Genomic DNA, 62,020 nt, shown 5'->3' with positions numbered 1-62,020 from the left:
TCCTTCCTCTGCATTTCTCAAAGCCCTTTTTTTTATTTTTATTTATATATATATATATATATATATTTTTTTTTTTTCCTGGATTTCTCTCCCCTGGCCAGGGATTGCTGTTACCTCTTCCCCTGACTTTTCCATATAACACAACGACCTCTGACTCACCCCAGGATATGTGGTGCTGGGAGGGTTTTTGAGCCCAGTCCATTTCCCAGTGAAGCCAGTAGGGGTCATGGTAAGAATTGCAAAATACTTCCACAATATTTGATGTTTTCTGATCTATATTTGAAACCTAGTTGTAAACAGAGAGGGAGAGATTAGGATCAACAGTTCATTAAGTGACAGCGAGAAGAGCTGATGCATAGGCTTGTCGAGTTGTCTGCAACCTCCAGATCTTCTCAACCACAACCATTATGGGTTCATTATTCCTGACTCTTGGAGATGAACCTTTACAGCCCTGAATGCTCCTCCTTGTTTTCTCACCCACCGCCTGGATTGCTACTCACTCACTTCCTCACCAGCAGCTTGTTTATATAACACTTTCTATCTGCATGAATACAGGACCCTGGCTTGCAGATGCTTTTTTCTTGAACTGTGCTTAAAGGTGATGTTATTCAAGAGCAAGGTGAGATTCTGAACTGTCAGGAGCTCAGAGCAGGCAAACCTTGGTGAAACAAGAAGTTGGGAACCAGCACACACAGACTCTTTTCTTCTGCTGACTGTGGTGTTTTTGTGGTGTGATTATTATTTTTTTTCCCCATTATATTCTCTTTAAGATGGAAAGTGATTCTGCAAAACCAGGAAAAAGATTCCTCAGATGGCAGTAGAGGAGGCTCAGTTGCCCCGGGTGAGGTGTTTAGATGTTAGCTGCATACATCTGAAGGAGTCATTATAATCTGTAATGAGAAATAGGCTCCAGCGCTGCTTTGTCTCACTAACACATGCACATTTAGACAATCCTGACAATTATGCCCCGTGGTGTCTATTTCTATTGAGAAACAGATGCAACATGAGAAGCTCAAGCTCAGAGGTCTAGATTTTATATGTGAATAATTAAACAATGGAAATCTTATCCCTGTAAGTACAGGAGTTGCTAGGGATTACTCTGGATCTACAAGCTGTACACAATTTGACTGAGACAATTAGGTTTGGCTATCAAAAACTGACTGTAGTCCTTGAGATAATGCTTGGGAACGTGTGGCCTTATTCCTCCAAGTCCATGAGTATAATGATTGATTTTTGTTGTTAAATATTTTTGTTCTGAGAGGAAGGTCTCAGTATCTCTATGGACATATTTCTTCTCTAGCATTGAAATGAAAGGTTGTGGCCTGAGATGGAGGCTTTCCTACCCACCACCAAGACTATGGAGAGGTGTTGTCAGGCAATTACATCCAACTTACGTAAAGAAATACGTCTAAAATCACTTTTAAAAATTTCAGCAAACTTTTAATATTTACTCAGAAAACATGAGCTATGGTTTCATTTTCAAACAGGCCAAGTTATTTTGAAAAGCTTTTCACATAGTCTCAAGTATAAATATTTTGATACAAAAAAATAAAAATAAAAACCCCTCCAAACCCAACCTCTTGTGCTCGCATTCAACGGTGTGCCATCGTGGCATGCATAACCATGGCCTCTTCTCTCCGTTCCTAGCCAGACCGCAGCTCTAGGAGACAGGCAGCATTAGATGCTTCTAGCCCACACCATTTTATTTTTCTATATTTTTTTCTTGTAAGCATTGGGAGTCCAGGAAAGGCAGTCCAAAAGGTGTTGAGATGATCTTACTGGTTTCAAAGGTGCTTAAGGGTGTGGGCTAAGGAAGGAGCTGTGAGCCTCTGGTCACCACTGTGATGAGAGCACCCTTTCCATCAGCACGCAGCAGCTTCAGCAACAGTTCCCTGTGTTTTAGGTGCTAATGACGCTTCAGAGCTTGAGTTGTAGATGTGGAGACCAGAGAGCTGAGGAGGAGGAGCACATCTCCTGGGGCTGGTGTTAACAGGACTGCCTTTGATCTACAGAGCCATGGCCACTGGCTCATTGCACGTTATCTCAGGACTTCACCAGAACTGGCCTAGCTCAGACAGCTGCTAGTTCATCGAAACATTGTGAGGGTATTTGCTAGTTAGGAAAGCTGAGCTTTTGTACTTTCTTTTTTTTACAGTAGCTATGGATAAACCTGACTAGCAGCAGCATCCTATCCTATCTGCAATACACGCTTAGAGATCATTACTATATTTCACCTACTTACAGAGAAATGCTTCATGTTTACAATAACAAGATGATCAGCTGCTTGGATTGACTTTTTACACTCAGCATCTGAGTTGATTTTAAGTCACTTTGGCTTTTAAATTAAATTACCTCATGCATAGAAACAAAAGATGCAGAAGAACACAGCAAGGATTCACAGAACTCGTACTCAAGTACCTTTAAACACACACACATATATATTAAGCTTTAAATCAAAAACAAATCTTCCCAGTTTTTTTTTTTAATATATGCACTCTACATGATGCAATGAACATTAGCATGGTCTAGCTCTCTGTCACGCACAGTGCTCTGCCTGTTATACGTCTGCTCTACTGTTATACTTTTTCCCTTTTAAACAAATGCATGTAGACTAGACTCTTAAAAATACAAGCTGGCCATAGCACTGTGGCTGAGCTGCCCTCCATACAAAGGAAGGAGTTTAGTTTTGTTACACTTGGAAGGAGGGAAATAATACTCTTTTGGGATCTTAGATGATCTTGTTCTCCAGGGCTTCAATCCTTTTTGCCACAGCTTCCAGTAAGCAAGAGTTAAGGAGAAAAAATGACAGCGCATGTTGGTGATTCATGGCTCAAGTCCTCCCCTGGCTTACAGCACAGACACCTGAGCTGCCTGGCTGGGAGCAGGTAGCAGAGGAACGCCGAAAATCATCTCCCTGGCATTTCCCCAGCTGTTCAGGCTGAACAGTTTTATTTTATTTTTTCAACTTTTACTGAAGGTAAAATGTTCACACAAGCACACATACTCACACGAACCTATATAAAACACTATAAAAGGAAGAGTAAAAAATACAGGAAAGGTTGGAGTGTGTTTTGAGAAGCTGACAGAATTCCTGACCTGGAGCAGTACGGGCTGCCTGAAGAGCGGAGCAGGGTGCTTTTCTTGGAGTTATACCGTGTCACAATTTTCTGCTCTTTTCACTAATTGCTTTTCGTGATGTGCCTGGGAGCGGCAACCCGCTGGGTGAGAACTGCTGATTTACTCTGACCTTTTGCATAATATAAGTCACGGATTTCACTCGAATTGAGTTAAAGAGGAGAAAATATACTGTGTAACTGACATAACAAACCACAGAAACGTGTGTATAAATTAGAACATTGTTTTTTAAAGTGGTTTGTAATGAATGCTGTCCCTAACCCTATTGTGAGTTGCTCCAACATTTCACTAATTCCTTTCCTCATGAGAAGGTCTTACTCACATCTCTTTTGCTTTTCCTTATTTCTCTTCCCACCACTTATTCCTGGTCTTTGTGCAATATGACAGAACCCGGCTTGACAGAATGCCATCCCACAGACTCAGTTCATTGGCATCATTTAAGCATCTTCCTAAAAACTGACCTAGGTCTTGGTGCCTGCAGTTCATTACTGACCAGCAATGGATTGGCATGTTCTGCATTGGCTCTACTGGTTTCAGCCTATTCTTATTTTGTGTCAGGCCAGTAGTTTGCACTCTGGTGTAGGGAGTCTTCCTGGTGGACACATTCAGAACCCCAGGGTCTCACTTCCCATCTTTCTGACCACATATCTAAGCTGCTTTCCTCACGTGGAGACTTTCCCCACTGGTCCCTCCAGAAAGCCCAACCTATCCCTCTAGGTTCTGAACAATTACTGCTTCCAAAGGATATATTTCCTTTGCAATGAATCGATGAGTTCTTCTACTTTTGTCTGGAACTTCACAATAGATTTACATTCACATGGATCTTCCTCTGTGGACCAGAGTATCAAGAAGAAGTGTTAAGTGGCACAAAAGAAGGAATTAAAAATTTCAGAAATGTGAAATAAAGCAAGCCTTATATACTTTATCACAAACATGAAAGAAATCAAACTACCATTCCTTCTAATTATCTGACTGATCACTTCTGTCTTTTAGCTCAGTTGCCTAGAAACTCTCACATTTCATCGCTCTATAGGGCAGGCTCTGTGCAAGAAGCCTTTCCAGGACTTCCAGTTTCCTGAAAACCCACTGATGCTCAAAGCGTGCCCCCAAAATTTGAATCTGACCAAATACAGTGCCTGAGATTTGTGGGTGGCTGGGGTTCAGGTAACCACCCAAATATCAGATGTCTCATGATCTTTCTGAATAATCTGCAAACCTGATACCCTTAGAATGGAGAGCTCTTTGTAACAATCATATGAAGGGGCATTTTTGTCCTTTTGCTTCAATTTTCTAGGCCTTGTTGCTCTCCAGATGCTGCGACTTAAATCCTCCCCTCTCCCCAGTCCCCCACTCTCACCAATGCAGATCTTCATTTGCAGCTTCTTCCCGATGTTGCTGATGGTTCTGAAGTCAGCTGTGTAGAAGTAGTGCTCGGCTACTGGTTCTGAAGCGATTTCCCTCAGCTCATCCTCCACTGCGTTACCAACTCCCACAGCAAACATCCTAAAGCCTGCGAGCAATAAGAACCGCTCAGCTGGACAGCCGTGGGGCATCGTGCTGCTATGGCACCAGTCCCCCATCAGCTTGTACATCCTTGCCTTCCTTCTGCACCCTGAAACTCTGCAGATGTTAATTGGGAAACTAACTCCTTTACCCTCCACTTTCATAGACTTATTTCAGGTCACCCAGAGTTCCAAACTATTTTGCAGGCAAAGTTTTACTAGAATTATCCAGATAATGACCAATATCACCACAAGAACGATGTTTTAGAGACACAAGAAAGGACAGATCATTATAACACCTTGACAGCATCATGCATCCAACTAATATGGAAGCAATGATACAGCAAAAGGAAATGGTGGAAGTTTTCATAATAGCCTCCAGCCATCATTATCAGCCTATGTAGTAGCAAAGTCCCCTGTGCAACAGAGACCTGCGGGTTCAGTAAAATTGTACCTGGATGGCTTTCTAAAATTGCAACTCATATTTTCTGTCACGAGCAACCTGTACTGTGAGTTAAGAACATGTGTCCAGGTGCTGTGCTTCACTACCAGAGACTGATTGCCACCTCTGGTTTAAATTCAGTTTCTATTGAACTGCAGTTTTCCCCTTGACTTGAATGATAATGTTAGTTAACACCTGTTTGGAAATATTTGTCTCTACTTGTTTAGGTCTAGACATCGGTAATGCTTTCCCTTCCTTCCCTTTTTTCCTTGTCTTTCTGCCTCTGGGTGTGTCCATTTATTTTTCCCCAAAGTTCAATGCAAGGAACGTGTTTGGAATCTAGTTGTAAGTATCTTGTTATTTATCCCAGTGAAATCACTTAGTAGCAGCTGTTGGGGATGTCTGCGTGGGGAGAAGAGAAGAGGAAGAAACAAGGCCTGAAGTCTTGTTTCTATACATGCAGTTTAGGAGGACCTTTTGTTTTATGAGAGCTGAACAACCACATAACCTGTCAACTTGTTTTGTAGACATCAGCATTTCATAAGCTTGTACTTGACCTGCATTGGCTATGTGCTAGCCCTTAGTCACATCCAGTGGTTGAGACCAAACTTAAAAGGAAGTGAAGGATGTAACAGTTCATGAAGGCATTCACATGGGCTGCATCCATTTAACAGGGAGGGCGGAAGACTGCGAACTTGTTCAGCAGGAGGTCAGCAAAGGGGCAGATCTCAGATATACTTGACAGTATTTAGACATATAAATATATCCGTATGTAGGCATTGTACTCTTTTAATGTTCCAGAAGAAACTGAAGAAAATTTCTTATTAGCGTGTCTGGGTGTGTTTAGGATTTGGGCAGAGAGTCCACATTTTCTCCCTCAATATGTGTTTCTGCTTTGTTTATTGTTTTATTGTTTCTTCTTTTTCTCTTACGGGCCTTAAGGCTGATACAGCCAAACCACGCTTGGCCCTGCAACTCCTGTTATTTTCCATGTGGCTCTCTGCTGGTTGTCTTTGCCTCACTGTGAGTGCCACTGACGGTGGCTTGAATTTGGCTAATAACAGCAGATAGATCCTCAGCTTTCCCATGAAGTTTCCTTTTCATTTGTGTGAGATGTGTGTACCCCAAAACAAATCTATGAAACCCCATTCTGTCCAGCAGAGGAACAACCTGCAGACTTAGACCAAAGACAGAGGAGCTGTGGGATCACAAAGCAGCTGCTGGCAAACCAAGGTTCATCTGAAGCCCCAGCCAGAGCTGCTCCATGTTCTGTATGAGTGTGCGGGGACAGCCAAGAAACATCTGGGAAAAGTTGCTCTATAATATCCTGTTTCTATCCTGGGTAAGAGATACCTGGTAATGAGTGATGCCTAGATACAGGGCTTGGTCCAAGGGAGAAACAAACCACTGAGAATTCAGTAGACCTACCTAAATCTTTGGCTTTCTTAGCAGCATCGGTGATGTAATCTTGTGACCGTCCATCGGTGAACACTATGCCCACCTTTGGGACCCCAGGCCTCGCGCCATTGGCAATGGAAAAGGAACTGTCAATGAGGTACTTCAGAGCCTGGCCTGTCATCGTTCCTTTCTCCATGTAGTCCATTTTCTTGACCGCTGCTTTGATGTCCTTCTTGTTCTTGAACTGCCCCAGAGGAAACTCCTGCCTGACAGAACTGGAGTACTGAACCAGGCCAACTTGGGCCTGTTTTTCTGACACCTCCAGCGACTCCACGATCTGGTTGATGAATTTCTTCACCAGCTCAAAGTTCTCAGGCCGTACACTCTTGGATCCATCAATCAGGAAAACGAGATCCAGAGCAGATCCTGACCCACCACTGCAAGCTGAAGCAAAATATGAGAAGAGAGAGAAAGAAGACAGCAACTAGGACTGCTTAATTATGTAGGAAAATATAAGCCTAGTACCATTTTATTGCTAATGACATATGTTTGATCAATCAAAAATCAGCAACAGTTCACATTCATGGTTTCCTTCCCTGACTTTTCTGAGCAGAACGTGTCTGCCAGGTCTCAATCCTATCCCCACCCCACCACCGCAGATCGCAGCTCAGCTCAGTGCAAATGAAAGTCATTACGTACCGCTGCAGGTCTTCCCATCATTGTTCAGTGTGAAACCCTCTTTACAAGCACACTTGTACGATCCTGGGGTGCTGATACAGATCTGCTCACAGTCATGGTCTCCAGTGGCACACAGGTCTGACACCACTGCAAGTAAAGGTGCAGATTAAAATCAGAGACCTTGCCAAGGCTTCTCAACCCAGAGCCGACACAGCCCACGAAGAAGGCATGATATTTATCCTATACACTTAGTGATAACTGAACCCACCCTGCAGCAATACCAAGCAGCAGGAAGCCATTACTCTTGGATGGTAATTGAGATATAAGAAGGAAGGAGAAATTGCGACAAGTCTCCCGACTCCAAGACACAGCCAGGACTAGAAATAGTCTCCACAACAAGGGCAAAAACCATCTGTCTGTTGGGCATATCATAATCTACTTCACTCTCCAAAGCTATGGGATGAGATTTGGTTTCCAAACTACCATCTGGGCTGGCCAATACCCATTTTCCCAGCTACACAGTAGAGTTATGATTAGTGAGTTCAGTGCCAGGTACAGCTGTCATTCCCGGATGGGCTTCATGTCCAAACATACTTGGAATTCACTTCCGAGCTACCTTCACACGTACAACTTTCAGATTCACTCTTTACAAATATTTCTGCCTGCTGATCTTAACCTGGATCTGACTCCTATAAGATGCTGAGCAAACAGAAGCTGCACTGCAGCAGTTTGAGCCAGCAGCACTCAGTGACTGACAGCACTGTCATGGCTACAGCAAAGATGATGGAAAACAAATTTGAAGCTAAACAAATCTGGTTGTAGCAAATTTATTCACAAATACCAGGGAAATCTGTGCAGAAAATGGAGCACTTCTCATTTTATTGCAATGATGGGAGGTGGTGTGAAGTCTTTCAAAATTAAGGAGATACTGCTCATTATTTCTATTTGTTTGTGTTCTGCTCTACGTGTATTTTGTACTTTTGGCCTTCCCAATTCATGCCCCTGCATATTGTGCCATATAACGGTAGCTGATATAATTAGGAACATTATTAGCTAAGCAGTTGGCTATAACACTGGGCTCTCAGGTTGAGCTTTTTGAAGGCTACAGAGATCTTATCAGTCTAACTAGTAGCAGGATCATTAAAGGTCTCCCTTTTTCTCATGTGTTTGTTGAGCATTATGGGAAGCAGTTTGGACAATGCTGCACAGTTCCTCCTGCTTCCAGTGCATACAACTTTCACAAGCTGTGCTTTGCAATAGCAGGTGGTGTTTGAGTACATCTCCAAGGACAGTTTTGTGCAGCTGCTTGCATAGCATGATAACAACCCACTTGGCAGTTAATACGGTGCTGCTGTCTGTTAGCTGTAATGATCCTTAGCACAGTGCTTCCCTTGGATGCATCTCTGAAGGTTTTTACCATGGGGAGAACTTTGTCAGATGCATGTTACAAATTTGAAAAGTGAGGCCCAGAAAGGATTTCTTTCCCCCTTCTTTTTGAATGACACCAGTGCCAGAACTTCAAAAGACATTTTCAGGCCTCTGTCTCTGGCTGACTCCTGACTCCAGGGCAGCCAACACAAACTCCCACGAACATTCATGGCCTGGATTCCACCTTCTTGAATACTGTCTCTGCTCCCCTTAGTATGTAGCATTTGTTCCCTTCTTTCATGAGCTTCTGCTGTGGTGACACCTCATTATAATACATGACTCACTTTATATTGAAAGTTTTCCTCCTTCCTACAGAGGACGAAGTTTTCCTCCACAAAAAGCTGCTCCCCCCATCATTTGCAGGCTGAAAGTCAAATCATGAAATTTTACACCTCGTGAAGAAATCAGTCTCAGAGAGTTTTGCAGGTCCATCTGTGTGTACGTGTTTGCAATGCTTTGCCGTAGGCACTGTGGTGTATTGCACCTTTTAAAAAGTGTTGCCACACGTCTGTGCTTTGGCAGGATGGGCGTGTGAAGCCCCCAGGCCGCTCTTGCTGACACGAAATGGGTATTTATAGACCACCTCCTACAGCTTCTGGGTACGTTTGAAAGCAGTAAAGCTCTCTCATTCCATTCACTGGTTCGTGTAGGAGTGAATATGTGTTTGTAGGATAGTCAGGCTCTTTTTATATACTATGCAGATAGGTATTAGGTACTGTGCCAACCAGGAGACTTTTGCACAGGGCTTGCAAAAATAACATCACAATCAGGCAAAGGTGGCTCAGTCTCCAGCAAGCAAGTGAAACCTGCCCTTGTTTAACAGGGAATTCAGAAGATACTGGCAGGGAAAATTACCAGCCAGATTGTCATTACTGCCCAGATAGGCTTAAACATAAGGGCAATGATTTTAGCTATTTAAAGCTCCTGTTTTCCAGGTTCTTTTTCTCTTCCTCAAGTAGTACATGGGTCATGTGTACAAACTCTTGGGTGCAAATGAAATCTGGAGACGTCTGCAAACAAAACCTGAAATTCCCTAAACAAAGCCTCAGATTCTTAAAAAGCAACTTCAGAGAGCATCTCTCTGCCATACTGATTTGTTCTGCAGACCCAAGTCCTTGGAAAAAGGAAGCAGATGGGTGAAGGATGATCACATCTGACATTTCTGTGAAAAGCTTGCTGGCAGCCACTTGCACATCTTGGCTAGGAACCCAGGGGTTGTGGCAAGGACTTACCACAGAAAGCTTCTTGAAACTTGTGGGTCAGCTTCTCTATAACACTGTAGCTCTCCACATAGTCCACGTGGTCATCCAGGGGCTCGCTAGCAATTTGCCGCAGGGTATGCATGTCCACCCGGCCAACCCCGATGGCAAAGATCTCAATGCCAGCTGCTCTGGCCCTTGCTGACACATCCTGCACTCCATCCTGGGGACGTCCGTCGGTCACGACAATCGCCACCTGCACAGAGAGGGGCAGAGACCAGGTGAGTGTGGGAAATGGGCTCAGTATCATTACTGCTTGTGGAATAGTAAAGAAGGGTTCGCAATTCTAAAATTAAAGAAAAAAGGAAATGGCACCTCCTCCCCCTCTTCCTGTTCTTCCCGAGATCACACAAGCCATTCTTTTCATGTGCAGTTTGTTTCTTCCTGAGCTGGAAAGGTTAAACTGCCATGGACCTGACTGTTTTAATTAAGGGACATCTGGTGCATCTCGGCCCTAAGGAAACCAAAGTAAAGGTTACATTCTTCATAAGCAAACTAATGCTCAAGCCAAACTTCAACTATTTTCATGAACCCCCAGCTGACACTAAGGGCACCTCTGGGACTTTTGCAGCATCTTTGTCCATCTAAGAATCTCAGGAGTGTGGTAAACTAAGGAGGTTAAAGCTTTTCCCCATTTTATGGATGGAGAAACTGAAGCAGAAAGAGGGGAAGTGATCTGTGTAAGGTCACACCATGTGTCAGTGCCAGGCATCATTTCTGATTTCCCATTCCACCACAAAGAGCAGTGGTGAAATCCTACCCCAAATGTAACATCAGCATTAAAATGACAGCTGATATAAGTGGGAACTGGATATCACCATGGATGGTGACACCCTAAACCAGTGGAAAGCCTCCAAGAGTCCTGCTCCTGTTGCTAGATTGCCTGTTTTCCTCTTTATTCTTCTCCTGATAAGTGACATTGTCACAAAACCTTCATTCCCATTCTTTGGCAATTCATCTGCTCCTGCCACTTTTCCTTACAACTGTTTTATTGTGACATCGCTGTCAAGTCCCAAGCAACTAATTGGGATGTAATGCAGTATGGAGAAACATAATGAGCAGTAAAAAAAAAGAAAAAAGAAAAAAAGAAAAAAGAAAAACAAAAAATAAAAGAAAAAAAAGAGAGATAAACAAAGAGAGAGAAAAGTCTGTCTAGCAGCAGCAATGGGTTTGAGTGAGCTGTCATCAGGTCACCAAGGCAGTATTCGCTGTTGTCACCTAGGCCATATATGCTCTTCATCTTTCCGAAGATGACATCAGGAGACCCACCAGCTGCTCAGCTGGGACAGCATGACGGCTGTTTTGCACCCTTGGGAGGGAGAAGAGTCATCTTGGTAAGGTCAGGAGGGGGGTTCCCTACCCCATGTTCCCATGGGGCCCCGGCCATGCTGCTGAAGTGGTTCCTTGCCCTCTGCCCACCCGTCTGCAGAGGGATGGCTGAGTGCTGCACTCATCTGCCCCAGCACATTTAAAATACCAGAATAACCTGCTGCCCATTCAGAGCTTTTATTCTGTACAAGAGATGGGTGAACGTGGGAAAATGCAGAACTTTCAGTCTGGTGAAGGGCTGCAGGCTCAGGTGTTTATCTGCTCCTCCTGAGGGCCACGAGTTAAAAAAACCATGGACATGAGGATTCTGCAACTGGATGCTTTTGAGAGAATAAGTAAAATACATGGAAGTATTTCTCTTTTGCTCATGAGCAAAATAAGAAAAGGGTCACCTGTGGCAGCTGTCAGTGTTTGTTCAGGGGAATGAAAGTGGCAAACAGACTGACCAAGAGGAACAAGCGAGCTATTTCAGGAGCAGCAGCCATGCAGTTGTGCTTTCTGCCAGGAGAGAGAGCCCTTGGCTCAGCAGCGGGCTGAGCAGCTCTGAGATGGGGCTGCCAGTTGGAGCTGAGCAGCTCTGAGATGGGGCTGCCAGTTGGAGCTTAGCTAAAGCCTGTCAGAAAGAACATGCACCATCAAATCGCATCTGCGAGGAGCTCTGCCCTGTGAACAGGTCTCGGTCAGCAGCTGCGTTATTTTTCTTGCAGTGTTTGTCACAGGACAGAGGTGTTCTGAGCAACCACCACGCCTGCAGCAGAGGTTGTGCTGGGCTCAGCTGGTGGCCGTGTGGGAAGAAATAGGAAAGGGTGAAGTCTCTTTGCTGTCCCATATAGCTCAACAGGATCTCCAGTTTTTCCCTAGGGAAAGTTTTTGAGGTCAAATTTTAACACTTTTTTTTTTTCTTTTTTTTTTTTTTTTTCTTTTCCCTGCGAATTCCTTACTTTCTGGATCCAGAATCTCTGCCTCGTGTTACTTCTCTCATATAGAAATCCCCTATGTTCTCATGACACAATTTATTCTCGGTTAACTAAGACACTAGAGTATTCACGGGCATCCCGAGATATTCATATTTCAGGGCAGCCATGTGCAGGCAATCCAGCAGCTAACGAGGGAGCTATGTCTCATTACGCAGCGTTTTACAGGAATGTTGTAACAGCAGTGAAAGGGGAATTGGGAAGAAAGCTGAATAAGCCCCTGATTTTCTCATCAATTTGACAACCTATTTGTTGTTCTTCCTAAAGAAAGATAAAAGTAATTGGGCACCCCTGTAGTTCTGATAGAGGTATAGAGAGACTTTACTTTGAACTCTTGCAGAAACAAATAGTGTTTTCCCCCATCCTGCGGTGACATTTGCTGCACAGAGCACAGCAAGACCAAATGATCTTGTGATGTGTTGGCCAGACCCACGTGGTTAAAAATCCTAGTGCCAATTTTCACAAGGTCTTGCTGGATTTCTGCCATGTGAAGGAGCAAGGACTGTGCCCAGCGTTTCTGGAAGCTTCCCCTCCCTGAATTACTGTGTGGTCTATCCACCATCCCAGCAGATGATGGGGCCATCCTGAGAAGCAAGAAGGTCACACAAGGGAAAGAGTTTGCTGGACTTACTTTGTCTTGCTTTCCGAAACCTTGGTCTGGAAGTACTGACCAAGAATTAATGGAGTGAGATAAAAAATAAGCTTTAAGTAAATGGCCTTTTTGACTGTCAGTACTCAACAACTGAAATGTTTCAGTGGTCTGGCATTCAAACTGCTGGGATTTTTTGTGTGGAAGGCAAAATGTTTTCTTTGTTCTTGTTTAGCTTTTTTTTTTTTTTTTTTTTTTTTTAATTTCAATCACACTAAGGATTTCTGAAAAGCAGGAATAGATATTATCACCCAGATAGTTTTGTTGTTGTTGTTTTGGTTCAGTTGCCTAGTTTTGTGCTAAACGATACCCGGAAAAGGAAAACATTTCCCGTAACATTTTTCTTCTGGACAGAAGGTCACTGCTTGTATAAGGCCATGGATGATCCTGCTTAGAGGAGACTTGCAGCCCCCCTCTGCTCACATTTTCCCAGTACAGGGTGCTCTGGCCAAGCTGGGCTCTTGGCAAGGTGGGCTCTTGGCAAAGCTCTGCTGCTGGGGCAGTGGGGAAATGCAAAACACACCTTGGCAGCTGAAGGAAGTTGTTTGTACCTCCAAAAAACAGCAGATTTGAGTGAACGGCTGATTCCACACTTGATTTCTTTGAAGTAGTTGAATGAGAACAATTAGTCGTGCACCTAAAGGATTTTAAAGCTCCTTACTAAAAATTAATGACAATAGAATATTAATAATGCCTGGCTGTGTTGGAATGATTTCTTTCAGTGAACCTCAAACCACTTGACAAGCAAAAAACATTACTCCTGTTGAATAAAAAGCCATCAGGCCCCTGAGCTGCCCTGCGAGAGCTGGGTTATTGGATTTTGCAGCCGGTGACTCCTAAGCTCGAGGAGTGATGTGATCGTGATGGCTGGTCAGATGAATTTTGCTGAGGCTGATTGCCAATGAAACTTAGGGAAAGTTTCTCAGAGTGTGATTTTCTCAGGTTATCACTCTTGGTTTTCTTCCTATTGAGTGAAGCCAGGTTTAGACTAAAATACAGATAATTTCCCCACTGTGAGCCCCACAATGAAAGACAATATGAGGATGGATGCATTCACATTTGCAAGTTGCCTGTGGTTCAACCGGGTGAAGGAGCACACAAGAAAATTAATTGGATCATCTTTTGGGGAGATGGTCTCATTATTCATGGGTGTCTTGTGAATTCCAGTCCAGTAAAGCTTCCAGGATGCTGCTTTATGGAGATGACAGATCATTATAGGTGCCTGTTTTACACTTTTCAGAATTATTTTTGACTTGCCATCCCTGGGCATCTTTCCATGTACTGCTCTGCCTTCCCTAGAGCATTACCAGCAGTAAGGGAAATGGAAAGCGTCCGACGTTCCAAAAATGTTGTAATCAGGAGAAAAATCCCAAGCTTCCTCGGTCCAACAGCTGGGCTCTTGTCCAGCTGGTGGAAAGCTCTCTCTGCTTGCTAAAGCCTTTGCTTATTTTTCTGGTCTGGTCTTATAGCAGAGAGCCAGCGGAGCTGGCACAGGACAAAAAGGCCTAGGAGGTTCATTTACGATGTTTAGATAAAACATATATTGCAAATAATGTGCATTTTCCATGTGCTCAGAAGAGAGTTTTCCTGATGACTGTCACTGGGCTGAGGTCTGGTGGCCTTCAGGTCCAAATCTGGAGGGGGTGAATGAGGTATCGGGGGAGTATTTTTTTTTTTTTTTATTCTGAGCTTCCTGAGCAGGGAAACTGGGTCAGGAGCAGTGATGGAGCCAGGTGTGGAATTAATCTGATCTTATACCACAGCCTTAAATGATAAATAATGATTAAAGCCAGTGTACAAGAAGGAAATACCCAGAAAGGAAAACATAGCCATTAGCCAGCCTATGAAGAACTGTGAGAGCAGTGGAGGATACAGAAACAGCACTTTGCTTTATATATGCAACTGAAAGGGCCCATTTCAAAGGAAACTTTCAGAAGGTTGTCTCACTTTTCACCACGATGGATTCTGAAGCATTTGTATTACAGTGCGCTGGGGAAGATGGCTGATAATCTTAGTACGTTCAGGAGGCCTAGGAAACCTGGCTGAAACGAGCATCTCACGGCAACATGTTTTGGAAGCTGGGAGCCAAGTCCCACAGGACAGACACTCCAGCCAGGGAGGAGAGCTGGTGAAGCTGGATTAAATTTACTCCAGCAACTTCTGGCCAAGTCTGCGCCCCATGCAATCAAAGCATTTAACATCTCAAGGATGTCTCAGTATCGTTCCACACAAACAGAATCACCATTTCTCCTCTCTGATTTTTCCAACCATACCCCTTGAAAGAGGGAGCTTCCAAGCAAAGGATGACCTCCTTACCTTATTAATATTGGGAGACCTCAGCCTGGCCCCTTCTGAGTCACTAAAAGCCCGGCTGATGGCGAATTGGATGGCCAGGCCAGTCATAGTCCCAGTGGAGAGCGGCTCTATCCTCCGGACCGCCTGCAGGAGCCCAGCTTTGGTTTGGTGTGCCTTGAGGGAGAACTCATTCTTGACGGCACTGGCGTAATTGATCACACCCACCCGGGTGGAGTTGGGGCCCACGTCCAGTCCCTCGATCACCCGGGACATGAAGACTTTGACTTTCTCGAACTCCTGTGGGCGCACGCTTCGAGAGCTGTCGATGACAAACACCAAGTCGGTGGGTTTGGTTCGACACAGGGTGCCTGGAAGGGATAAGGAGGGAGGAGAAAAATAAAAGAAACAGAAGAGAAAAATATACCAGGAGGGAAAAAAAATAATAAAAAAGTCTTCTTACAGCTAAGGACCGGCAAGCTGCAATCTTTTCTTTCCCTTTCTTAGAGATGCCCACTGAGACCAGTTTAACCTAATGTTTCTAAATGTTCTTTTCCCTTTCATAGAAAAATGTCTGGAAGAACAACACATTTACCGGTTGACAACATGTACTTCTACAGCAGTGAGCTGATGAGATACCAGCTCTGCGCTTGTGGGAGCAGGTTGCCCACTTGTAACACCAGGCTGCTGCTAATGTCGACATGAAACTTAATTCACTCAAAGCAGCACGGAGGGAGGAGGAAAGCTGTGAGCTGGGGCCCGTTGTATGCACTTCTGCATCAAAGTAAGTCTCAAAAGAAGTTACCGCGTTTTGGACACGTATAAGCAAGCCACATGGACATTAATTAATGAGCTTGTGCCTTTGTCATGCTTGACCAGAAGCAGACATTAAACTCAGCAGTTCAGTTTCAGTTTTGAAGCAAGAGCCCCAGATTAACTAACGACCATAACACAATCCAGTCGCATGTTTTTCAGCTAGTGGCACTAATAATGAAATTCTGTAGCACGGCAAAGACCAGCACAGTTTTGTTTCTTTGAGCTGGTGAGGGAGAACACAACAGAGAGATATAGGACCACGTAACTGATAGTTAATCTCTACAAGCCCATAGTAAGGCATGAGTATCCATTGTAAAAAATAAATGGATAAACAGGAAACATTAGCAATGCAAACAGCTGACTAATATTTTTATTTTTTAATTTCTCATTTTCATGCTTTTTTCCATTTTAATGTTCAGCTGTGGCAACACATAAAAAGGACTGATATTTTTTATGAATTTCTGAATGAATTGCCGCATTTTCCCCACCAGACCTATAACATTCTGATATTATTATTTTTCTTTTTCCTACCATTTAGCCTGTCTCTGTAGGGATATCAAGTGCTCTGCTAATATTTGATTTCCATAGAGAGGGATGATATAGTTTATACCATAAAGGAAGTTTCTGTGGACAGATTTTTAAATGTGAGCTTTTGGGCCAACAAATCTGTTCCAAATTATGGCATAAATATTATAGCTAGTCCTCAGTGTGAAATCTAATGTGGCTTTCAGTCTTTCAGACACATGAAAATAAATATCCTGTGATATAGCCATAAAGAATATAATCAGGTTAGTTTCCTGAGAGACACTAATGCTGAATCTGCTTCTGGCTCCCAGAAAAGGTCCCTCTAAATGATGCTGCGTGTAGAAGAGAAGCAGGCAGCGGTTACTTCCTCAGATGCTCTAGTTTCGACTAAAATACAATAGAACCTTTTCCTATACGGATGACTTTTGCTTTGCCATAATAATTCATTGCAGAGGAAGGAAAAACTCAGATGGCAGCCCATTTTCCACAGTACTGCAAATCCCCTTACCAGGGGTTGGTTATGCCCATTTTACAGGAGATAAATGAAGATACAGAGAAAGGCTCAAGGTCTTGCCGTCAGCTCCTCCTGAAATAAACTACAGATTCCCCTTTGCCACTGTTGCTAATGCATCACATCCACTTTTAGGGACAAACCAAGGAACAAAACTTATTTTTTCCCGTAGGAACAATTGGGTCCTATAGAAGTTTTGAAGTATATTTTCTTTTTGTATAGGAGCTATGTGATTTTGCTCTAAATAACATTTAAGATCTCTTTTTATGGGTGTGAAGTATATTTCAGGGACATGAAGAGAAAAAAGAAGTTATAAGATATCCAGAGCTTTGGGATTTCAGCCTGTCTGGTCACAGCTGCTGTGCACATCTGGCTCTGCAGGACAGGCCTGCGTTATCTCCAGGAGGTGACAGTCAAGCACACTTGCTCCGAGTGACATCTTGACTCAACACAATTTATTTTAAAGTAGAATTAAACCAGAAATAAAACCCTCCTCTAGTTTTAAAAATGGCCACACTTGAAGTTATTCAGGAATAGCTGAACTTTGTGAACTGATTTAGCAGAAAATCTCTCTTAGGGCACCTTTCCTGTATTGATCAAGAGAACAAGACTCTTGCCTAGTAATTCAGAATGAAAAGATGTTTATTTTAGAAATAGTGATGGCTCACAGTAGGGCTGGGTTGAATGGCTGCTCTGTTCAGTTTTCTGACTTCAGTAGTGCTTAGTGGTTCCACAGCAAAGATAACTCTCCCTTTCCAAGTTCGTAAGAAAAATCTGGTCAGTATATCAGAGAACTCCCCTTCATAAGCCACAGCCTGCCCCTGGCAGAGATGTTTCCTCGGTACCAGGCCTCCAGCCCTTCCCTTTTGAGTCCAGCACTTGCTGACACGAATTGCAAGCGAGGATTTAGAGACCCTGGAGCTGCACCCTGCAACCTCAAAGAGCCGGCAGCTCCTCTCCCACCTGGCTGCTTTACACCCCACTTGAAATACAAACAGAGATGGGTTTTGCTCAATGACGGCTGAAGTAAAACCTAGGGAAGGCCCGGCCTCAGGAACCTGGCCCAGACCTTCCTGCTCAGTGAGGTTAACCAGAGCTGGAAAGGGTCTGGCCAAGTCCTCCACGAGCAACTTGGCAAGCCAGTCCTCTGCAGAGATGCACCAAGGAGGAGACGTTTCAGGGGGAACAGGGGAGCTTCCTCCAGCCCAAAGCAATGAGCCCCAAAGCTGCTGCAGTGCCAGGGCTGACCTGATGCCACCTCTGCACAGCATCCCACTTCTACTCTAAAGCGATGAAAGAGGCAGAATGAATTGCATCTCCAGGTTTTACTGCCTTGGGAAAACACCTGAGAAAGCTCCTCTGCTTCCCGGACTGAAGATGGATATTGCTTCATCCTTCTCCTTGCCAACAAACCCATCCCAACCCTAGGCAGCTGGTCACCAGCAGTTGGGGACAGACCCCCCCCCACGCTCCCCCAGGAGCTGCTCAGCTCTCACTTACCTCTGGGCTGCGGAGGTGCCCCCCAAACTCCATAGCTCTGGAGGAGAAGCAGCAAAGAGAGCAGCACGGTGGAGAAAATCCTGTCCATGGCTGCGGAGGAGCCGGAGGCTGGATGCGGAGTGGCAAGCAGGAGCCTTGGCCCAGAGGTATTAACCTGCCCTTCCTCGGGGAGGCATGGGGCCAGCCCCTGACACGTGTGAAGTGCCGGGGGGGCACCGAGGGGCAAGCAAGAAGGACTGGGAGAAAATATTGCATGAAGGTGGGGAGGAGGTGGACGTCCAGCCCTGCCGGCCCCCAGTCCCTCCACAATGGCTCCATTGCTCGGCGAAGGGGATGGGAGTCTATAAAGGGACCTGCAACAGCACGGTATGTGGGGAATCTGGGACCGTAACAGTGGGACCAGTGAAACCAGCCCTGGGGAACTGGGGTTAGCCTGTCAAGCACCAGCTCCTGTCTGCATTTGCTGGGCTTTGCCACTGTAAGCAAACGCCCTGTGGTGTGTCAGGCTCGTGTCCTTCCTGCAGCAGAGCTCGGGGAGGGGGTGGCGGAGGGAAGGGGGATGTAGTCGCACAAATCATCGCTCAGTCCCTGTGCTGGCCAAGAGCAGGGCTGGAAACCAGCCTGCAGGTCCAGGGGCTTCACTTCCCTGCCTTAATTTGTGGGTTAAAGCCCTGTCAAGGGAAGGGGGAGAGGAAGAGGAGAGCGAGGCTTGGGCAAGCACAGGCAAAATGCAGGGTGGAGAGCAAATTTCCTCCTGCGGGGAACAGTCACTTCTCTATGAGGCTGTGCCCCTGCACTGGAGAGCAGGGGGAGAGAGAGGGAAAGAAGTAAGTAGTCTAAACTAGATAAATAGACAAGGAACTCAGGATAGACAGGCAGATTATAACATTGATTTATTTTTAACAGCGGAGCGTTCAGGTCCGTACACACGAGGGAGATACAGCTCCTGCCACAAGAAGCCAATAATCTGAATCAACAAATAAGACCGATGATGCTGCAAGTGAGCAGAAATCCAATGTCTTCTTTATGGAAGAACAGCAGGGAGATTTTGTACTAGAGTAAGATGAATTTAATGATGGATCCATCACAAAGCAGTGCATCTATTTTCTTTTTATTAACTGCAGTATTACACTGCTGTCAGCTGATTAAAGCCCTTCCACTGTGATGGATTAGTCTTTGCTCACCTTTCAGCTGCACCCTTGGAGCACTCATCCATTGCATCTGCATTGTGTTAGTGCAGTGCCATGGCAAACTACCTGTAATTCAAAGGCTGGTTTCCCTTCCCTTATTCAGAGTTTCTCTTTACTCCAAAAGTGCTTCAACAGAGGCTGAGACTTCCCGGAGAGAAAGGCTCTTTGATTAGGGGAAAAAAAAAAAAAGAAAAAAAGAAAAAAAAAAGACCTGCCCTTAGTGCAGTTGCCAGACTATTCTTAACTCTTCCAACTTTAAAAGTGTTAATTAAAATATTAAAACATGGCTATGTTTTCATGCAAAATCAGCATGGATTTGGCCCACTGCTATCCCAGATACACACAAACACAGCCAGGGACATGCTTTCCAATCTCTCTGGAGCTGGCTGGAAATTTTTAGCCTGGAGGAGTAAATGCTTCACCTGATTTTTTCTTGCTCCCATTTCACCTCTCTCTGTCACTGAGGTCCGGAGCCACCTTCCCTTTTCCAAGCTTGGTGGCATCTTGTTTCATTTAGTTCCTACTTCAGAGGAGCCCCTGGGATTAAAAGGGCTACTGCGTAGGATGTGAAAATTGCAGAATATGAGCATGGATTAGTATAGAAAACACATGTAGACCTTCACATACACATGTGCATGTACAAAGAGCCCTGCATAAAACCTTAACGTATAAATGCTTATATATCACATACATATATACATGAAAATACATGCAATACAGACATTATTGCATGTATGTGCTCATATATATACTTTGTATGTGACATATATGCAGACACGTAAGTCTCTTCCGTTCATGCTTTTTGTGGATGTGTTTATACATGCATGGGTGCAAATAGGCATAAATCCTACACACTGCTATCACTTCTGTGCTCATACGCACACAGACACTTTTGTCCCTCAGATATACAAAACAGACAGAGGTCCACACACACATGTACAATTAGTAGGAACAAAGTGAAATAAAAACGTAAAATCCTGGAGATTTTGCCTCCAGCCGTGTCTGTGATGGGGTTTTGCCCGCTGCTCTGCCATACATACAAGGCCCTATTGGTGCAGACAGTGCTTGCTTGCCATGAATAGGGATCATTCAGAGCCCTCCATAAATGAAGTCTCTATGGCTGTTCTTGCTGAGGAAAATATAAAGTTTCTCTGTGTCATTTTGCTGCTAATTAGCAAAGAAAGATAAATACATTTCAGGTGAATATTTTCACTAGCAGAGGTTGGGGCACACAAGCAACATTAAAGCTTTGAAAATAAGGCGAGAGGCAAAGGTGTGCTGGATACTATAGGTCTGCATTTATACCCCTGTAAAAGCAGTGTTTATTTTTAAAATATGAAACATAATTTTTCCCCAGGCCTCCGAAAATGAAAACACTGGGTTCAATATTTCAAGAGGAAAATATGCATTTAAAGCTCTTCCCAAGCCCGCTTGCAACGTAAACAGACGAGCCATTAACGGCTCATGCTGGCCCCAGAGCGGCCCTGCCCTTCTGCAGAGCTCCTGTTGGAGGCTTCTCGTGTCCCAGTGCGAGGAAACGCTGCTCTCCCCACACCGCCTGCATGTCCGAGTCCCCCGGCTGAAGGAGCACTTGTTGTACAGCCCAGCTCCCCGCTTCCCTTCCATTGCTGGAGAATCCCAGGCCTGGCTTGCCCCTGCCAAAATCAAGTGTGTCAGCCTGGTGGCAAACCGTGGAGCCAGGGAGATTTTTTTCCCCCCCATGGTCCCGTTGTGTTATTATCTGAGTGCAGATGGAAGAGGAAAGGCACATAGGTGCTTTGTGTCATGGCAAGGAAGGGGACAGGGAAAGGCAAAGCCTGTACCCACGTGGACTTTCTGACGTGGTTTTGCAGCATGTTCCCTTGCTCTTCTGTGCTCAGATTATGATGCTGCCTGGACTATTCTCAGGCTGGAGGTGACTAATATAATTTTTGAGAAATCTCCAACACCTGACGTCTCTCTACAGGAATGATCTGCTGTGCTCCACCAGCAGCGGCTGGAGGTGCTGGGGCTGTCTCATGACCGCTGCTGTGAGGCTGTGCTCGCTGACGCCCGCCGGGAGGCTCGGCTGCGATGAGTTGGCTGCAATGCCTGGGTGTCATGGCATGGATGAGACACGTCTAGTGACACGGCAGTGTGACGCTCACCGTCAGTGCTTGAACCACTGGGAGACTTCAGCTGGAAAATAATAAAATTGGAAGTGCTTAGCGGGGTGGAGCGCCTTTGCACTGCCATAACAAGTGACACAGCCAAGCTACAGCCAAGGCTTGTGCTTGCACAGATGAGACCGAATTAAAATCAATGCCTTTCCAGAGGCAGTCAGGGACAGCAGGAGGAAATTAGGAGATACAGCTTGTCCTCCCCAGTGTGACAGATCAGGAAAGGCAGCATCATCCTCTGCACCCAAGCAGGAGATAGGTTTTCCTTCAGTGCCTGGAGGCTCTGCATGATGCTCCAGTACACTGCAAACTTATTTGTGGTTTGCTCCTTGTGCTGTGCTCTGCTTCCCATCTTCCCTTGTTCTTCTAACTTCTTTTCCTGTTTCCTAAAACCCCAGTCCTATCCTACACTGCTTCTTGGTGCCTTCATTCTTTACCTATCATTATACGCATAAAATTTCACAGGAATGTAGATCAGATGGAAAAAGCCAAGAAAAACGACATAGTTCTGATAATGCAGAAATGCTTTGTTTTGATTTGGCATTTTACTTTTCCAATTTCTTTTGTTCAAGTTCTCTTGTAGAAAGGTATTTTAGTTTTATATTTACATATTTCCAATAAATACACCATTATCACATTTAATATGGCAGTATAAATGTCACGCTGCAATGAATTGAAATGACAAAATCAAAATGAATCAGTCCCTAAGTCACTTAAATGACCCAGCAGAAGGGGGTGGCTTTCTGTGTGAAAAAGGAAATCAGACCTCCAGGATGTCAGGACATTTCCAAACTTCCACTAGGGTTCAGACAGAAGGCATTTAAAATGTTGGATTTTCCTTAAAAAGAAAGCACAGTGTTTGTAGCCCTGGGCTGTAAATACTTCCTAGAGGGAATCTGGCGATGTGGCTAAGTCACGCCAGTTGGCCATGGAGGCAGCAGAGCAAGGAGAGCGCTTGGGAAGAGACAAGCAGCCAAATCCTGAGTAGTTTACTGTTGAGTTTTATTTCACTCTAAACAAACGTGGTGGTTGTAGTAAACACAGCTTTCTTGCCCGCCAGCCACCAGAAAACTCCTACGTTTAGCAAAATACTCAGCAATTTTTCTGTCTTTTTCAGGTTTCCTTTGATGTTCCCAAGTGAGTGTTTCTGAGATGGATTTCACAGCCTCCATTTTTCAAATACTCAGAGAAATAGTGACAAAAGCTGCCATTTAGTCAAAGCTCCAGTTCCCATGGTTTATCCCCGCAGTGTTTCTGCACGAGTTACGGGGAGTGGAGGAGTCCCCCCCAGTCTGCTTCATTATCAGAAAAGTTATTTCCTGCACCACCACTGTACTGCAGAAGTGATATTCACAGCAGTGGGATCAGAATAAAGTATGAAACAAATGATGTAAAGGGTGAAAGACTGGAGAAATGAATGGCTTTAAATACAGCCCTTTTGACAACTCAAGATCAGAAGAACCACTGTTTATCCTTTAAGCTGCAAATGGCTGGCAAATATCCTTGTGCTCTGATGCTGTAAATAGTAAATGCTGTTTATGGCTAGTCAATGTTTATGTGTTTTATGGGTCACATTTATTTCAGAGGGATTGTTTTCATTGGCCGTGTTAACCTTGCCCACATCCCCCTGAGGCCAACATTACCTCCTGGGCGCTATTCCTGGCCCTCCTGCTGACCACCACCTGCAGAGCTTGGGGCAGATCCCTTCATGCCTTGACTTTTCCACCTGGGCAGTGCCATGATCCCTGGTCTGGCCCAGAAGGCTCTATCTGTCCCTCTAAACTGCACAAATGAAGCAGCAGGAGAAGACTTACCACTTGTGAAGATGAAGGTCACTCTGTGGGCAGTTTTTCTTCTCCAAGGTGAAGAGCCAACATAGCAGCTGGATCAAAGCAAACCTTACAAACGGACCAGGATAGGGATGTGTCGTAATAAGGACTGTGGGATCAGCCGAGAAGAGATTTATAAAATAAGTTTCACCGGTAGAAATATTGCAGAAATCCTGTGGGCAGACAGAGGGATGAGGGAGATACTCAGCTGGAGTCCATGGGGGCATCTGGCCTGATGGATGGATGGGCACACAGACAAAACCAGGGACAGCACAAGGATTTGGGCTGATGCGTGACCATGCTTGTCAGCGTCTGTCATTCTGGGCCACCACTGGGGACTTCAGTTGCAGCGACTTCATTCGACTGATGCGAGTAATTACTTTAATGAACTGTCTGCAGGAAAGCTAAAGAAAAAAACACAGACTTTTAATGATGTTTGATTAATGCAATTATAATGGCACCTGTCCCAGGCTCTAGGGTCTGATCCTGGCAGGTTTGCAGGTGCCACTCAAAGCAGCAGGAATGAAGGCAGGGAGAAAACCCAGCCGGGCAGCCCCGTTCCCCCCGCGGCGCAGGGCGGTCTGCGGTGACAGGGTGCTGGAGAAGCGCCACGCATCCATCACTGGGATTCCCTGGGCTGCTGCGGAGCCGGTCAGCACGTGGGCTTACGTCAGCCTGAGGAGGTGCCAGGGAATGCCGCCAAGTTGCTGTCTTTGCCCTCTTCAAGATCTATTTATACCCTGTGATGGACATCAGAATACCCTTGGGGTGGGAGAGCCCTTTCCATCATAGTGGGAGCTATGACTAGCCCTGCCTGGTTTTGAGCACTGTCGTTTCCCATCGCATTATGCACTGTTTTTGCCAAGTTGCTAGCAGTTACATCACGTTTCCAGATGCCATTTCCAAGTCTGATAGCAGCCGGCACCAGAAAAATGCTTCCAATCCTCCCTGGGCTCTACAGCCCCTGTACCGCCTGCGCCTGCCAGCTTGGTGGTGTTTACCCTCCAATGCGATTTGTAAAATCAGAACTCTTACTGAATTTCTGTGCCAAATCTCTGACAAAATTGTGTGGCCTGGATGGTTGGGGTAGCTCATGCTGGTTTGCCTCACCAGAAAATTCTCCCGATCACTGGGCAGGTTTATCAAACATTTCACTATGAGGCTGCGAGTGGCAGATGGGAGGACTTCCAGCACTTGTCTTGGGCTTGCAGCATCGTCTCAGCAGGACCAGCACAAGCCTGAGGAAAGGAGCCTAACGAAGAACTACCTTCTGTCAATCAAACAAATACTTCAAATGGCCCTGTCTCTTCCAGCCATGAGGAAGACCTGCAGGCAGCCCTTAGGGATTTGCTTGCACCTTTAGAGGCCTTTCTGCAGTCTCAGGTACTGAGCCTGGTTTTGAGTAGCCCAGGACCATCCTCACCCGTTTTGCCTTTTCCTCTCCTCCTCTGAGTGGGCCCATTATATTGCAGAAGCTGTTTCCTTTTCCTTCATGCTTCAGTTTCCCTCTCTGTGGCATAGGGAGAGCAGTGAGGTGTGTTTGGTTTAGCTTCTTTTCTTCAAGCAGTGAGAGGCCTTCAGTGACCGGAGGCAATGGCACCAGGATGCCAGGAGAAGAACAAAAAATGAAACCCAACAGACATGCTCAAAGCAATGTGCAAGACAGCACAGCCACTTAAAACAGAAAGCCCTTTTCCCACTCATGTCAAACACATTTCCAGCTACCAAGTTCCCTAATTTTCACTCTGCAAAAGGGGAAATGGGAGAGGGGAAACCAAAACCAAAAGCTTTTGCTTCGGTCAGGTGGGGGAAAACCACAGTCAAACAGGGAATCCAATGGACACCTCTGGAGTCCTGGAGCATCTCTGCCTCCACAAGATGCCACTGCTTCTGGAGGTGGTCCTGTCGCTCACTCTCACTTTTCTGCCCTGCCAGTGCTGACATTATCAGCTCAATCCTCCATCTGTAGCAAAGAATTGCTGCTCATTTCTCCTCTGCATTGAAAAAAAAAAAGGGGGGGGGGAGAAGGGGGGGAGTGGAAGTTCAGAGCAGCATTAAGCATATCTGTGTGAATTGGTTCGCAACTTATTTTAGAGAGACTCACATCCATAAATCAGTTTAGAGGTGAAAAAACAGTGCAACAGTAGCATATGAAAAAGAGTCTTTTATCAGTCTCAAAAACAGCATTGATAGTGCCATCATCTGACTTCTTAGCAAACTGGTGACAGCTCGTGTTTGGTTTGTGTTGGCCAAATCATCTAACATTTCAGAAAACCAAAACCATTTCCTGTCTAGAACTCAGCCCTGACCCGGCTGGAAACTCACAATAAATCTATACATTTTATCAGATTGTAGGTTTTTCTGAGCCAGGCTTTCACAGGGAGCTATTCTGAGCCCCACAGAGAACACACCGCACGAAGCAGAGATCGTCTGGCTTGCTAAGAGCCACAAAACATCAGGTTCATTTAGAAGATCAGGTGTGTACCTGGAGGCTTGACGGCTCATGCACTTTGAAACAAACCCCACCTCGCTGAGATGCCGAGTGTATTTTAGTTACTTCAGCTCTGTTATCAAAGTCAATTAACCCAAGAGGCTTGGGGCATTCCCATTAATGGGAATTTAATTAGGAGCAGAATTTGAGCAATTTAAAGAGATGAGAAAGGATTTTTTAACACCTTTCAGCTGGATCACATTGAAGAACTCTCTTCTGGTTTAGAAAACAAGTAAAATTACCTGCACTTCTCCTAATGAGGCCTTGGGCAGACCCAGGCAGCAGGCTCTTGGTTGGGCCCGGTCAGTGGCAGGCAGGGGGGTAAAGATGTCCTGGTGCCGTGGTGGCTGTCACACCCCACCTCGGCACCTACAAAGGGAGGGACTGTGTTTCCAAATACCTCCGTAAACTAATGAGGGGGGGAGCTCCACACAGGTTTGTGCCTTGGAGGTGACCCAGCCCATGGCCCCCTCCTGACTTGGCCTCAAGGACTGCAGCCATAGGGGCTAGTAGCTGATGGGTTGGGAAGCAGCCAGTTTCAGCATCCAGCCTGGTTTTCAGGACTGTAACCAAGAAGGCAGACAGGTGATGGCTGGAAGGTGTTGCAGACTAATGATTATTCATATTTTCAAAACTAATGATTATTCATATTTTCAGTGTTTTCTCTCTCCACCTAATTAAGCAAGAAATTAGGTGGAACCTTGATGCAAGAAGCTGGTCCTTCATCTACTCCTGAGAAGTTTCCTGGCTGAATTTTGGGTTGGTATCTTGCTCACTGGTCATAATTAAACAAATGCCACATTTAGGAACAGAAAAACATTCTTTTCTGTTTGCAACTGCTCAAGGAATTTGATGGGTCTATGCTTTTGAAGGTGATTTTAAGTATATTTAAAATCAGTAGGGATGTTAACATGACAGTGTGGTACACCCTTCCAGACTTCTTGTCTGTTGTTGGGTATCCTGGTCCCCAGAACTAGGGAGATGATGCACAGATGAGGGAAATCATCCCTCTTCAACAACAAGAATAGCAGCTTAAGCATGAGGTCAACATCATCATCTTAATCACCATACACTTTACTCATTCAGTGAAAAGAACACGGGCAACACTGATACTCATTTATACTTTGGCAAATCTTTCATTGAAGTTTTTGTTTTGTTTCAGAGCAGAGAAAGAATCCCAGGCCATGGCCCACACTGTAGATGATATTGGAATAGTTATTATTGAGCAAATCACACTTTCATACTAAGGGAATTTTAAAAAGCAGGGAACCCTCCAAAAAGGTGAGCAGATGCTAAATTCCAGCCACCTCTCACCTATCGTTAGCAACATTATTCACTAACACCTACACAGACCGACCTGTGCAGTGCGGGTCATGGACGTGCCACAGAAAGAGCACTGAGGACAGGATCTTTATCAGCAGTGATAATGTGCAAGAGGAAGGAACGTGCCAATGGGATGACGTCAACCTAAACCCAAAGTATTAGTTTTGGCTCACTTTTTGAAAAATTAGTTAATTTTTGCTCCCTGGTGACATGCTCCACACAGTAAGGACAGCACCCCTTCAGAAATCAGACAGCAAAGGATTGAAGCTGTTAACAGTTTTTCATTATTTTATTGAAACTTATCTTTCAATTCACACTAAAAGAAAAAAAAAAAAAAAAAAAAAGCAAACACTCAGATATAAAATGGCAGAGCAATACTGTCACAATTCCAGCATGTTCTATATTCTGAAGTACACATTAATCATTATTGTAAGCAGACAGAATGAAAGCTGCATTGCTGTTCATTTGAGAACTTTTTTTTTATTTATTTTGCTGATCACTTTCCCTTAGGTCCTCATTAAAAGATGCTAGTTAGCATAGCATACCTCAGGGTTGGGCTATCTCAGAAAACAGGTTATTGCTTGTTTTTTCCCCACATTCCACTTCCTAAATGCCTCATCTGCTGGGTTAGAGATGTAAGACAGATGAGAAGCAGCATCCTGCCTGACAAGGGATCCAGGCCAATGCCTCGATTTCCACAGTAGGCAGACGTCAGAGCCCAGTGATGGGAACCTCTGATGCCTGGTGCCAAATTTATTACAATTAGCACTGCAACTCAGTAATACCAGCTCAAAACTGCCAGTGTAGAATGAGGCACCAGCACCAGTGGTTCACCGTCACTCTTCATAGGCTCTTAAAGTGAGCTGGAGTGTAATAAGCATGATATGCTATAAGTAAGGACTTCTCAGTGAGGCTGAGTATCTGTCAGAAGGGGTAAGAGGCACCAACAGCAGTACAGATGTCTTCTCTCCAGGAGTGGAGCTTAGATTGCGACGTAGGGCGGTGGGCATTCTTTGGAGGGCAGCTCTAAGGCTTCCTCATACGATGGCAGCACAGCCTGAAAGAGAAGAATATTATAGTCATGCTCTGGGGATCACATGAAGGGTTCCAAGTGAATTTATCTTGGACAAGTTTCTCTTCCCAGTTCAAAGTAGGGGAGAAGAACCGGGTGGGTGGTAGGAGATGTAGGGCAGAAATCCAGAAGAGTTGGAGGTGAGCAGCTCTTTACAACCACTTTGCTGCCAGTCCCACCTCCGTGTCCCAGAGCATTGCCACAAGTGGACCAAAACTCTTTAATGCCCAGAATATAAGGCTCATTGCCTAAGCAAAGAAGCTAAGCTCAGATCATTGCTGAGGGCCTTGATGCATACACAGCAGGGGCACACACTGCTGCAAGACAAGGCTTGTATTTGCCAAATTTCAACGAGACAAATGCCTAAGCTTAGCATTTCATATTCTTCCTCTTTAATTCTCATCCCTCTTTACAGTATCTCTCATTTTTGGAAAGTCTTCAATATTCTTCCATTGTGTCAGAGCAGCTGGATGCTACTATTAAAGAGATCACCGGTAATCTAGGTATGGACATTGATGAATATATATATATATGCACACACTGCACACATATTTTAGCATGCTTAAAATGAAGGGTGATGCACCAAATCTCTCAGACATTGATCCAGAAAAAGGTGAAGACAAACTTAATTTTAAACAGGGGTAGCACTGTTAGGCACAGAAACCGAAGTTGACCTGAAATTTTAAACACACCTGCAGATCAGAGATTAAAAGTGATACATTCTCGTTTATCTACTTTCTCTGAAGTCTGGGTATCAGCTTCCTTGCTGATATCATTTATAAAAAACATTTTATAAAACCTTCCAAAGGCAAATTGAATGAAATATTACATAATTGGAAATTGGTTATTAGTACCTGTCAATGAACATTTGAAGGGTTGAACCATCTCTCAGACCACCAAAGGAGCAAAATTAAGGATCAACATGCATCTCGCTATCTAAACCATGCCTTTTCATTACAAACCTAAAGCAGTCTTCACTCACCTTTTCAGCTGCTTGTGGGTCAACTTTCACACTGCCTCTCTTGCTGGCTTTAATATACTTAAAGCAGCTCAGGACACATTTGAACATATAGGCCTGAAAAGGAAAGGAAAGTCCTCCATTTTACTGCATGCCAACAAGAACATTTCCGCTTTTGCCATCAGCCTGGCACTGTCCTTCTCTCCTTGAGAGATATCTGGGACCAAATGCCCCAAAGCCTTACATCAGTCTGTCTTGATCCTTTCCTAGAAAGGTGACAACTCCATCTATTCAGAGCGGTCCACTGGTGTGGGAAGTCAATAGGACTATTAATGTAATTAAACATAAAGCACAAGCTTAAGACTGCTGAGTGCTCAGTGTCACCAGGTGGGAAAGGAAAGCATGTCCTAATTTTCATGTTATTTTTCTTAGCAGGCTACAAAGTCTGGATGTCTCAGAAACATGTGGATGGGCACGAAATCCACCTCTCAGAGATCCAAGGTCCCCTGGTCAATTAGGACTGGCCTGAATGGCCAGGTCATTCAAGAAAATCCTATATTTTCATTAGCTACACTTTTCTGAGAAGACTGCCTTGCACCTCACAGAGTTACAACATGCAGTAAATAGAGAGCTTTTCTGAGAAAAATGGATCGATTGACAGATTATGGCACAAGAAAATAAGCAAGGCTTGTGAAACATACCATATTAAATAAATATTTTCCCGACGTTGTGCAGTGAGGCGAAGTCGTGTGCCTCTTATTTTTATTGGCATAAGACCGTACTTTAAAAACAGTTGGCATTTTCAAAGGAACATAGGGAGTTATATGTCCCAAGAACAAGCCATGTAGCTTAGGATTTCCCAGAACAATGAGGGCTGTTTGTCTTGACACAAAGCCAATACAAAGAACAAGAACAAGGAATGAAGTATCTGAGTTAAAGGAATCTGCCTCTCAAACAGACTCACAGAGATGAGGAGGTAAATCCAAACTTTAAGCACCTTCAGGGAATACTGCAAAAACTTTCTCCTTCTAAAAGCCTCTTCATACAGAGAGCAAACATGCAATACACTGAAGCCATCATACAAACTCTACAAAAAAATAGTACTCAACACCTAAAGAAGCTCCAATAAACTAAAAAAAAATATCATATAATAATAATAAAAATCCTTTCTTTGACTTTGATTTTTCAGAAGAGTTTGCTGCAGAGCCAATCCAGACTCTGCACTGAATTCTGTAAAAGAGTTGGCTTACATTAAGGCTGCTGCAAGCAATAGCAGGTTCGAGCAGAATGCTGTAGTACACACAGCTTATGCAAAGGGCTCATCCCATTACTGGCTAACTAAGGAAACACTTGAGTTGGTGTAGGATATCCTTTTCCACACTGGAAGTGGAAAACACTGCTGGCAGCCATTGGCATTACGAGTGGATGGGAAGCTTGTCCTAAACGTCAGGAGGGAACAGCAGTGAGCTACTTCAGAAGTAATTATATTAAATAGTTTCTTTTCAGATCTGAATCACTGGGAAGGAACTCTCATGACAGCAGTTTTGCGAGACATAGACGATGGAAGGGATTGTCACTAAGTTTGAAGGATGGATTTCTGACGATTTATTTTGGGGACTTTTGAGGACCTTAGTAGACCAAGGAGTAAGTGCACCTGTCCACTTCATCTTTCAGATTATTCTTCCCCAATCCCTCCTCCTGCAAACTCCAGCACAAAAACTCATTGCAAGTCTTGTAACTAACTCTATACAAAATTCAAACCAACTGATTTGTCAGGTCACGGAGATTTCTGCTGAAAACCCACACAGCCAGCTAGGATTCAGGGTTATCTCCACTCTTACTGCTCAGTTCATGCAAATATTAAAATATATGCTAAAGCCATGCCTGCAGTGCAATCATACAAAAAGCTCCACTCCACACTGGCTTTTCTGGCCACCTAGGAAGAGTCTACATAAAAAATGTTTTCCAACCAACAAGTAGAAAATTTCTCTGTGATAGAATCTGCTCAAGTACCTGGAGAGATGAGATTTCCTTAGCTGGTCTGAAACCCCTCAGTGAAAAATCTGTTCTCTGATCCACTGAAGCAGGAAGAACAGAAACCCTCTCACGGTGGAGTTTTCTAAGATGTAAGCAGAATCTAGCAGCTCATTGCTTTTAATTAAATTTCAGAATATCAGTGTGCATTGTTCTGTTTACATCAGTGCACATACAGAACTTACCCAAGTGGAAGATCTAACCTGCTGTTTAATTATCTATTTTGTCACACAGTAGCAGAATAGTTTCCCATAAGTTGTTTTCAAACATCCTTTTAGAGATGAATGGGCAGTAAGAGTTTTTGAATATGAGAGAGAGCTTGCTTTGTAACTCACACGTGCAGAAGCATAAAAACAGTGACCTGAGTATTAGACCTACACTAAGGCATGTCCTATTGCACCCAAGGAGAGACTGAGAAGGCTTTCCAAGGCCCTGGAAGATTTGAGAGAGTAGAAGAACCAATTCCTCCTGTCCCTCAGGCAAGGAAGCTTTATTTCAGCCTTCACTGCTCACCACACCCTGCAGCTATTTACCTTCAAGAAGAGGACAGCAATGAATGCAATGGTGAAGGTGACCATCACTTTGGCATATTCCTCTGTTGGCAACTTCTCCAGGGTTGGCAAAAAGCCCTGTGGAAAGAGGTAGAGGGTCTCAGTCAAACGCTTGTTCCCTTTCCCATTGTCACATAGTGTGGTGGATATTCCAGCAGGTTTGTCAGCCTGCCTCTCAGAATGAGCACATCTCCAGTTACTTTAGGGTATATCATAATTATTATTATTGTTATTATTGCTGCTAACACTCCTTTGGCAAAGATCTTCAGAAGACTATTCAAATGAGAACTAAAAGTGTGACTGTTTAATAAAGATGAAAAGTTGATGCATTTTCAGTGTATGCAGGCAGGCTCTATCCAAATCATTTTGCTCTGCAATTTGCATCCATAAGATTCTTACAAGAAAAACAGAGTGTACTTTTAAGAAACACATGCATAAGCAAGCTGTCAGTCAAGAACACTGTGTTGGTGAGAACATATGGAAAATCCTCTTTTATCATCAAACAGAGCAGTTCTGCATTTACCATAGGGATCAGAGAAAGTTTACTTTGTCATAACAGCCACTGAAAGAAACTTCTTAGCAGTTCACGGCATGACAAATCTGCTGGGCTTGCTCACCACCTACCCCGTTGTCTGAAGACTTGAGGCTGAGATAGGTGGGGACCTCCATGTAGGAGCTGCAGAGGGTGAGAATACTCAGGCAGAAGTCCAGAAGCTGCAGAGCCAGGAATGGGATCTTTGAGCGTCCCTGCTGCAAGGGCAAGAAGGGCAGGGAACAGGGATTTGGTTATGATTACAAGATTGTGTCACGTCTATAGATTTCCCCCATTTACACAGGCCTTTGCTTTCATCTCATTTACAGCCTAAACTATTTAATTCACTTATGCAAGCCAAAATGACTAGCAAACCATCTTGTTGGGTTCGTTTATACTAGCTCCTCTGAAGAAGCCTCTAGCTGGTGCTGTGATATTCCTCGCTTATCTCCAGAACACTCACAACAACCTCCCCAGAGCCCTGAGACAGAAAATAAAATCAACAGGAAGACTCCCAGACATGAGAAACTAAACATTGTCCCAGCTGTCACTCGTTTTCCTCGTGGATCCTCTAACCCCTAAGGATTGCATCCTGCCTGCAGCCCATGTAGGAACCACCTCCATGAAGAGCTGTGGTCCAGGGCAGCGACCCTGTAGCCCTACATTTTGTGTGGGCATCCACCCCATCGAGGACACCGAACACCATCCTGACAGCGAGCTGTGACCTACCATGTGGCTAAGGGATGACACAGAAATGATGGCTGGGACTTGTATGTAGGAACTGAACATCGTTAGGAGGCTTAGTAGAAAGTCCATGATTTGTAGAGCAAGGAAGGGGATCAGGAGACGTTCCCTGTTCTGAGAAAGAAAAGCAATGCCAGTTATTTCTGTTCTGAGTGAGAGAAAGAGAACAGCTATCGATACCAAAAAGGACATGCATTAAGGTACTTTGAGAACAAATCCTCTCCAGGAATTTCTGCCTCTAATTCCAGATATTGTGGTGACAAATGCTTCAGAAACAGTGAAGAGCATCAACATTGATCCCCCCGCCCAAAAAAGTTTCCATCAACTTTCACATTGTGACCTTGACACTTGATCCCACCAGAGCTGCTGTTCAGCTACCCCAAGTTTTGTGCTAAAAGAGTCGAGTTCCCAGACCAATGCACAGTCACTTCTTCTGAAATAGAAAATGAATCCTCATGTACTAGGGGAATTACGGCTCCCCTCCGAGACCTGACTTGCAAAAGAGCAAGGAAATGAGGCAATACAGCAACACTTCCAAATCAGAGTATTTCCATCCCATAACATAAGAAATAGCTTTGATTTAAATGTCACTCAGTTTTGGTGAATCTGGCATTTAGCAGCCTTGCAAATGAGCCTGAAACTGCAAAACCAGTTGCTTTCCCCCTGTTTTAAAAGGGCAGAGATATTTATCTATCATTTTGGTCTTATTTCAGCGTTTTCAATGAGCATCCTCCAGTCTTTCCCCCAGTACCTCCCCTAACATAGAGAGGCCCCGACAAGCAGCTGAATGTCATTTGTGGAGAACATACCTTCACCACACCAAGGAGCAGGTTGAAGCTGATGATGAAAAGCATGATGATCAACAGGAAACTGGTGATGACATCGGCTAAAAGAAAGCAAATTAATTTCCACATTACTAAAAGCTGGAGTCTAATGTACCTATTCAACCGTACCTCTAGGGAAGAGTTAAAGTGTGATAACCCAGCAGAAACAACTGCAGATGTGACAGAATGAATGCTATGCAGCCGAAGTGCTGGTGATTGCCCTCTTTTCACTTTCTGCACTCACTTTTTCATCTGTCTTGGAAGTTTCTGTTACTTTAGCCCTCTCCTGGTGCAGGCTGTCAGCTCAGGCACATGGAAGCCAGAAGTCTTTATTGCCTGGACTGAAATTTTAAATATCCTGGGCTAAGATATTAAGGTAAAACAATAATAATAATAAAGGCAGGGTAGTTTTAGGCATGCTAGGTTAATAAGTCTGAGCAGGAAATTATTTGAGACTCACACAGATAAACAAACCAACAGCAAAAGCTGTGGCACAATCTGCAAGATACTTCAGCAGGCAAGAAGCACAAATTTCAACCACCCACCACTAGCATGGACCACAGAGCTTCGGAGAGAAATACCTCACCTCCATCCAGTCTCTGTAGTTGCCAGATGCAACATCCTCCTTAAAAAAAATGAACGTGCAAGGAGAACAACATGAGGTAGTTCTGCCTACAGGGCTAGGTAATCGTTGTCAGCTGTTGTGGGCCCAGGAAGGTGATCCCTGCCATGTGAGTAGCTTCCTACTGAACAATTCCCAGGAAGCGATTTTCCCTCTTGGTATTGCAGCCTGCCCTGATAAGGACTACCAAAATTTTGCTTGCACTGAACACTAGTCATATTTGATCTCTGTAGCAGTCTACACGGTGTCAATTTTTTTCTTAAAAAAAAAGGAAAAAAACAGCTCTCTCCAAAGGCAAAGCACTGCTACTTTCTTTATCCACCTCTGCATGATGCACAGTCTTTTGTAGTGCCTCCTCCAGCTCAAGCTTGATTTCTTTCTTATTGCTTTACCTGGATTTAAAATAGCAACACATTATTTGGGTCTCCAATTCCAAAATGCTTGAATAAAGGGTTTAAATTTATTAGAAGAGAGCCAAACTTTTAACTTTTCTGACTTTTTTAAAGCAACTGGTGCTTTCCAGAGGTACAACATCCCTCAGAGGTCAGAATGGTTTGATTACTTGCTTGTTTCCCCCCAGCTGGCAGCCCAATTTATTCCATGACTATTGAATAAATCCAGTCCCTAACTATATTTTTCGATTACTTCTTTAAGCCCTTCCACTTGCTTTCATAAAGAAATATAGAAATTATGCTGTCATATATTGGATTCCTTATCTATTCCAGCTGCAATGAAATACTTTCACTGCTCCATATTATAGAACTCCACCCCAAACCCTGTCTCAAAGACACCACACCACCTCGGCCAGCCTTGAGAATTTTTGCCAATAGCTCTGGTAGCACATTACATTTCCAGGGGATGGGAGATTACATTAGTGTTTGGGCATACACTAAGTTATCTTTAACTCAATTCCTATCTTTGCTAACAACATTTTTGTTTGTTTGTTTATTAAAAAAAGATGTCGAGGTAGAGAAGGCCCTCTTTTTCTGGCTGGTAATCCCAACACCATTTTTTGCAACAACAAAATATTTGCCCCAGAGCAGTTGCAGGTATGCCATAATTTGGCCTGTGAGGGACCAAAATGCACTCAGCTGTCCCCAGTCAGAGCAAGAGCTGTGCTGGAGAAGGACAGACCTTCCACCAGCGATGCCTGGGACATCTGGCAGGAGAGGAGCAGCCATGAGCTGCAGGAACTGCAACATATGCAAACTGTCAGGCGTGCGTCTAGCTCTAAGCAGCGTGGGTATGGACAAATGCCAGCTAAAGAAATGACCGAAAATGATAGCGATAAGATCTGGAGCCCTTCCAGGGTTGTAGAAGACCTGCCTGACAGCTGGGCTGAGCCACAGCTGGCAGCCAGACAGGGCAGGTGGCACCAACACTCCTTGCTGCACAGCCTTTGCTAGCAGAGGGCACCCACTATCATTTAAACGCATTGATACAGCAGTCAGATGTTCTAACTTCCCTTACTTTCTTCTCAAGTAGTCAGGAGCACGCTTGAGATTTGCTGATAGAAACCTTTAGCCTGAGAAGAAGCTCTGACCAGCACTTCCTTCCCCAAGCATGAGAAACTCCTTCCCTTCGGGAGCTCGAAGGGAAAAACCCTCTGAGGAGCCCGCATCTCCCGGAGGAGTACAAGTGGCTTATCTGGAACAAGAGAGGCAGCCCCCTTTTTTAAACTATAAATTATGAAAAAATGAAACACACAAGAAGAGGAAGAAGTCTTAGGAAACAGCAGAGAAAGGAAACCCAAACCCAGCAAGCCCCAAACGAGAACAGAGAGAGGAATGATATGGTGCTGTATTGCAGAAGAGGCTGCTCGCAGCTTTGCAGCTCACAAGGGTCACGGAAAGAGCCCGAGCTTTGAGGCAGAAAACCAAACCCACCTCTCAGAAGCAGGAGAGTGGACACAAGGCTGAGATTCGGTGCACAGAGAACCAAAGGTTAGCACAAGGACAGCATAAGCTCCAAATAAAAAAGAGCTTGACAAAGACAACACGCACAGTGTTGGCAGAGATGGATGAAAAAGCAAAGAGCCCTAGCCCCGCTAAACCCCATTTTTCCTTGTTCTCCTCACAGAACCAGCAATCAGCTGCCTTCCCCAGAGGGGATTTCTCTCTTTAGCATGGTGTTTCCTCAGATTCAAGGCAGCTGTGTTTTTCTGCCTCTTTCTGCCTGGTCTCATGCTTCAGCTCTCTCGGCAGGCTCGCTAATTAATGGGAAAACCGGCCATTGCTTCTGCAGGCTAATTGTCCAGCTGAACTTCCCAAGCAGAACCTAGGTTAAAGATAAAACACAACACAAACAAAACCCTTTCTATTTTACAGCCAATAAACTGGCTTGGGAAATACAAGCAAGGCTCATAAAGCTGTGGTTTACCGGTTGTATTCACAGATTGTCGAGGATGGTTTTGTGCTGCTGACAAGCTGCAGGGAAATGTTTCTGGACAGCCACATTCGAAGGATGGGCAGCGCTAGCAAGGGAAAGAAGCTTCCCAGTCCCTTCAGCTTGATCCGCTTCCGATCAGAGCAGGAGGGACAATTTTCTGAGTGGGATATGGGATATACAAGCACACAGGTCCAGGCATACCATGGTATTTTTCTTGGCTGACAGGGCAGAAGTTGAAACAACTTTTCCAGTTGTACTTTGCCCACAGTGATGATTTTTATATAGTCATTAATGAAAAATAAAAGCGATTAAAATTCAGGCATACGAAAAGATGTGAATTGAAGACATACTAAAGATCTGAACTATGGCAAGCAGTGGGGTGTAACAACTCCCATGACAGAAAACCAATCATGGAAGTGGCTTAGAACTTGTAAGGAGGTTTTAATTGAAATGTTTTGGGGGGATTAGTTTCTCGTTCAATTTTTTTCCAGCAAGAAAAGCTAGTCTGCCAAAGCTCGTATTTTTTTAAAGACTGAAGCACTGCCAAGGAGACTTTTGCTAGAAACACTTCTCAGCTCCAAGAGGAGGTTTCTAATAGCCTGGAAATGGAGGAGCTGCATGTGAAACACACGCCCAGCTTTCTGCTGTGTGTGAGACAGAGCCTAACAATGTGGACCTGATTCTTCCAAATTGCATTTGAATGCCCCAAATCACCACACGGCAGAGTTTATTTCCTGTTCCCTCTGCCTGGCCAAATCAATCTTGTGTTATTGCTTAAATAGTACGTAGGTAGTAAAGTTTGACCTGTTTTAGACTAGCTAACATCCTGGCGTTAACCCCACTATGGGTGGGAAGGTCATCCCGAAGGGCTCCCAAAGGACAGAGAAGAAACTGGGTTCTTCCCATTTTAATACAACATTTTTAGTAGGTCTTCTATTAATCTCTTGGTCAACTTTAATTGAAAAGCATATTTCAGAGGAGCGCTCTAGGTCCCACGCTGCCTGTGGCACCTTGTAAACCAGCATGGAGTGGCAGGCTGCTAGGGACAGAGCATCCTGCTTCTGAAACATACTGCTGAGAAACCCTAAGCGAGCTGTGATTATTTATAAAGAGCTATCAGTATTTTTTTTGTACTCTATCATTTATCGGTGGAAAGCATTTTCCCATAAACCTTGCCTTGTTTATATTCTTGGGCCGTGACTACAGTGTTAGCATTATATATTCTGAGACGTGCTTTAATCTGGCCGAATCTACAAATAGAGCAGCAGATGCTGAGGGCATCTACAGAACCTCTCCCCAAATTGTTCTCCAACTCTTCCATCTGGGTTTTGAAGTCCTATTGAACTTTTTATACCTCTTAGCTCTCTTGCTTCCCTGCTACTTTCTGGAAATAGAAGGGTTGTGCTGTGTTTATTCCAACTATATTCAGAAAGCACTCTCAATCTCTCAGGCAGAGCCCTTTGAAAACGCTTGGGAAGAGAAGCCAAGTGGAAGTGCTGGGGATTTCATTATGAAATGTTCCTTTTTGTGTAGGAGGCAGTGGAAGAGGGGGAGGGGGAAGACCTGTCATTTTGATTGTGCGGGAAGAGGGGGGGCTGTTAAAAACAGGGCCAGTTCCACTCGGAATGGTTCTGTTCTTAAAGAAAACACTCCAGATTTGCAAAAGTGCACATATTGCTTAGAAAGCATATAAAGGTTTAGTATGGAAATTATCTGGAAAATCTGTCTTAATTTGATTCTTTTTCTTTTAAAAATATTTTACTTAGATACTGGAAGAAAAGTGAAAATTATTGGCCTGAGATGAGCATTCTGCAAAAAATCATGAAAAACACTTGTCATTTTATGTAACTGTATCTGTGGGAAAGTATTCTGCTCTGAAAATATCATGTTCAGTTTTCAGCACTTCAGATTACTGAATTAGTCAGAATGCATGTGCATATTGTACCATCAGGAAAAAATGTTTCCCACTGTGCCCATGTCCATGCCAAGTGTACCAAAAAAACAAGAACAAATATACAAAAATACCCACACCGCCAACCAACCAACAACAACAAGAAAGAAGGAAGACCTCCAGGCCACACTTGCATCATATGATTTTTATCTGTAAAATTAAAATTGGAAACCTATGTTACAGAAATGGACAGCTGGGATCTCCTACCTATGTTGCGCTGATCCCATCAAGGAACGAAGCAGGGCTTTGTAGCCTGTTTGGTGCATTGCATGTCGCCCAGACAGCAGCTATGCCTGGTGCTTTCCACAGCCTGACCCCTGCCATGGGGGCAAGTGAGGCTGGGGCGTGCAGGAGGCTGCTGGGCTTGGTCTCCCTTTCCTCCACTCTCAGGGGTCTCTCTGCACATTTCTGCAGCCTGGGGGAGGACATGGTGGAAAAGCAGGGAACAGGCCAGTCCTTGCTGCTGTGGGTTGCATTTTGTATGGGGCTCCTTACGACTTCTCCGTAGGGAGAGACGGTGCAGGCTGGGGGAGTCTGGTTTCCTGCTTTCTGAGCACAGCGGGGAAGGGTTATCTCAACTTGTGGTTTTACACCGAAAAGTGACTAAGAAGAGGAAAAAGTACCCATGCATTTGTCGTCTCCAAACAGCTTCACGCCAAATTAGCCTGGCTAAGTAATTTTTGAGGCTTGGGGAGTTATTTTCTCCTAAATGGCACCCTACATGAGAAATCTGCCTGTCTCTGGAAGCTGAGCTAGATCCTCCCTAGATCAAGCAGTAGGAATTCAATCAGCTGTGATGAATGTGATGCTTGTGACCATTTGTGAGATATGAAACAGACTGGCTGCTTTTTGCAGACAATGCATTTTCTGAAAAAAAAAAAAAAAAAGAAACAGGAGGAATTTGGGGCAAAGGGATGGGAGTGGGAAAGAAAAAAGGAAAGCTGGAGCAGTACAAAGGCACTGGTGAGTTTGAGCTGAGGGCCTGATCCACACCCCTCTGAAATAAAGAAATAACAACTTCACTGAGAACATATTTGGTCTCCAAAAACCAAATACAGCCATGGACTAAACCAAAATCCAAATCTGTAGAGCCTGAATTTTCTCTCCAAGTTTCAGCTTTTGGTCCATCTGCTCTGAATACCAATTTCCATTTCCCTTTGATGAAAAAGAAAACAGACCCGATGCAGGAATTTGGGCTCCCTTTCAACCCCCCTGTCCCCCGCTGCTTTCCAGCAGCCCTGCCACCTACCAACTCTGTAGTAATCCTTGTCCAGGTCTTTGCAAAAGCCTTTCCCGCTTGCCACCTCCAGGGAATACTCGATCAGCAGCAAAATGCTCATAACCTAGGAGAACAAAGGCAAAAGACACAATTCAGTGGGCCACAGGCCAACTTCCCATCAGCAGATTTGTTTCCAGGGAGCACACGACGGCCCCAGTCCTAAGTGCGGCGTGGCTCTCCAAGTGAGACAGCCACGAAGGGTTTAAAATCCTTTACTGGCAAACACGGAGGGAAGAGTTATCAGTTTATTAATGGTTTGGGTTTAACTGCCTTTTTTTCTGCCAGCTTCTGAAATAGGATGGAGGAATTATAAAGTTATTAAGTTTTGTTTCAGTATTTTCTTATCACGGAAGTCCTGGCTTTACATGTTGAAATTGCATTTTGCTTCGGAATTGAACTAAACGTAACAATAGAATTTTAAAGTGCAAAAAGAAACACAAAAAGAATGGAGATCTCTCTGTAGGTTCGGATACACTACTTCATTGACAGAAATATCATTTTCCTGCTTTTATTTATTTGAGAAAAACCTGGAAATGTGTTTTTTTCAAATTGAACCAGAACGATAGTCTCTCTCTCCACCAAGTTTCTGAGCTGTACTGCCAAGCTGCGGACTCAGGGCTGAGCTCAGTGGGCTGTGAGGTGGCGTGAGGTCAGGAGCTGTGGTCTCAGTCCTAACCCTGTACTTCTGCAGTGAAAAAATCTCTTCTAACCCCCAGGGTAGAGAGAGCTCCTGGCTCACACGTAAGGCACTGGGAAGTCAGGCTGCAGCTCTCTAAGGCTGGAAGCCTCACCACAGAGCACCTCAGACAGCAGGTCCAGGGAATTTCCATGCACGTAAACCCAGAAAACAAAGAGCCACAATGCCAGACAGCCTCACCACAGCTCCTCCTGGGGACAATCCCACCCTGCCAGCCTGTATGCTACAGACAGCACACCCCAGGGCATCACACCTGCTGTGGATGCAAGAACAAGAAGTCCAAAGCCACAAGGGAGCATCAGTCAGTGCCCACACAGTGTTGTCAGAGCAAACACCTCCTCCTGGGGTGAAGCACTGCCCTGACGCCATTTATTGCTCCTTCATCACCTTTCTGATACTTCCAGCACCGTGCAGTTTGGAGGCACGTTTCTGCACCACCACGCCTCCCATATTGTTCATCTCTTTCTTCCTCATCCTCCGTTCTCTGCTGTCCCTCATGCTCGCTGCATCCTTCATTTCTTCTGCATTTTTTAGGCAGGTGCAAGCTGGAGCACAGCACGCCCTGCCAGCCCTACACACACAGCTGCGGCTTCCAAAAGCAGCAGAGGGTGTGCTGGGTTATTTTCAGATTGGCTTCACAGCACGGGGAGCTGAGAGGAACGCTGCTGCTACATTCCCTGGGGAAGCAGGAAACATGGGCTTGTCATCCTGCAGCTCCATCTCTCACTCTCCGGACAAGCTCTCTGACCTCTCTGCCGCTTGCAAAGAGCTGCCACGTCTTCTCTGCCTGAGCTGTACCTCTGTCCAGGAGGACCTCTTGCCACAATAACCTGAGAGCAGAGCAGGAGTCAGACCAGCAAAAATGCAGGGACCATCATGCCCCATGTGATTTCCTGCAGTGGCATGAGAACTGAGTCTGCAGGAGAGGAAATCCTGTGCCGTGCAAAAATGTGGGAACCCGCGCAAACCTGGCTCCATCTTCACCCCACCAAAGTCCAGCTTTGGGAGCATCCATTCTGCACGCTACTTGGGACAGGAGGCAATAAAAGGACCATCAGCAAAAAAAACAGGTCACTGTGCAGAGAAAGCCATTTTACGTGAACTGCACAGCCTCTGCCTGGGAGTTATCTGACCCCCGCAGTGATGCAGGAAGCCAGTATATCTGCCACCAAGACCAACGCAGGCTCGCGTACCGTGTAGCTGAAACAACTTTTCCGCAATAGCTGCAGCAGCCTTTCGTTTCAACACTTGCTTAAAGAAGTGATGCAGGCAGGGAGGAACCGGAACAGCTGTGGTTGTGCTATGTTTGCAAACGCCGCGTGTGGGAAACAGCACAAAACAAGCAACTGCAGGGAGATGAGACAAGCCTAGCTGTTAAGCAAGCAGAAGAGAGAACACATTTTGTCTTTTGAAGAGCGGTGGCTGGAGGTGCAGTGCAAGATCTAGGCAGAATTCTGGCTGGAGTCATGCAGTCGGAGGCATCCTGCACTATGCTTGACATTGCAAGCAAGCAAGCAAAACAGATGAAAGGCTTTGCATTGGCCCAGAAATGGGGAAGCAAGGCTGGGAGGGCAGCAGTGATGATGGCCTGTAGCAGAGACAGGAACTGAATGCAGACTCTCCCACTGTCTGCCTTAGCTGAAGACCAGGAACTATCCTCCAAACCAAATTCATCAGCTTTCTTTGCCACAAGCTGCAAGCACAGTTTCCAAAAGAACTGGAGCACAGCCACAGGGTCCCCGGGAGCCCTTCACTTCTGGAAGGAGCATCCACCAAGCCACGCTTGCTGCAGTGGGGACTGCGGCCCGGTGTCCCACCCAGGGCATTAGCCTTCTCTTTGAATGCAAATTCTGTCTAGCGTCAGAGTTGGATGTGTCGCATTTTCTCATTTTCTTCTGGATTGTCCAATATCCCACAGGTTTTTTGTTTTCTTTTCACTGTACAGCAAACAAGCGTTGTAGTTTGTTTGAGAGGCTGACAGATCTCCTTACAGGGGCACAAGAAAATTAACATGAACTCAGTCTAATGTAATAGTGTTTAAACTCCCATGGAAGCGCTGAGCCTTGCCTAGGATGAAATTGAAGCAATCTCAAGTTTCTTTACACTTGATGGTCTCTCCTGAGATGTAAAACACCTCTTAACTAACTACACGTGGAGATCCCACGCTGACTTTGTCTGCCTTAACTTTTCTAAGTATTCCTGTACACGCTCCCCAAGAGACTTCGCTTTCCTTATTGCTGCTGTTGGTCAAACTCCTCGACTATCAGCATGGGAAATACAGGAAGAAATAGCTTTTTTTGGTTTCTGTTAAACGGAGGCCTACATATCAGATAGGAAACCCAAGCACAAGCAGAAAGATTGACGAGAAGATTTTTTAAGTGAAAGTTGGTTTAAACTTTCCATTTAAAAGGGCTTTTGCATAGGGAGAATGAGCCAATGAACACAATGACATAAGAGATGAGGCTCCCTGGGCCGTTGCCTCGGCTTTCCAACACAAATGCAGAGCCTGGAGCAGGGGATGTCTCCATCGCCCAGCCCTGGGTCTGACACCGGGTCCGACACCCCACTGCCTGGCGCGAGACAATCCGATCCGTTCCTGCAGAGAACATACTCCCCAGGGCTACATGAATGCTCTCCCTCGAGATACACCCTCCATCTCCAGAAGAAACCAGAAAGTCCCCATTTCAGACAGACACGAGAGCTCTGAGCAACATCCTGTTCCCTTTTATTGCTATGTCATGATAGCAGAGAGAGTGGTTTAAAGTAGGAAATTTCACCTCCCGGCACTCAATTCACAGCCTGCTCAGCGTGGTGCTTCGCCCAGACCCTCCACTTCTTATTTTCTCTCGGATGGCCACATCTAACAGCCATCTCGGTTGGCTATTAGACCTGTGACCCCAGGGAGCGATGCAGGAGTAGAGCCAGTCGTTAACCCAGGACAGCTAATTTAAGCAAGCAAGGGGGTGTCTTGCAAGGCAGAAACTTAATTGCACGATGCATGCAGCCCTGTTCCCTGGGGAACAATTCTTCTGCAGCTGCAGTGGGGTTAAGCTGCTGCCAGAGGCTGCATCATGTGCCTTCTTTTTTTCTGAAATCTGTGCCACTTGACTAATCTCCAGATTATTTATATTTATGCACGTGGCCTTGGTGTGACGGCTGCTCCTTTTTTTCACACCCAGCCTTTTCAGAGAAAAAAGTTTGAAGCTGTAATGAGCAGGGGTCAGTGGGGATAGTGACGTGCTGCTCTGGCAGTGCACGGGGTGCTGCGGAGGCTCCTGGCAGCGGAGCGTGCAAGCTGGTGACACGTGGCACCTTGAAGGCAAATCATACCACATATAAATGCTGTATTTTCAGTGCTTCAACATTTCTTACTTTAATGTTAAAAATGGTTATTTTGGCAGGGTAGTTGAGGAGTGTTTTCAGCTCCCATTTGGTTTCCTTTCAGAGCGTTTCATCTTTTTCCTTTCTGCTGCCTTTTCCCCCCTCTTGTTTGCATTCTGGAGATGCACAGGGAGGGCGAGGGAGCAGCACAGGGGCTGCAGAACATCCTGGGTCAGCCACAGCCTGGTGAAAGCACAGGGAATTGCAGCTCTGAGCCATCAAGAGCCACATCCACAGGTGAGGGCTGGACCTGGGGAAGGTCCCAGAGATGGGACTCTGCTCCCTGAGATACCAAAGAGAAGAGCACAGCTGTGGCAGAGGCCAGACCAAGCCACTGAGATGCTACTTGCCAAGACCTTTTTCTCTAATCAAAGACTAGGTGCAAATTAATTGCATTTTTCTGCCCATGCTGTACACACAAAAGCAATTGCCAGGCTTTGCTCTTGAAACTGATGTCAAATAACTTGAAATCTCTGCAAGATCCAATGAGTAGAAGGACAAATTCCTCCACATGCTTCCTTTGAAAGTCACCTGCAAGTCACCTCACAACACCTCGTGAAGCTTTGCTAACCACACGACTGTCCCCTCTTCCTTCCCCTCCTTCTCCTTCCCCACTTGTTTGAGCACACCCATGATTTATTTCAACTGCCTATGAAGAGATCAGCAGTAAGACAAATCTAATTTATAGGAGGACAAGACATCGCCACAAAGCCTGAGAGCTCGTGTTTGATGGCATTGCTATCACCCAGCATCGCTATGATTCATCACTGGGACTCCCAGCAATAATTTACACTGGTACAAACCAACAGTATTGATGTAGCAAATCATCCGTGTCGCTGCTGAGTTATAAATTCCCTTTCTCTTCCTCAGTCCACCTGCAGCAACATCATCAAAAAGGTGGAGACGAGGTAGGAAATGAAGAAGGTTGCGATTCTTCTGCGTTAGCTCATAAAGCAGGAAGACAGGACAACCTACTCCAAAAATCAAACTGGTTTTCTTGAGGATCTGTGGAAAAGAAACTGACTGAGATGACACAACAGGTACAGACACATGGGGACCAGCAGGGACTTGGGGAGTTACAGGCTCTGGGATTGCAGTGACGGTCACTGTCAGGAGCCAGCAGCAGTGGGGTTGAAGGTTCAGACTGCCTCTGCACATTCCCCAGATGCTTTTGTGGGTCAGCCCACATCTTCAAGAGCATCTCTGGCTCCTTAATCTACACCCCAGCTGCACGCTAGCTGCTAATGCTCCCTGGCACCATTACCCTGCACTGATCTTCCAGAAACCAATCTTCTGCTTTTTGTGTTTCAGAGGCTGACCCTAACCCCTCCTGCCACCAGCCACATCCAGCCAGACACCGTGGCAGCAGCTGAGCTGCACATGAGTTATTTTAAAACGGCAGCTTCCTACCCAGGATACCAGCTACGGGTGGGCAGAGGGAGAAGGACCCAGCTGTGGCCCTGCAGGGTCTGCTCCCAAAGCGTGGTGAGATCCCACAGTGTGTTCGTGTGTCTGGTGCAGGGGGGAGCCAAATTATGTCCCAGCAGAGCAGAAAGGGGGCACATGCAGATGGCTTTGGCTGAAAAATGAGAGAGTTCAGGCCTCATTCCCACATGGGCTATCCTGACTAAGTCCATGCCTGTGAATGGGCTTACGACACAGGGCGAGTCTGTTTCATAAATATGCTCAGAGTCACATTCAGCTGCTCAGTGCAGGCTTGTCCCACGTAAAGGAGGGTCAATGGGTATGTCCAGCACATTCCTCTGGAGAAATCATGTCGTAGCTCCCTGTCATGCATTTCCTGCCTTTGCACAGATCTTTCGTTTTGCCAGTTCCTCTTCAAATCTTGGGTAGGCTTCCTATAAGCTTCCGTTTCTAAACAGTTCGTGACCGTCCCTCTGCAAAGGCTACATGTTTAATTGGTTGTCAGAAATTGTTAGTGCTCCGCTGCTAACCCTCAGCTTTCATACAGCTCAATTTTTGTGTCTTGGAGTCATGAAACTACGCAAGAAATTCGGCAATTTCCTTTTCTTTAAAACAGAGATTATAAGTTTTGAGCTTGTGGTGAGTAGATGAGAAGCCTGCCTGGGGGGTAATCTAGATGCTCAAAAAGCAGAAGGCAAAACAGGCTATAAAATTGCATGATTCTTTAAACCAATCATAATATTTTGAGGTCCCCGAATTATTAAAATTTGGCATTAGAAATGCCATTACAGCACCTGGCTTTCAAGTAACTCCAGGGGGAATGTGTTGGCAGCTAGGCTGCACAAAGATGCTGTGCAAACCCAAATGTCTCTGCTCTCCTGCTCCAGGGTGGCACAGGGCCACCTCCTGCCCCACATCATGGAGCTGCCAAGACTCTGCTCACCCAAGCAGAGCCACTGCCTTGCTCCGAGCACATCTACCCCGTTGCTTGCAGCCTCCAGCAACCCCTGGTGCTGCTGCTCCTGGCATTTTTATAAATCCCTATCCTTCACTGAAAGCTTTCCCTTTCCCCAAAAGAAGCTAAACTGATCTTCAGATTCTGTTGCCCTTAATTTTATGAATCAAATCATCTATTGGTGTACGCAGGGTTGGCGTTATGGAAGTCAATATTGTTACAGCAACACATGCTGGACCCCAGCCTTGGATTTGCGTGAGTGAGGAGGGGACTATGGCACAGTGAGGGCATACCTGGTTTGCTCTGTCTGCCCCAGGAAAGCTGGCCAGCTCTGTGGCAGGACCATGGCACATCCTTGTGTGCATGGCACAGCTGCCACAGATGCCAAGCTGCGAGTCCCCGGTAGCTGTTATCACCCTGTGGGCTCCCAACCTGTGACTGTGCACACCGAGTGCAGCAGAAGGGATTATTTAAAAGTGCCTCTGCTGCACAAGAAACCACATCCTCAGCATGACTCAAAGCCACCTGAAAGCACTTCTCTGCCACTGGGCTGGGGGGGAAGAAGCATTCCCCCCCAGGCTCTGCCGCCTCTTCTCACTGCCATCTGCAACCACCCCCAGCAGCTCACCAGCTGCTGGCAGCCGAGCACAGCTGCGTGTCAAAACGGAAACCAAAGGGTGCGTATTAGCTCCAAGTGGCCGTACAGAGGGGAACAAGGTCGCTTTGCCCACCCGGCCATTGCTTGCCCCAACGTTCACATTGCCCTGTGCCACCCAGTTCCTAACCGATAGGTCCAGGTGGCTGTGCCGAGCCCTGCGCGAGCTTAATGCTCCTGCGTTAATGCTCCTGCATTAATTAATGCTCCTGCATTAAGCTGCAAGGGAAATAACAGGAAGCAGAGGTGGTTTCCACAATCTCCAATGGGTCTAGCTGGGGAAAAATAGTTTAAAAATCCTCCCAGGACAATAAATTTCTCCATTTCCCCTGCCTCTCTCCCACCGATTCCCTGAACTTGTGCATCCCTTTAAAATCATTTGCTTTTCACTTTTGGGAGCACAGAAGTGTGAACGGTCAGGAAGCCTGGTGATTTGCAATAATTGCACCTTCTGCAAAGATTGCACCTCTGCCTCTCCCTTCTCGTCTCCCCCTCCCTGTCCCCCCTTCTGTAACTTACCATGTGGAAGATCCCTAGAGCGACTGTTGCCGTCTTGATGTTGAAGAAGCAACATTTTGGGGGCTCGGTGGTCGTTTCGGTGGTCATGTTTGGATTCCTCCGCACAGCTGGGAGTTAGAGGAGTTGAATTTGCAGCAGCTGCCCCACTGCAAAGCGAAGCAAGCAGTGCAGTTCAACTTCCTTCCTGGTCTATTAATGTGTTAAGTCATCTACACAGTCACATGAGGTCTTTGATTTCTCAATAATAAAGAAAGCAAAATTGTGTTGCTTTTCTGACAGATCTTTAACTGCTTGCACATCCCAGATGGCAAATGCAAGCACAAAAGCTGCTTCGGGCAAGTAGTGGCCAGCAAGTGGGGTGTATGGGGACAGGCAGGCACCGAACCTGGATGCAGCTTTGTCCTACAAAATCATCAGAAACAAAAGCAGGGGGCCGAGAATTTCACCTTAAACTTGACCCACTGTTTTTGCAGTGCAGCATCCAAATTCCTCCATCTGAAGCAGCTGCTTCCTTGCCAGAAGTCACCGTTCCCTGGAAGTGCTCCTGGGAGCTGGTGCCTGAGCAGCCCCGGCCTCCATGCCCAGATGGGTGGTGGGAGGGCGAGGGACAGGGTCCTTGGCCACGGGATCCAAAGGTTCAGGATGGTTGTGATTGGCATCAGTCAGCCCCTGGATTAGAAAGGTGAAGCTGCAATAAGATCTGAGCTCAGGTGACTTAGCCCCCATGCAGCACGTCTGTGTCTGCTTGAACTCATTAAAACATGCTCTTTGCTACATATTTAATCGTTCTTTTTTTTTTTTTTTTCCCCCTTCTCCTTTCCCCCTTCTTTCCTTTCCTTCTCTTTTCTGTCCCTGTCAGACAGGGCTTTAGGTCGTGCTTTAGCCCTCCTGTGGAGCAGACCGGCTTGAGTTTCTGGCTTCCCGAGCAAGGCCTGGAGTGGCGAAGGGACACTCACACAAGATCTCTGGGGACTTGGGCACCTTCTTGCAGCACTCACCAAGCTCCTTGTTTCACTCTCCCAGGTACTTAGTCTAGCCAGCATAGCCAGCCTTACCTGCTTTGGAAGAGGCTTCTCCTGATTGTTCTTCACGAACCTACGAGTACAAATTCCAGCTCAGTGCCAGGGAGTAGCTGTCCGGCAGCCCTCCGAGGCTGTAGGGAGTACCGCAGGTCCATGGATGGTATGGATGTGCACTGGAAACCTTCAGCCTGGCCGAGTGGATGCTCCCAAATGCCACAGAGGTCACACAGTGATGCGTTTTTAGAGAAAGTCAGGAGTCCTGGGCAGCGTGAGTATAAAATACAAGAAGCTGAACGCCCCTGGAGACACTGCCACTGAGACAAGCTAAACTTATAACTTAAATAATCTGAGCCATGAAAGCTTTTATGTCCAGCTCCTCCAGAGCCAGGGAACTCTGCAGCACAATGACACGCCAAGGCAGGGGCAGTGCAGCTGGGCCCCGTTGCATATTCCCATGGTTTTCTTTGGACTTTTACCAAACTTAACAGTTTATTACTGAAGTCCCAGGTTTTGGAGTCACATGCTTTTTTTTCCTTTCTTTTCTTTTTTTTTTTCCTCCTCTGTGTTTCTCAGCCTTGCACTTTTGGAGAACAGTTTGCAAATGACAGCTAACCACAGCTGGGGGAAGAAGAAAAGGGAAAGGACTTTTTTTTTTTTTTTTTTTTTTTTTTCTGTTTGGTGATTATAACAATGAGGTGGGGAAGAAGATGGACACATTCTTCAAAAGACCGATGACAGTAGCACAAATCCTGCCTCGTGGCCGTCAGGAAGCCAAAGGCAGCCTTGAGGTCTCCCTGGGACCAGCTGAGAGCCAGAGCCTCACCCAGCCATGGACAACTTGTGCTCTCTGCTATCCCACTGCTTTGACAGAAATGCTCAAAGCCTCCAAGTCTCCTCATTGCCCTTACACCACGGGGCAGCAGCACAGCCCTGTCCCATGGGAGGCTGGTGGCTCACGGGCTCTTAAGGCAGCTGCAGACAGCCTTGGAAACCTGTAACTAAGGTAGAATGGAGCCCATTGCAATTACACTCCCAAATAATGCTGCTTTTCTGGCTCTCCAGCAGGTAAACTGCCTGCACGTGGGCCATAGCCTTGCTTTTTTGAGTCAGAAGAGCACAGATTGAGCAGGGCCTCGTACAACAATCCTGCAGGCGTGCCTGCAGCCAAGGGTTCTCCGTGCCATGCTGGAGACCCTGGCAAGGGAAACAAAATCCAACACTTGGCTCCATTCACTTCTCATCCCTGTTCACCTCCATAAATGTCACTGTGGCTCCCATACACACCATAGCACCTGCAAAGGGTGCTGTAAGATCCCTCTTGTCTGGAAGACTTGCCTGGTCTCAGCAGGCTCTGCAGAGGTGGGCAGGCATCACTACCCCTATCTACAGGTGGGGAGGTGAGAATGCAGAAACACCCCAGTTTGTGGCCACGCCGCTTGCCAGAAGGGAGCTGGGAAGGTAACCGGTGCTTGCAGATTCCCAGGCTGCTCAATTTACAAGAACTCTTTGCAAGGAAAACATGAAATTTATAGACTCTGAAATTACGGCATTGGCAAAAGATGCCATCGCTGTAAGCTATATTTCTGCAATCCACTCCAAACCTGTCTACCTCCGAATTTCAAAGATACCTTTTCTTACAGAGTAAATTTGAAATATGTTTGGTCTCATTACTCCCTGGTATGAGCTTTTACAGATTCAGACTCTTTCTTTCAGAAGGAGAAATAAGTAACTTCTGCAGAGTATAGCTATGGGTATCTCATTACAAGAGACCTCCTGCGCCTTCCTGCCTTCATATGCAAATGCAAACCCATGGCAGCAGCTGGGAAACACTCCTTCAAGATAGCTTTTGCTTATTGACAGAAGTAACGATTTTATCATGCATTATCACTGTGCTGAAGGGTTTGGGCCGAAGCCCCAAAGATGGGATCACCTGTTTGCTTAAAAGCGCTCTTTCATTTGGTCTCTAAGTATGAAAGGAAATATTTGCAAAGCTCTTTGACCTCTGAAGGGGTTTGTCCGCATTTGCTTCAAGTGCAATTGCCGTAGGTTTTTGTTTGTTTGTTTTAATAAACAAAACAGAAGAGCAGCCACATCTCCTGGAAACGCTCTGTGATCTCAGTGCTGTTGGTGAATGTTTACTGCCTTGAGAAACTGAATGTGCCTGCAGTCTTGCCTGTTGTTTTCCCTTCCATGCTTTGAAGTGAGAGGAGGGCTTGTCCAGGGGTTGGGACCTTGCTCTCCAGTCCAGCTCTGCACTGAACATTGCCAAGGACAAGAGACGTTTCTGACACCTCCCCCTGTCCCTGGGGTTATGAGCTCCGAGCAGGACATCGCCTCACTGTCTGCCCCTGCCTTTGAGCCCTCACCCCGACCAAAACCTCTGTGATATTTATGGCTCCGCAAAAACTTTGCCTTCCTGAGGTCAATACTGCAGCGGAAGGAGTGCAAAAGCCTAATATTAGTCCCCACGCCTAAAAATTGTCTCTGTCCATGAGAGACAGCTTTGTCCCAGATGTGTCTCCATGGGCAGAGCTTGCACTGAGCACAACACCAAGCAACCGCCATCCCTCCAGGCCTCCAGAGACGTTCAGCGCTGAGGCAGCAGACACCTACAACACTCCTTTAAACACAGCAAGAAAGCTCCCTACTCAGGGTACAGTTTATATTAGCAAAAAGAGCCCTTAATGGAGCACAACGTCCGCCTTCCTCATCAACATCACCTGGCAGAGCAAAGCAGCTCTGTGAGGGTAGAAACTTCAGCTCTGGAGGTGGGGAGAGACAGGTTGCTGGAACATTATCTCTGCCAGGAGCATTTTTTTCCCCCTCCAGACACACTGGGGCAATGTTACGAAGACATACATTTTTCTTGTTGCATTAATTCCAAGCAGCATTATGAATATAGACTGCAGTGTTTCGGAGCTCCGGCTTCCTAGCCTCCAGGAAACTGTCAGGTGAAAAGAGGAAGGAATGGGAGATACACGGTGAACAGTGACTGCATGTTTTAGTGTACCTCAGACCAGGTTTTGGCTAAATCCTGCCACGTTGGGGTCCCTGTTGAACCAAGCCACTTGTGACAAATAACTGGTAATATTCTGACACCGTTTCTGGTTGTCTCCATTCTGGTGGGTGATCTTTGGGCTAAAAATGAGGCTGTTTTAGTGCATTTCAGAATAGATGCAATAATTTAGTCTAAATACTGGACAAAAAAAGAAAATTCCAGCTGCCAGCATTCACTGGAGGACCAACTGTAGAGCATGAAAATGAAATCTTTTCACACTCAGGGAAAGCACAAAGCCTTAGATGAGGACTGAAGGCACCACAAGCTTCAAGCCTGCATCTATTAGAACCCCTGGGGTATCTAGCGCTAAGTCAAACCACAATAATGTCTGGGGCATCTCTGGGGGGATACAGTTAAAAATAATATTTGGCTTTAAAAACTGGCCTGTTTAAACATCTTTCATTTACAAATCAGTTGCAAAAACAGGCTTTGCTTTTCCTTCTCCACATGAAGTGTATTTTCTTTGGGGGTTGCCTCCCCTCAAAGCCAGTTTGTGGGCCCAGCTGAATGAAGGTGCAGGAGGATCAAGTATTTCCTGCTAATATGAAAAGCCGGTTCATAATTTGAACCTGACTTTCCTTGAAAAGTGTACTTTCCCTTTGCAATTCCCCCATCCTTTTAGAGGCAGACAGAGGCTTGCTTGTATATTTGAGCATACCATACCCAAACTTAGTGCACAACGTGTAAAAACAAATAGAAAGTGTGGCCCAGGCTGGACTATTGGCTTCAAATAGTCCTGCACTGCCTAAATGCCACTGCATACTTGGCCTCCAGCATTATCCTGAGTGGCCCCTTTCAGTGGTCTGCATACCAGGTCCTTCAGACACCCAGACTGCTGCTGAAAGATCAGCGTTGTAGGAAGTCAGTCTGCTCGGAGGAACACAGCCCTAGTTTTTCCATAGAGTTACGGACATGTGTTATGTGCTTCTCGGAGCCTTGGCCCTGGCTCCTTCCTGGAAGCAATCCCAGGCAAGATCTCTCATTTGAGGGGTCTCAGTGCTTCAGCACAGGGTCTCCAGCTTGATTCACAGCCTGCTGCAAACAGAAAGTATCTTCCATCAAGACATTTCCTTCAGACAGAGCACAGGGAGAAGCTGAACCCAAGCCATGTGCTGGGCTCTTTTGCTCCCGCAGTGAAGACCTAACCAGGTTGGGTTGTGGTGCTTCTCACTGAGAGCAGCATGATGGAATCATTTAGGTTGTAAAAGACTCTAAGACCATCAAATCCAACTATTAACCTAGCAGTGCAAACAGGACTGTAGGACAGCCACTGTGAATAAACCGGAGCCACCAAATTGCCCACGCTACTCAGAAGGGTATCAGCACAACTGCGCTTTCCCTATCTAAATCTTTATGCCCCATTCCCACACAGATTCAGGCATGCACTGCTCTATGTAAGGACAATTACTGAAGAAGTGACAACCCTGCAAGCGGGAGGTCAGGTTAGAAAGATAAAACTTTCAGACTAGATGAGGAAACAAAGTACGAAGATATTAAGAAACTTTTCCCTGCGAAACAACAAGCCTACAACAGAGCTCGCTTGCACCTCGGTTTCCGATGTGCAAAACCCCTAACACCCTCCTGTAAGAGTCTCCCGATTTCCATGAAGCCCTGATCCTGGTTAGTCCTGGGCCTGGCCCCAGCCAATGGGAAATGTTGCTTCTGTCCTTCCTAATTGGCTTGCTCCAAAGCATCGCTTAATGTATTTGCACTTTAGAAGAAGCCAAACAACAATGTGAGAGCCTTAATGAGAGAGGTGCTGCATGCCAGCAAAGCAATAAATCTCCGGCAGAGGCTGGCATTAGGTCTGCTACCGCAAATTCCTGTTGCAAACCAGTTGGGTTCAGGCATTTGCTGCTGCCAGAAAAAAAAAGGAGAGTTTGGTTAAGTGGCTGACAAATGGCTTCTGCTTGTCGAGTCTCCTAATTAAACTAAACACACTTTCCTTTCAGGTCTGTCTGCAAAATAAGGTTTGTGAAAATGCAGCTTGCAAAGGATGCAAGAGAAGCGAGAAGCTGTGCAGTCACCGAGAGGCTGCTGCCGGCTGCCAGACTGCAGGTAAAGACTCTGGGGGGCCAGGGGAGCATGTCGGGCTTTCTCCACAAGTCAGGTTTGCAGCTGCTTCTGAGCCACAAGCAGAGCTCTGTGTCATGGAATCCTACACTGGATCAAGATGGAGGGTGCTCACAGCTTAAAATATTCCCCATTCAGTGAGCTTTGCTAGCCTGGGCTTTAGTGACATCTCTGCCTGAGTCCATCCAACTGAGATCCACTGCAGATGTACTCCCACAGGGGCAGGTAGTTTGGTTCCTCCATTCCCTCTGCAAAGCCTCCTGTCCCCCAGCAGTGTTTTAGTGCTAAAAAGGTGAAACCTTGTGTTCAGAGAGAGTCACAATGCAACATGTGAAATACATTAGCATGATTTAAAAAATGCTTTCAAATATGCTTTGAACAAAGGTGAAAAACAGCAAGAACGGCAGTCCATCTGTGCTTTTCTGCCTACGTCTTACTGAGCAGACTGTTTCATCAGGGATATTTGGGGAACAGATCTTTGTGCAAGCACGGGGGACGTGGCCATGGATGGGCTCATCGCAGCAGCAGCATTGCTGGGTTTCGGCACACTCCAGCCTGGCTCAGTGTGTCATGCTGACCTGCCTCCCCCCAGTTCCCCCTGCTAAGCCCAGCAGCAAAGGTTTTCATCCCGACAGATTTCTAGACCTGATGATAATATCCAGCGAAAGGTATTTGCAAGTGTCAGGTATTATTAATTTCTGTATATGAAAACTGGAACCCCCTCCCGATAGTCCTGTGTAGCCAAAAGCTCTCTGAGGGCTCAGAAGACAAAATGATCATTTACCTTATTCAGAGTGACAAGAGTGATCTATCCATTAAAGTGACTTTCATCCATCAGTTCATTATGCTTTATGTCTATGCTGATGCGTGTTTTGCTATTTGCTACTTCTTATCGCCATTATGTGACATGCTTTATTCATTGCACCAGGATTTATATCTGCCCTGTTACCTGCTTTATTCTTTCATTATATTTTATATCAGTTTTGCTATGCTAGATGTCTGTACAGCCTCCCTCTAGATATACCTTACCATATTTTATACATTACTTTACATGCCTTCTGCTTTATTCAGACATAAGAAATAATCATCTTGGAGTATATTTAAGTGCTCACAGAGGTAAAAGACTATTGTTTTGATTCAGCTGGATGGAGGAAGCTGCTGTGTTAGCTTTTACTTACAAAGCTACACAAGAAAAATGACATCCTTTGGTTTTAAATAAGGCAGCAGTTTCATCTAAATCAGTCGATGAGGATAAACTGATGTGCCAATATTTTTGTTCAATTGTTCTTCATTTGTGATCACAGAAACATAAAGGTTAGAAAAGCCCTCCAAGATATCTGGTCCAACCATCTTCCTACCACCACTATCACCCACTAAACCATGTCCCTAAGTACCACATCCAACCTTCCCTTAAACATCCCCAGGGTGTTTATATAATTGATTGAAGGAGAGATCCCTCCCACCTTGACCTAGCCTTATAAAATTAAATATGGGATTCAGTTCCAAATTATGACACTTAATCTCCGTTTTTTCCTGAGATTTTCCTGAGATTTAGGTCACCGTAGAGCAGACACCCACCCAGCATGCAGAGGTATCTGCAGTTAACAACCAAAATGCTGATTCTTAATCCGGAGCTAAACCTCGGCTGTCCCACCAGGCTTGTTTGCAGAGAGGAATCCCTTCTGCAATGGCAGCTGGAGCTGTCTCCATATCATGGTGGAAAGGATGACTGAGGAAGTCTCCAAAATAGAAAGGATAGCAGGGGTACAGGAAGACTTTGAGATGTGTCAAAGTTCTGGAACAAAATGTCCCAGATTCCTGCAGCATCGGCACACGGATGTGTGAGCATCCGTCAGACTCCAGAGGACTGCGGGTGCTGGTGAGTGCTTGTCCTCTTCCAGCACAGAGGCCAACCCAGGATCGGGTCTGGCCATGAGACAGGCGCACTCCACAAGAGCAGTTCACATCCAGAGCCAAATTCACCTTATTTGAGGGCAAAGGAGAACCCTGTTCCACAGTTCAGTCCTGGACCCTGCCCATTGCAAACTGCAGAAGGTTTGCCCAAGTAGTGGCTTGCTGCTCGCCACAACAGAAAAACAACATATTTCAAGAACTTAGTCACCATATAAAAATCTCATCCTTTTTGCATTTTCCATCCCCAGGTTTGTTCATAACCTGCCCTTGCTGCTCACTTTAAGCATCTGCAATTACCTCCTATGAATGATATTTTTGTCCCAGGGCCTGATTTGTTCAGGAAACAAACAAACAAGCAAACAATGGATTATTTAGCTGCAAAAGGGAACAAATCTGCCTGCTGCTACATTTGCAAACCCCAAAAGATTTATTAGGAGACATCAAAAAAGGTGAGTGTTTTCTGCACAAAGCTGGCAGAACATACTGTATGAATAACTGAATGACCTTTCAAATATTTACACATACCTAGGATCCTGCATGGAGGCTGCTTCTGCTCCTTCACCCACCCACTCCCAAGCTTTTCACCCCAATTCCCTTGCAGCAGATAGAGAAACACTGAAATATATTTTTAACAAAACAGCCATAGCCAAGAACAATAGCTGAGAAATGTAGGAAAACACAGTCAATTTGCACTGTAGAGTTAAGCCTTTTCAGAGCTGTGAATGTCAACTGAAGTCCCAACTGAGACCAGGAAAAGAGAGAGCTTTTAGCAGCTGGTCACACTGAGCAAGGAGTTGTAGAAAAAAAAGGGAAATGGGGACCATAAAGGCTGCTGTTGGCCTGGTTAGAAAGAAATCCTTACTGCGTTAAAGACTAGCATCTCAATAAAATTTACCTGGTTGCACTTCCAGCACAAAGGATGGTTGCATATATCTGACTAATTCCCACTGAAAGTCAGCAGAAAGGCTGTGGAGCGAACCGTGCCAGCTGGTAGCAGAGGTATTACCAAGGATGTCAGCAGGAGAGAGGGGACAGTCCGAGCCAGTAGCAGTGTGCTGCTGGGACTCAGGTGCTGAGCTGCTGTTGTCCTCCAGATAGATGGCCTGTCCCCAGAACTGCCCTGCAAAAAGCAGGGTGGGCAGCAGGCGCATGCAGCTGTTGCTGATGTGCTGCAGATCCCAAATCTGTTTGGGAATGTCACCACTTCAAGAGACTAACAAATTCTGACTCCTTAGATCATATTTTTAGATAAACATTATGATTAAAATTAAATTACCTCTTGAATAAAAAATCTCACAGGGAGTAACTGTGGCATCCTCAGCCTTTGGCAGTGGTTCTATTGTTTAGCCATAAGACCAAGCATTTGCTTGGCAGGAAAACAGCAAGTATTCCTCTCCAAAACCATATGGAGAGCTGAGGCATGGGATTGTCTCTGACACCTACATACCAAGAAATCAACCCAATCTGGTCCCCCTGGAGCACCTTTCTGTGAGCAGAAGGAAGCTGTCCTGACAAAACAATCAGCTGTCCTGTGGCAGGGGAGCTGCATGGACTTGGTTGGTACTAGGTAGGAGCCAGCAGGACCCTCTCCCACATCCCAGGGCAGAGGCCACCGTGCTTTACGGGGGGGTACGTATGGAGTAGCACAGCCATGCACAGCCCTGCGTACCCCAAAAACCCAGGCACATGAAGCCAGTCTCCTGGGAGCACAATCACACCACTGGTTTGACAACAAGGGGATGAACAGGTTTCATTCCGCTTCGGCTTTTAATTCACTAATTTCTAAGCACTTCAGACTGCTACATATGGAAAGTAATTGTCCTAATTATAATACTAATTATATTGTTCAAGTTATGCTGTAGTGCTAAGATATTTAGCAGTGCTACAACTAAAGAGGGTGTCTGCATAGTGCAGGTACAGTCCTCTGTGCAAAGAGCTGTAGGAGATGGGGAGCGGGGTGTGAGGATGGTTACGCAGGGAGCCGGGCAGAGAAGGGCCTGATCAGTTGGTGTCAGTGCTATCAACACTCATCTTCAAGGAAATAAAAAGAAGGATTTGGTGGCTACTGCGTGGTTCCCTGCAGCAACTCCTGTTTTTCTCAGGAAGCCCTGTGTGAAGGCGTTTCAGAGCCCCGGCTCACCCCAGGCTGCAGCAGGCCTGGCAGGCTGCCCTCAGGCAGCAGTAGACCTTGAACCACCCTGCTTGGGGACGGGGGCATTAAAGCTTCTGGGTGACTTTAATTTTAGCTCTGCAGGCTTTTAGCCCTGAAAGTCTGCCTCAGTTGCAGCGTGTGCTGGAAAGCTCAGGACAGGGAGCCAGGGAGGCTTTGGGAAATGGCTGTGCCCTGGCACCAGAGACGGCCCTGAGCAAGCCCCTGCTCTCCCCTGTGAGCTTTGCAGAGCAGTTGTGTCCCCTGCGGTGGCCTCTTGATGTCACTGTGGTAACACCGATCAGTTCCGTGGCTCAGGTGCCTTTGGATCAGGCCGGGAGCACTTTTTCCCGTGGCAGAGAGAAATCTTGCGTTTTGCACCCATTCCTGAAAGGAAGCATCAATCTTGCAGGGTTGCAAATAGTCTTTTCTTGTGACTGTCCCCAGTACCATTGATCTTAAAATATTGCCGCAGTTTGTGCGCATAGATTTCAAAACATTTGTCTTTTATGCCAAAATGAGAACAATCCATTCCCCCTTACATGGCCACTATACCCGCCCCCATTCCCTCTTGTGCAAGTGCTTCGTCTCCAGCAGTAACATAGGAAAAGCAGCACAGAAAGCCCAAGCCAAACTTTTCCAGCCCAAAACAAAGATGAGGATCAGCTTGTACCCTACACAAATGTATTGCAACCTAGTAGAACTTTTTCCAAAATACCTCTATCCCCCAAATTATAATATAAAAAATTGGAACATTTTGTTTCGCTGTTTTCAAAATAAAAAATTTCACCTTCTCAGGCTGAAAAAACATTTGACCTCAAAATACGTTTCAGTGTTATATATGGAAAAAAATATGGTGCAACCAAACCAAAATGTTTCACTTGGTCAGATTTTGAGTCTTATTATGCAAGACAGCACACTTTTGGATACTTTCATTTCTGTTTGATTTTTCTTCCCCTTTTTCTCCAAAATTCAGAACTGCCTAAGGACCAAAAATGCAGTTATTCACAGATGTACTGTAATTAGCTAGAACTTCTCTGTATCTCTTAAGAATCCAATCAATGATTACTCAAGTGAACTACAGAGGCCTTGCAGGAATTTAAGTAGGGTAGAGTCCTTAAGCTGATTTTCTGCATAAAGATTAATTTCATCCTGGTTAGAAACAAATGGAATATATCCTGCTGTCTCTGTCCCCTTGTGACTGTCCTTATTAAGGACCTAAGCTTAAAATTCTCAGTTGGACCAGGCTCCCACTGAGTTAATGAGGTCTTTGAATGGGATTTTGAATTGGTTTTGAATAGAGCGGTTGGAGCTCTGCAGTGAGCACAAAGAGCCCTCCTTGCAATGGAGGCAGAAGATCCTCGCCACCCATCTGTCATCATGCAACTCTTGGCAAAGTCCTGTTCCAAAATACTGCCAAGAAACACTCAGTTTTAGTGAAATGATACCACCCTCCCCAGAACACAGGGCACTGACTCTGCTGATGGGTTTCAAGTCACAAGGAAGACCATCCTGGACCTCATTTCAAAGGACAAAGATGCTTTGCTGCCTGCAAAACTATTAATTCTGGTGAAGTTATCTAATCCAGCAGCTGAGCAATTCTTGATCTGGTTTATTAAAAAAATAATTACTCTGATATGCAAGCTTTTGAGCAGTCAATAATTCTGTGGGACTGCTCTTGAGGATTCAGTCACCATGTCATTAGCTTTATGCATGACATTTTACTGTGTTCACCTAAAATAGAAAACTGAAGATGGAATAAAATATAATTTGCTGAAGAATCTCTGGACAGATCCTGCATAGACTTCATTTGAAGGCAGGCAAAGTAGGCAGCTCAGCTTAGATTCACATCTCAGTTGGAGAAGAGATACAGAAACAAAAGTAAAATACTTCATTGAAATGAATCTTGGGTTAAAAAAAAAAAAAAAAGCACACCACAATTATCATGTGGAGTTTTATCACTGTAAGTGGAATGTATAATAATTAAAAAGTTTTGATAAAGAAATCTTTAAAATGTACAAAGGAAATGTCTGTCATATTTTCTCAAACGTGACTGTTACACTATGGAGCTGATTGAATTTTTTTTTTTAAAAAAATCCAATCAAGAAAAAGAAGAAAAATAGCTGAAAACATTCAGCAATTACTGAACCATTCTTCTCAAGAAGCACAGACTAAGAACTGAAGAAAATAGACAGCAACCACTTTCCTCTCCTTTTCACACTCCAAGAAAAATGATCTAAGCAGAGTTTTATATAGCCCAGTAGGAGAAAAGAGCAGAGATTCCATTAAATTCACTGACGACTTCATCTTTCTTATATGGATACAGTTTGGAGGACTGACTGATAGCTCTCAATGGGAATCTTCTATGAAACACAAAGATACAATTTTTACATATTAATTTACTGCTCTCATGGATTTTAAAAGTACTACGTGGGTAGCAGCTACATGTTTGATAGTAGCTATGGAGGAACCCTATCAGCTGGGAGTTTCTTTTGATCCTGGTAACCATCCAAAATGTTACGCTTTTCTTTTAGGTCTTCAAAATCCAGGCCAGGAGTCTCATAAGAACTGATTGTGGCAGAACAGCCTCTTTCATGTCCCAGGACCTGAGGAGGGGCCTGTATTTAACTAACACTTGGCATCACAATCCAGCCTTTATGTCTGTTCCTTTCCCTGCTGGATATGTCAAATGATGTGAAAACAAAAAACTGGAAAACTTATCTATAAATTTCGGATAACAATTTTTTTTATTATTATTATTTTTTCCCTCTGAAGCAGATGTGCAATATCTAGACGGGATTTACCCTACTGCCTCCCCCCTCCCCTCCCCTCCCCACTTTGGGCTATTGGACTTCAGAACAGAGAGAACTCAGAACTCCCTGAAATGTCACTCCTGCCACCGTGTACACGTCTACATCTATTTTGTGGATAACGCCTCAGGATCCCTGGGCAAAAGCTCTTCTTGTCTGCACAGATCAATGCCCTGAGACATGAGCCCATCAGACTGTTTTCTCTGCTGGCCCTGGTTACTTAGGGCAGTGCTTTGTATGCTTATTCATCCAACTGGCATAGGGAACATCTGCTGAAAACATATATCATCCTTACAAGCGTGCTACTGTACATGAATTACGGAGAGGTGAAGGGAATGGACTGTGTGGTCCAGTGGTTGGGGTCACAGAGCCAAATTTCCCCAGTATGAATCGGCAGTGACTCCACCAGCTCCAGCAGAGCGGATAGGTGTAACGCACAGCTTTCCTTGGAGGAAATCTCTATTTACACCTGCATGAGTCAGAGGAGCATCTGCTCAGAGAGCTCCACCTCTGCCAAGTCAAAGAGCGAGCGTGGGAATCCTCAACCTCGCGGCGCTCAGGGAGCCACCACCCAGGAGCGGCTCTCCAAAACCCCAGAAGAGGACACTCCTGGAAAGCTCCACTGATGCATCAGAGCAAGGATTAGAAAACCACATTACATGTGGCCTGGCCTTGCCCAGGGCAGTGGTTTCTCACCATCACAGGCCCCCAGGCAACAGCTTCTAGCAAGGTGGATGCTGCTGCCTGTGGTTTCCTTGCCTGCTGCACATAACCATGACTTAGGGCTTCAACTCATCAGAGGGGTACATCCAAAGGGACAGATTCTGCTTATTTTTTTATTTGTATCGTCATAGTGCTTTTATTAGCACTATCCAGGTTCCATTGATTTCAGGGTTGTGAACCCAAAGCAACTCCACTTAATTCAACGGTGTAAAACCTTTGCTAAGAGGGGTTTTACTCTAGTTTTATAGGAGCAT

General features: G+C 45.4%; 2 protein-coding genes and 1 long non-coding RNA gene across 4 annotated transcripts; 1 reads left to right on the top strand and 2 right to left on the bottom strand.

The window, feature by feature from the left end:
* Positions 1-1,418: 1,418 nt before the first annotated feature.
* On the bottom strand, positions 1,419-18,614 carry MATN1 (matrilin 1). Its single transcript, XM_035345695.1, has 8 exons — positions 18,439-18,614; positions 15,111-15,457; positions 9,816-10,038; positions 7,177-7,302; positions 6,508-6,921; positions 4,493-4,645; positions 3,884-3,964; positions 1,419-2,778 (listed from the first exon to the last, which is right to left on the bottom strand). The coding sequence occupies exons 1-8, from the start codon at positions 18,524-18,526 to the stop codon at positions 2,729-2,731; spliced, it is 1,482 nt and encodes a 493-aa protein (XP_035201586.1). The 5' UTR covers positions 18,527-18,614; the 3' UTR covers positions 1,419-2,728.
* LOC118177711 lies at positions 18,455-30,014 on the top strand. The gene is made up of 3 exons (XR_004755897.1): positions 18,455-18,584; positions 28,918-29,005; positions 29,893-30,014. It is a non-coding gene; the product is annotated as an uncharacterized LOC118177711 (long non-coding RNA).
* On the bottom strand, positions 27,692-49,322 carry LAPTM5 (lysosomal protein transmembrane 5). 2 transcript variants are annotated; one of them, XM_035345697.1, is made up of 9 exons: positions 49,073-49,322; positions 48,018-48,163; positions 40,356-40,449; positions 34,131-34,207; positions 33,307-33,435; positions 32,670-32,795; positions 32,028-32,123; positions 29,485-29,577; positions 27,692-28,487 (listed from the first exon to the last, which is right to left on the bottom strand). In XM_035345697.1, the coding sequence occupies exons 2-9, from the start codon at positions 48,102-48,104 to the stop codon at positions 28,413-28,415; spliced, it is 777 nt and encodes a 258-aa protein (XP_035201588.1). In that variant the 5' UTR covers positions 48,105-48,163; positions 49,073-49,322; the 3' UTR covers positions 27,692-28,412. The 2 variants fall into 2 exon arrangements, with proteins under 2 accessions (XP_035201588.1, XP_035201587.1); XM_035345696.1 differs by lacking the exon at positions 49,073-49,322 and having other exon boundaries at positions 48,018-48,410.
* Positions 49,323-62,020: the final 12,698 nt, after the last annotated feature.

This window comes from Oxyura jamaicensis, chromosome 23 (assembly GCF_011077185.1).
Source record: "Oxyura jamaicensis isolate SHBP4307 breed ruddy duck chromosome 23, BPBGC_Ojam_1.0, whole genome shotgun sequence".
In the NCBI taxonomy this organism is placed as follows: Eukaryota; Metazoa; Chordata; class Aves; order Anseriformes; family Anatidae; genus Oxyura; species Oxyura jamaicensis.
The sequence above is the reverse complement of the archived record's forward strand: the minus strand, read 5'-3'. Positions and strand labels throughout refer to the sequence as shown.

What these genes read in the sequence shown, in the direction of transcription:
- MATN1 (XM_035345695.1), bottom strand. Translation starts at nt 18,526, where the DNA reads ATGGACAGGATTTTCTCCACCGTGCTGCTCTCTTTGCTGCTTCTCCTC. An exon ending in GCAAATGAAGATCTGCATTG is followed by an intron (nt 3,965 to 4,492) that starts GTGAGAGTGGGG and finishes TCTGGTCCACAG; the next exon opens with AGGAAGATCCATGTGAATGT. An exon ending in CGATTCATTGCAAAGGAAAT is followed by an intron (nt 2,779 to 3,883) that starts ATATCCTTTGGA and finishes ACTCTTGCTTAC; the next exon opens with TGGAAGCTGTGGCAAAAAGG.
- LAPTM5 (XM_035345697.1), bottom strand. Translation starts at nt 48,104, where the DNA reads ATGACCACCGAAACGACCACCGAGCCCCCAAAATGTTGCTTCTTCAAC. An exon ending in CTCTAGGGATCTTCCACATG is followed by an intron (nt 40,450 to 48,017) that starts GTAAGTTACAGA and finishes TTGTTCTCCTAG; the next exon opens with GTTATGAGCATTTTGCTGCT. An exon ending in ACCCACAAGCAGCTGAAAAG is followed by an intron (nt 28,488 to 29,484) that starts GTGAGTGAAGAC and finishes CTTCTCTTTCAG; the next exon opens with GCTGTGCTGCCATCGTATGA.